The 72,089-nt window shown below is 45.6% G+C and overlaps 1 protein-coding gene across 1 annotated transcript; it reads left to right on the plus strand.

The window, feature by feature from the left end:
• Window positions 1-31,148: 31,148 nt before the first annotated feature.
• On the plus strand, window positions 31,149-56,170 carry adra1aa (adrenoceptor alpha 1Aa). Its single transcript, XM_078565299.1, has 2 exons — window positions 31,149-32,061; window positions 55,680-56,170. Exons 1-2 carry the CDS (start codon window positions 31,149-31,151, stop codon window positions 56,168-56,170), a joined length of 1,404 nt encoding a protein of 467 aa, XP_078421425.1.
• Window positions 56,171-72,089: the final 15,919 nt, after the last annotated feature.

Consider the following 72,089-nt stretch of genomic DNA (forward strand, 5'->3'; position numbering starts at 1 on the left):
TGTCGTATGAGGAGAGATTGGGTCGACTGGGCCTGTATTCACTGTAGCTTAGAAAAATGAGAGGGGGTCTCACTGAAACATAAGAAGCTCTGATAGGGCTGCATGGACTGGACGCAAGGATGATGTTTCCTGGGGCTTGACGCGTGGGGTCTCACACAAGAGGTCACAATCTCAGGATACAGGATTGGTGATTTGGGACGGAGATGAGCAGAAATTTCTTCACTCAGAGGGTGGTGAACCTGTGGAATTCTTTACCACAGAAGGCTGCGGAGGTCAAGTCACTGAGCATATTTAAGAATGAAATAGATTTCTAGACTCGAAAGGCTTCAAGGGGTTATGGGGAGAGAGCGGGAGTATGGAGTTGAGATAGAGGATCAGCTATGATCATATTGAATGGCAGAGCAAGTTTAAAAGGCTGAATGACCTACTCCTGCTCTTATTTTCTATGTGTCTATTTGCTTCAATCGCTCTATAAGGCAGTGAATTCTACTTTCTCGCCACTCGCTGTGTAAAGAACCCCTTTGTAAATTGTTACTTTGCCACTGACTCATCTCACAAAGTAATCCAAATATTTCTTACTGAATAAAAGAGCTCTCTTCCATTTCCATCCTCTATTTTGACCTTCCTGGTTTATTTTGAAATGATAGCCCCAAGCTCACTTTATCTGCAACATTTAGGCCAGGGTTTTGAGGCCACATCGCGGTGTGTCTCCTCCCCAGCTCCCCACGGATGCAGTGAGCCATTTAAATCTCCATTCAGTTTGGCGGAACCGTAATATCCCACCGGGCGGGAGAGGCTATAAAATCCTGGCCTTAGTTATTTTTTTTTAATGACAATGAGATCGCCTATGAAACAAATAGTTTACAAGTTGGGAATCTAGAAGCCTCATTATGTGTGCTAAAAACTGAAAAAACTTTATGTTGCTTTCCATCAGCAGAGACTGAAGAGCTGAAAGGTGCATCAACATTTCAGTCCTGAACGCCTCCGTTTGTTCTCCATTTCTCACGTGAACTTTGAACTCTGTTGTTAATGGCATTGCACCAAATGGACAGATGTTGAGAACAGCTGCTGAGAACGCTGGGAGATGTACATGACCCTGGACGCACGCATACCACCGAAGCCATGCGAGGCAATGAGGTGAGTTGCCTTGTGTGCCAGCTACCCAACCTCAGACTGCTCAACTTCAAATTCAAATTCATCCAACCTAGCCCAGCAGACACATTGCCATTGCAGTCTGGTGGTGGCTGTGTCTTCCTGGGGGCTCCAAGTTGGTAGTGGAAGATTTCAAGGTGGGCTTGTGTGTGTGATTGATCATAGATCATCTGTCCACCCTATTGTGACTGCAGCTGACTGCAAAAGATAGATTTGCGAATTCTATGATCAAGAATACGGTCAACACCAAATAGTATAAAGACCAACGTGATTGGGCCTTTTGATTGTGGACTCAATCCTGTTTATAACAAAGGGAGATGAAGTCAGTAAGTGCTGAAGCAAAGAATTTTATGCTGGTAAAGGAAGCCTTTACGTGGAGGTAAAGAATACTGTGCACCCTAAGTACCATATTTTTGCATCAAATAATTGCAAAGTATGCTACAACTGTCTGAATACTTTGAATATGTTGAAACAGTGATCACGATGGTGTAATTAGCCTATTTAACCACGGGTAAAATGTGGCTCCTTTTTCAAAGTTGAAGTCTTATCAGAAACCTTGGCTTCAGAAGAATGAGAGGTGATCTTATTGAAACAGCAGGTCATTTTTTAAGTTAAAGCACTCTGGATATTTCAGTCATGACATGAGAGTTTGAAAGCACTGTTCTGAATGCACAGTGATACTTTTTCCATAGGAAAAGTACTCTCATACACCTCAACAGTGCTGGGCAATGCAATGGTCAATCTACCTTTGCAGGACAGAGCCCGGTGATCAATCACTGCAGTAAAAACAGTTTTCTTGAAGTTGTCAAAATAGTTCACACATGATTATCAGAATGTTCCTGGCTCCTCAGCAGGCCTCCTCCAAAGTTCCTGAACTCTCTGATCTGGCAAAGCCTTCCAAAACTGGAACATGAAAGACGAATTCCCCCTCTCGCCCTGTCAATGTCAACCCCGATGTCACAGGCCATGCATAACCCGGACCCATTCTCACCTATCGGAAAAACTTGTGTGGAGCTCCTTTTGAAGGGGAAGTTCATACTTCTGGTCCCGCGCCCTCAACTTTGCCAATTCCCTCCCTCGTGACAGACATTTTTGGGACACGAAAATCTGGCCCATGTCTGAACTGGCATTTTTATGCAGTGTAAGGGACGCAGCCTTTCAAATGAGATGCGAAATCAAGGGCCTCTCTGCCCTCTCAGTTGGATAGAAAAGACCCCATTGGCTACGATTTCAAACAAGAGCAGGGGAGTTCTCCTTGGTGTTCTGGCCAATATTTATCCCCCAGTCAACATCACGAAAGCCAGATTATTTTATCATTATCACACTGATGTACATGGAATCTTGCAGCGCACAAATTGGCTGCTGAGTTTCCGATATCACAATGGCTGCACTTCAAAAAGTACTTCATTGGCTGCAAGGTGCTTTGGGACATCCTGAGGTTGTGAAAGGTGCGATATAAATGGGAATCAATTCCAGCCACCTTTGGCTGAGATCAGGTAATTTAACACAGAGCAGGGATTAAACCTAACACCTTCTAGTCCGTATTACTCAATTACAGTTTGCCTTTCCTGAATGAGCCCTCGGGAAACCTATTTTTTGCTCATCGAATCCAATTTGAATGGGAATGCTCGCCCTGATGAAGTGCAATTTCCAACTGCGCAAGTTAAAAAAAATACTGGAGATCAAAACATTCTAGGACCTAGTTTGACCATCACTGTTAATTGTGTTTTTTTTAAATTAAGCTTTGAGTTCATGCCAGTTTGTCTTGCTGACGTTATAGGTAGTCAGCCAAAGGCACAGAATATCCGATGGAACATTAAATAGTTTTGCTCATTTTATCTTTGGGGGGGGATCAGTGCGCAAATGTTGAGTCAGGTCTGTATTTACATGTTCAGAGGCACAAGTGTCTCATTAAGCATCATTGTCCTCCAATTACAGGAAATGAGGAAAACTTCATAGGTCATTATGCAAGATCACTTCAGCCCATCTACTTGAGGTGTCAGCTGTGGCTCAGTTCATAGCACCCTCGCCTTTGAATCAGATGGTTGTGGGTTCACGTCCTGCTCCTGGAAACCAAGAACTGTGATTGGACTTGAAAGAGTTGCAATCTGTGACTGTTGATAACTTGAAAGAGTTTCAGTTCAGTACCAAAATAATAAAGGGGTGGACTTTGATGGCTTGTTCAACTGAAGAACCTCTGAGGTGGCTAAATTCAGGTATGAGCCTCCATTTAGTGCAAGACACTATTGTGGTAAAGCAGTTGAAGGTTGCTGAGTTTTGAAGAGGATTTTAGAAACACAATGGAAGACTTTCTGGAACACATTGTCAAGACATCACCAACTCTTTTAGCAACATTGATGCTGCAAATTATCTGAGGACTTCGCCAAAAAAGAGGAGGTGCTGGCTCACCATCTGGAAGTTACCAGGAGAGGGCAGCCAAGTCATCGGCATCTGACTCAGTGCCTCCCTTAACCTGCAGGACATGAGGTCAGGCAGAGAGCAACACTAGCTGCTGCAGTCGGGAGGGACAGGGGTGGAAGAAGGCAAGGTGGACTCCTTCCTACATTTGGGTATAAGACATCTCTCCTCCTCTGGACTCCCTCCACCAGGCCTCCAGTGCTGCATCCTAGAACCGATGTGCCTCCAGACCCAGCCCCTGAGCCATCCTGAAATGTGCCACTGATTAAGTGGTGAAAAGGTCATTGACCCTGAAAGGTTAACTTTGTTCTCTTCAGTCTGGGAAGAGTGTCCTCTGCAGTCACCGTCGCCGTGAAGCAGTCTGGGAAGAGTGTCCTCTGCAGTCACCGTCGTCATGAAGCAGTCTGGGAAGAGTGTCCTCTGCAGACACCGTCGCCGTGAAGCAGTCTGGGAAGAGTGTCCTCTGCAGACACTGTCGCCGTGAAGCAGTCTGGGAAGAGTGTCCTCTGCAGACACTGTCGCCGTGAAGCAGTCTGGGAAGAGTGTCGTCTGCAGACACCCGTCGGCGTGAAGCAGTCTGGGAAGAGTGTTCTCTGCAGACACCGTTGCCGTGAAGCAGTCTGGGAAGAGTGTCCTCTGCAGTCACCGTCGCCAGGAAGCAGCCTGGGAAGAGCGTCCTCTGCAGTCACCATCTCCATGGAGCAGCCTGGGAAGAGTGTCCTCTGCAGTCACCGTCGCCGTGAAGCAGCCTGGGAAGAGTGTCCTCTGCAGTCACCATCACCATGAAGCAGCCTGGGAAGAGTGTCCTCTGCAGACGTCCGTCGCCGTGAAGCAGCCTGGGAAGAGTGTCCTCTGCAGACGTCCGTCGCCGTGAAGCAGCCTGGGAAGAGTATCCTCTGCAGTCACCGTCGCCATGAAGCAGTCTGGGAAGAGTGTCCTCTGCAGTCACCGTCGCCATGAAGCAGTCTGGGAAGAGTATCCTCTGCAGTCACCGTCGCCCTGAAACATGCTGGGAAGAGCGTCCTCTGCAGTCACCGTCGCCATGAAGCAGTCTGGGAAGAGTATCCTCTGCAGTCACCGTCGCCCTGAAGCATGCTGGGAAGAGCGTCCTCTGCAGTCACCGTCACCGTGAAGCAGCCTGGGAAGAGTATCCTCTGCAGACACCGTTGCTGAGTGAAAAAATAAACAAAGAGTGACATCACGGGAAAATCGTAAGTTCATTGGTTGGTAAGTAACTACTAGTTTGAACTGCCTATTCTGAATTGATTTGAGATTAAAGGTGACAACTGGGGCCCAGGATTGGAGGCCTAACACTTCAGCTTCAACTCAGCAGAGAGAGCGAGTTCCAGTTGATTTTAAAAAGTGTATTTTGAATCTAGCTTGCTTTCAGATTAGAGGTAAATAGGAGAAATATTTTACAGATTGATAAACTAAAGACCAGTAGGAAATTTAAAAACAAGTTGAAAAACTAATTAAATAAAATAGAGAGGCAGGGCTAGGCAATGTGTTGTAGCTGCATGATGTGGGAGCTGGTGAACTCCATTGTGGTTCCTAGTGACCACATCTGTAGCAAATGTTGGTTGCTCGAGGAACTCTGGCTCAAAGTTGATGAGCTGGAGTCTGAGCTTTGGACACTGTGACACATCAGGGAGGGGGAGAGTTACCTGGACGCTGTGTTTCAGGAGACAGTCACACCCCTTAGATTAACTACCTTAAATTCAGCCAGTGGTCAGGGACAGGAGGGTGTGACTATGAGTGAGGCAGGTAGAGGGATCCAGGAAGTAGCACCGCAGGAGTCTCTGCTCTTGCCCTTGCCCTTATTCAACAGGTTCGAGATTCTTGCTCCCTGTGTGGACGAAAGCGGAGACTGTAGGGAGGATGAGCAAACTGACCATAGCACCATGGCACAGGAAGCCATTCAAGTGAGGGAAGAAAAGAGAAATGTAGTTATAATCGGGGATAGTATAGTTAGGGGAATAGATATTGTTCTCTGTAGCCAGGATCGAGAGTCCCGAAGGCTGGATTGCCTACCTGGTGCCAGGGTTAAGGATCTCTCATCTGGGCTGCAGAGGAACTTGGAGAGGGAGGGGAAAGATCCAGTTGTCGTGGTCCATGTAGGTGCCAACGATATAGGTAGAACGAGGAAAGAGGTTCTGTTGAGGGAATATGAGCAGCTAGGGGCTAAATTAAAAAGCAGAACCAAAAAGGTAATAATCTCCAGATTACTACCTGAGTCACAAGCTAATTGGTACAGGATCAGTAAGGTTAAAGATGTGAAGGTGTGGCTCGAAGATTGGTGTGGGGGAATTCATGGGACATTGGCACCAGTACTGGGGAGAGAGGGAGCTATTCCGTTCAGATGGGCTCCACTTGAATCAAGAAATAACAATGGAAAGAAGCCCCTGGTGGGAGTAATCTATAGGTCCCCAAACAGTAGTTCAGCGGTAGGGCACAGTATAAACCAGGAAATACTGGAAGCATGTAAAAAAGGCATGGCAATAATCATGCGTGATTTTAATATGCATATAGACTGGACTAATCAAATTGGCAAGGGTAGCCTCGAGGGAGAGTTCGTAGAGTGCATTAGAGATTGTTTCTTGGAGCAATATGTTGTGGAACCAACCAGGGAGCAGGCTATTCTGGATTTGGTTTTGTGTAATCAGATGGGATTACTTAATGATCTCATAGTAAAGAATCCTCTAGGGAAGAGTGATCACAGCATGCTAGAATTTCAAGTTCAGTTTGAGAGCAAGAAACTTGAGTCCCACGCTAGTGTTCTGGAGTTAACCAAAGGTAACTACATAGGCTTGAGGGCAGATTTGGCCCTAGTGGACTGGACAGGAAGACTACAAGGTAGGACAGTTGATGAACAGTGGCAGATATTTAAGGAGATATTCAATTCCTCCCAAGTAAAATATATTCCAAAGAGGAAGAAAGATGGTAAGGGGGGAAAAAGCATCCATGGCTAAGCAAGGAAGTTAAAGATAACATAAAGGCAAAAACTAAGGCATACCAAATTGCAAAGGTCAGTGGCAGGTTGGAAGATTGGGAAATTTTTAAAAGATCAACAAAGGGATATTAAAAAAATAATAAAAAGAGCAAAGGTAAATTATGAAAGAAAACTAGCGCAAAATATAAAAACTGATAGCAAAAGCTTCTTACAAGTATATAAATGGAAAGAGAGTAACCAAAATGAAGTTGGTCCCTTGGAGGATGAGACTGTGGAATTAATAGTGGGGAACGCAGAAATGGCAGAGACGCTTAATCAACATTTTGCCTCAGTTTTCACGGTGGAGGATACTGGTACCACCCCATTAGTAACAGGTAGTGCAGAGAAGGAGGAACTTAGAACAATCACCATCACTAGAGAAAAAGTACTGAGCAAACTATTGGGATTAAAGGCTGACAAGTCCCCAGGACCTGATGGCCTACATCCCAGGGTCTTAAAGAAAGTGGCAGTGGAGATAGTGGATGCATTGGCTATAATATTCCAAAATTCCCTGGATTCTGGAAAGGTGGGATTGGAAAAATGCTAATATAACGAACGCCCTTATTCATAAAGGGGGGGAGGCAGAAAGTAGGAAACTATAGGCCAGTTAGTTTAACATTTGTCATTGGGAAGTTGTTGGAATCCATTACTAAGGAAGTAGTAATGGAGCATTTGGAAAATCAAAATGCAATCCATCAGAGTCAGCATGGTTTTATGAAGAGTAAATTGTGTTTGACTAATTTGCTAGAGTTCTTTGAAGATGTGACAAGCAAAGTGGATAATGGGGGTCCTGTAGATGTTGTATATCTGGATTTCCAGAAGGCCTTTGTCAAGGAGCTGCACAAAAGATTAATGCACAAGATAAGATCACACGGAGTTAGGGGCAATATATTAGCTTGGATAGAGGATTGGCAAACTAACAGAAAGCAGAGAGCTGGGATAAAGGGGTCTTTTTCTGGATGACAAACTGTAACTAGTGGGGTGCCACAGGGTTCGGTCCTTGGGCCCCAACTATTTACAATCTATATTAATGACTTGGATTCAGGGATGGAAGCTACTATAGCTAAATTTACAGATGACATCAAAATAGGTGGGAAAGTAAGTTGCAATGAAGAAATAAGAAATTTACAAACGGATATGGACATTTGAGGTGAATGGGCCAAAATTTGGCAGATGGAGTTTAACGTGGATAAGTGTGAGATTATCCATTTTGGTCAGAAGAATAAAAAGGCGACTTATTATTTAAATGGAGGGAAGCTTCAGAATGCTTCAGTGCAGAGGGATCTGGGTGTCCTCGTGCATGAATCGCTGAAAGCTAGTATGCAGGTACAGCAGGTAATAAGGAAGACAAATGGAATTTTAACATTTATTGCTCAAGGAATAAAGTTTTAAAATAGAGAAGTGTTGTTGCAATTGTACAAAGCATTGGTGAGACCGCACCTGGAGTACTGTGCACAGTTTTGGTCCCTTACTTGAGTAAAGATATAGTTGCATTGGAGGCAGTTCAGAGGAGGTTCACTAGATTGATTCCAGAGATGCGGGCTTGTCTTAAGAGGAGAGATTGAGCAGTTTAGACCTATACTCCCTAGAGTTTAGAAGGATGAGGTGAGATCTAATTGAGGTATATAATATGCTAAAGGGGGTAGACAAAGTAGACGCGGAGCGGATGTTTCCCCTTGTGGGGCATTCTAGAACGAGAAGCCACAATTTTAGGCTAAGGGGTCGTATATTTAAATCAGAGATGAGGAGGAATTACTTATCTCAAAGGGTCATGAATCTGTGGAATTCACTACCTCAGAGTGCAGTGGATGCCGGGACGCTGAATAAATTTACGGAGGAGATAGGCAGATTTTTAATTAGTAACGGGTTGAAAGGTTATGGGGAGGGGGCGGGAAATTGGAGTTGAGGCTGAAATGAGATCAGCCATGATCGTATTGAATAGTTGGGCAGGCTCGAGGGGCTGAATTGCCCATTCATGCTCCTAGCTCTTATGTTCTTATGTTCCACAGATGCTGCCTGACCTGCTTAGCATTCCCAGCATTTTTGGCTTTTCTCGCAGATTTCCAGCATCCACAGTATTTTGTTTTCGTATTGATGCTCCCCTTGCTTTGAGGTGATGCACTGCAAGCTACTGGGATGTCCTGAGGTCGTGAAAGGTGCTTTATGAATGCAATGGTCCTTGGGTCAAATATGGGTGGCAAAAATCTGAGGTTCATTGAAGATTAGGTTAAACAACATGTCGTGAAGTTGGGTTGTTATGCTTTGTTCCCTTTGAGAGACAAGGATAAATCAGCTGAACCTGTATTTGTCTTTCAATTGAGGGGTTAGGACTTTGAAAGTTCTCAGTAGGCTAGATGGAGAGAAATAGTTTCAGTGGCGGCGAGAGTCTAGGACCAGGAGACATGACCTTAATATCAGAGCCAGGTATCAGAAGAGAAGTTTGGATGGTAGAAGCGTGAACTCATTCGCACCAGCTATAGCTACTAGGACAGTTAATAAATTGGAACTGAGGTTGACAGATTTATGCTAGCCAAGGAATTTCAGGGATATGGGACCAAGGCAGGTGAATGGAATTAGAATACAGATCAGCTACGATCACTTTGAATGGCGGAACAGGCTCGAGGGGCTGAATGGTCTGCTGTTCCTTTGCTCCTATTATTGAGGATAGATTGCTCGTTGAATAACATCTGCAGATGAATATTGGACTATCTTCCAAATTTGGTCACCGCCACAACATCTGGCCTATGGCTACTTCTGCAAAGATACAAGTAGCATGGCACAATAACCAAAGCAAAAATGCACAGAACCGAGTGAATGCTATACGTTAATGCATGACAGCTGTTTGATTTTCGGAAGGGTCTCTGACATTCAACACCTCTTGTCAATGATGAAGTCAATCAACTGTTATATTTTATGTGGTGCATTCAGTTTTTTTTATTGTTGTCAAGAATGCACACATACATAAACTGTGATTCAATATTAATAGGAAGCATCAATGTCACAGCATTGCTACCCGGAGCAACACTCTTATTAATCCTCAGAATAACACAACTCCTGTTGCTTGTTCAAGAAAATCAAGAGAAACAGAATTACGTGAGGGAGATAATTAAAAGCCAAGAAAGGAATTTTTTTGAAGTTCCTCTCGACTTAGGGAGTTTAAATTCCTCCGACAATCTACAGGCTTGGCATATGCTAAACTCTGCTGTTCATCTTTTCAACCTTGATGATGTCCTGTATTACGAACCTTGGCCCCTCACCTAGAATTCTCAATGTAGCCAAGCCTCGCTCGTGCAGCCCTTGTGTGTGTCCGGATCAGTCCAATCTTTCTAACGTGAGTCTTTGTAACAAACGTTTTTTGCCTATTACTGGATAAACACAATTCAAGTCAACAAGTCAGATCATTCAATCAGGCTAAGTAGCTTTGCAGTAATAAAGTTGTGCTGACTATTGATTGCAATAAATCAGTTACATCATCAAGGCCTATTTTTGCCACTTCTTGGAAGAAAAATGGCCCATTTTTCGTAGTAATTGACAGCTTAATGAAATCGAGAGCATACCAAGTTTTGTGTGGGTTGGATTTGAACCAGAGTCCAAGAAATGAGAAACCATGTCAAGATGCCCACGAAAACAGTCAGGGACACTTCAGGCAAACAAACTTTTACTGGCCTGACAATAACTTTTGCAGGCGTCAGGTCTCCCATCACCAGGCAAAAAATCCTTCTTGACCACCAACCCCCCAACCCACCACCCCCCGCCTCCCCCCCCCGCCACCACCCCCACCCCCCTCCACCAGCTCCCGACCCTGCAAAACCAAATGAAGTTTGAAAGAGAAAGTCGGTTTGGGATTTTGATGGAATATTTTTTGTGGGCACAACACCAAACGTCCAGCAATCTTTCTCCCTCAGATACTGGCTTTCATGTGGGCCCCTCAGCCATTCAAATATCCAACGCCTGCCATTTTCCTCTTTCTCTCCCTAAATTAGGATTTCTGCAAAATAAGCATCGCTCTAGCAAATTAAGACACCAAAGACCATTTCACTGTTTTGAAAGCTAATCATCTCTCACATTTCATTTCAGAGCAATTGATACAGCCAAACAGGAACAGGACTGGGATCTAATTCAGCAATTTAAGTGATTCAAGGTATCATTATTTCATAGACGGGCAGGGGTGGGCTAATTAAGCTCAAACGTCTATCTGTGGCTTGGGCCACAATTAACTATACTTGCATCGTAAAATCTCTTTCACTGCCCCCAAGGGGTCTCAGCAGGACTGCCCTCCACGGCGGGCAGGTGTGTCTGTTATTTTGCTGCAAGCTGCTAGTTTGCATTGGGTTCATCAGTAATAGCCCGACTCACTTTTAGAAGAAGGTCCATCCTCTGATGCCGAATGCAACTTGACATCAATCCAATCTTATGGGTGTTGTCTTTGAGCACAGTCTGTGCTTTGTAGTTTAAGATGCAGCAGTTTGAGGGCTAAATTAGTGTTGTATATCATGTGCACACCGCACCATTAGCAAACTCAGTGACTAACTGCCTCAATCCCTCAGCAGTTTTGCTCATTCATTTTTCTCTGTCATTTAAACTTGAATTATTATTATTTTGACTGCATGAGCTGCCTCGCCGCCTCTTTGGCCTGGCTTTGGGTTCCATGGGTGCTCGCTGTCCTCAAGTCCCTCACCCTTTCTTTTTGACGTGTGCTGAGGTGGGAGGTGTGGACAGGCTCTTTGGGTAAAGAGGACATCACAACCAGGTCAAATGTAGTCCGAACCTGGCATGAACTTGACAGCAGAGGCCGTGATCAGGAGCAGACTGGCTTTCTCCCTCTATAGCCCAGGGTTCCTGAGGCTACTGTGGACCTCCAGTTGGTGTTCTCTCAGAGACCAGCAAACTCAAAGCAGATGAGGAACTGAGCATGAAGACTCTCTGGCTGAGTACTACAACTGCGCTGGATAAAGTGGGGCACTGGTGAGGATGGTGAGGGGCCTGAATTGCCACCTTCACTGCCCAGGGGGTGACTGTCTGTGAGCAGCAACACTAGTCGTTTCTCCTCAGGCTCAGACCCACACCGAAATAAAGGAAAGTGGGGAAATAGTCTTCATTCCCAGTTAAGGACAGGTCAAAAGAAAACCTATGTTTTTCGTACATGCTGTGGGGTGCACAAGATGCTGGGGGAACAATACAAAGTGACAGTGAGAAAACGTCTCAGGGTGGTTTCCAAATGGCCACAGAGACTGATTACGAAGGGTGGTAACAGTGCTCAGGTGCGCATCTACCATTGCATCACCAAGGGTTGTTCATTACTATTGGACAGGCTACGTTGCAGGGCTATGGGCAAAGAACAGGCAAGTGGGTCCAGTCAGACAGTTCTTTCAAAGTTTTGGCACAGGCACATTGGGCCGAATGGCCTCCTTCTGTGCTGTATGATTTTTGGTGCATCTCTCCTGCATGGTGCTGCTTCAAAGATTTATCAACATGCTGACCAGCCACTTCCAGTGGGGACCACATCTTGAAAAACATTCTCCCCATTTATAAAGGAGGAAATTGTTGCTCCACCATTGTGTGGGTGTTACAAAGTTTAACAAATAACTTACAGGACAGGAAAAGGCCATTCCATCCAACATGTCCATGCTGTGGTTATGTTCCACCCAACCTTTTTCATCGAACCCCATCAACATCTCCTTCTGTTCCTTCCTGCCCACCCACCCCTCTCGCCCAGTGTGGTGATGTAGCTTCACCTTCAATGTGTCTGTACTTTTATGTTTCCAACAACTGCTTTGGTGCACCATGGAGTGCTGATGATCTCATCGACGGAGCTAAAGCCACAATGTAGTTATGCACAAAATACACTCTTCTCTTTCACGGTGAAGTGCAAAATAACCGATCACTGCCGGACAACTGAATGGTGCAATCTCACATCAGCTTTGATCAGTTGCCGGATCCCAAATGACTCAACTGCTGAGGCAGAGACGATGAAATCCGTGTTCACTACTGAGCTGCAAAAAGTTCATCATAAAACCATGATCTTACTTTGGATTCACGCAATAGGGTCATTTGAATTTGTGAATGTGTAAACGGCTTACAACAACCTTTTTAATGTTAGAGCTCAGAATTGTTGGATCAGCAGGTTGAGAAATATACCAGGACCAAAGATAAAACACTGAAAATTTTGCAGCTCTGAATTGAAAACAGAAAATTCTGGAAACAGGCACGACAGGCAGCATCTATGGGGTTAAACTCTTGAAGAGTCGTCACTGTTGTTATGGAAGTCAAACATTTTTTATAGTTTCTCAAAACAATGTAACATTGGGTTTAATCTAATCTGGATTAGACACCTCAGCTACAAGGAGAGGCTAAGGAAACTGAGAACACGCAGTCCTGGGAAAAAGCTCCGGGGCAGAATTTACTTTAGTTCTCAATATTCTGCAATATACAGATTAATTGAAATAATATAACCTGTCTGACATAATCACAGACCATAACCAGAGGTCACAGGTTCAAGTCCGTAAGAGAGAAGATGAATAAATAATTTAGATATAATTACTTTACCCAGAGAGTGCTAAAAGTGCCAAATAGGTTGTCCAGGCAGACAGTGGAGACAAAAGATGACAGAAAATTTAAGATGGAACTGGATCATTTTTTTGTTTGAAAAAAATAGGAAGCAAGGTAAAATCATTAGAAGGCATGAATTTTTTGTTGCATCGAACATACTTCAAGCAAAAAGTCAATAACAGAAAAACACAAAGGACACACAGCATGTAGGGATTAATTGAACTGGCTTGAGATATCCGGCTTAAAAGGGAGCAATTGCATAGCAACATGAGGCAGATGAACATCTAACCAAGAGGCAAAACAGTAAATAACAATGCTGTTTGATAAGTTTAGTCTGGCAAATACTTGACGATCAGTTGATATGTGCCCAAATTTGTCGCGACCTTAAAGGTGTAGCCATGAAGTACCATCTGTTGTGCTTTTGCAAGATCCTCCAAATCTGCTGGCAAGAAAGGCAGCCCAATAGTAGCATCTCCGCCCAAGCCAACTTGCCAAGCAACCGGGCGCTAATCTCTTAAAACCAGCTCCACTCCGCTGGGTGGGACATGTCGTTCACATGGCTGACACTAGACTCCTGAAGCAACTGCTCTGCTCAGAACTCAGTTGTGGTAGGACAGGAGGACAGCAGAAATACTTCAGGGATGTTCTCAAAACATCCCTAAAGAGGTGAAGCATCTCCACCAACTCACGAGAGACCCTGGTTTGTGACTGACCAAGATGGCGAAGGCTCATCGGGGAAGGCACCAAGCGCATAGCGTGGCTTCCTCGGGAACGTGCGAAGAGGCGGTTTAGGCATCGGAGGGAGTGCACCAACATCCAAACAAACCATCTGCCCAACCCTACAAGCACCACCTGTCCCACGTGTGGCAGAGTCTGCAGATCACATGATGGACTGATCAGACATCTCAGAACGCATCAAACCAGAGTGAAAGCAAGTCATCCTTAATCCTGAGGGTTTGCCTAAGAAAAAGGCTAGCCATTAAACCATTCCTAGATTCATTGCGCGACTGATCTTTGGTTCACCCTGATCCCACTTTTAAGGAGTCAAAACATGGCTGGCTAGGTTTCGTGCTCAAGAGCTTTCAGGGACAGGGAAACATTATGAGGCTCAAAGAATGAATCTCTTTTACAGAAGTGTCAATACAATTTGGCCACCTTCTCACCAGCTAAAGGGCTTAATTTCACTTTCCCAAAATTGAAGTAGTTCAGACCAATTCAGATTTTGGATGTGGGCTGTAAATGCTTTGAAAAGAGAGTGGGTACAAGATACAAGATAAGATCGAACTCTTGGTTACCTCTTCCCCATTGAGGAAACATCAAAGCAACTGCTCTTCGCATGAGCAAGGCTGAGCTCAGAAACCTGAGCAAATGGGTCCTCCAGCTCCATTGCAGTTTCGACACTTCCTGATCTCTTTTCCTAGGAGGAAATGAGCTGCAGACACCAGGACCACCCCAAATTCCTCTCCCGAGTCACGCACCATCTTGACTTGGAAATATAGCACTATTCCTTCACCGTCACTGGGTCAAAATCTGCAACTCCTAACACAACGGGTGTACCTGCACCAGTGGTTCAAAAAGTCAGCTCGCCACCAGCTACTCAAGCACAATTAGGAGTGGGCAATAAATGCTGTCCTTTCCAGTGACATCCACATCTCATGAATGAATAAATAATTTTTTTTTTAAATCTACGTGCCCCTAAAACATCAATTCAATCCCACTGCTTTTCTTTGCTTTTAGAAGTGAAATCCATTTGGCGAAGAGGGAGGCCGGGATTTTCCAGCCCCGCTGCAGGGGATGCGGCGGGCCAGTCAAGAGTCCATTGACTTTTGGCAGGACCGGAAAATCCCGGCCGTAGTCTAAAGACCATAGCCATCATACGCGGGCATTCAATTTGCTTTGGTTATGGGGAGCAGTTTGATTGCACCGGCGGTGTACTTTGACACTGGATCATTAAGACAGAGTTTTGAGATTCAGACCAGGAGTGCCAGTTGATAGTGTAAACTAAGTCTCCAATGAAATGAACGAGGGAAGGCTCCAATTGCCCTTCAGGTAGCATGCTAAACTGAGGCCTCATCTGCTTGTTCTAATGGTTTGAGCAAAGGTTCAAGATCCAGTTGGCACTGTACAAAGAAAAGGATTCAGATCTCCCAATACCCAGAAGTACAATGCTCCAACAACTGCTATTATCTTGTGGTGTGCGTCCACTGAATAATCCCTACAAAGAAACCTGTTGCAAATGAGGCATGGTGATGTCACAAATCCAAGTCTTCCTTCCCAAAAAGGTAAGACATGGATCATGACAATCCAAACAATCCTTCTGGACAGTCATGCACGTTTGAGGTGCAGACAATTATACAATCGTTCATTTCAGAGCAGGAGCTCATTTGGTTGATTTCCCCCACATCAGAAATGTGCACGGCTAGAATTCTAACAAAACTGGCAAGGAACGGATGCATAGAGTCAATTGATAGCACATCAAGCAGGAAGACAACAGCAATTCTGGCCTTATTTCGAGAAAATAACTTGTCAGCAAATTAGATTCCAGCGAGTTTTTTTCTGAACTAACCATTGGCAATGTGATGCTCGCACAAAGGAAAAAGTGAGCTGCTCATTCGGAGAGACGGTGCAGACACGATGGGCCCAATTGGCCTCCTTCTGTGCCAAAACAATTTGGTGATTCTGTGAAATATTGAGAATTCTGAGAAACTCCTCAATGGTATGAGAGCAAATTAACAAATTAGCTAAACATCAGGATGCTGCAGTAATGTGTGTGGACATTTCCCAAGAAATCAATTGTGCTGCCTGTTGGGGGCTTTGTTACAATTTCTCAAGTGCAACATAGAGTCAAACAGCCTACATGCCTATATTGTTGGCACATGGGTACAGTTTATGTTGTTTGGTGAATATAATTATAGGGACAGGGAGTGAGCTATATGGGATGGACCTGTGGAGCTGTTTCAGTATCCAGGTGCCCTCTTCTGCCTGACATTGAAAGCAATCACCTCATCAGTCCTGATTTTTTTTGACAGAATGTACGCTATAGTTATACAAAGCCCTGGTTCAATGCCACCCGGGATACCGTGAGCAGCGCTGGGCATGTGTAACAATATGTTAGCTTTGGAAGGAGTGTGGCATAGATTTACCAGAATGACACCTGGACTCAAAAGGTTAAATGACAAGGAGTGATTACACAGACAAGGTTGTATTCCCTAATTAGCAAATTAAGGCGTGATTTGATCAAAGTTCATCAAGCTGTTAAAGGGAACAGATAGACTAGATGGAGAGAGAAACTATTTCCGCTGGTTGGAGAGTCTAGGACTAAGAACATAGCCTATAAATGACAGCCAGATCTATCAGGAGTAAAATCTGGAAACACATCTACATACAAAGTGAAGTTTTGTACTCTCTTCTTGTTACAATCCCAGTTGAGGTTACTCTGGACAAACCTGATCCCAGAGTGGAACCCAACTTGACAGATCCTAACTTTTAATTTGTTTGTTTATGTACGTGGAGAGGGGCTACTAAACAGGGTTACCAGAGTCAGCTACTGAACTTTTAACAAAAGCATAAAACATTTATTAAACAAGAGAAGATGAATTATATTACAATACTCCTTCACCCACAACTATAACTTTACAGATATATACAGGTTTATAAGGATAACACAAGTTACAAAAGTATCTTATACTCTAATGTTCACAGTAGGTGCACAGTCCATGTAAACCAATAGGCAACCTGTGGTCAGACACACCACACTCTGAAACCAAGTGACAGATCCCACTTCAACCAGATGCTGTGGATCTCCTCCTCAGCTCCCCCTAGACACTTGTTACATCATGAGCCAATCAGTCTCACTTAACTCAATTTTTCAGACAAGGGTTTCCAATCTCCACTCTAGAAGGACTCGCTTTGGAATCTTCTCCCAACCCGACACTTTCTCTCAGACGCCTTCCACAAGGTTTCACCTCCAGGGTTTCTAACTCTACTTCCAATGTTTCTCCCCCACTGGGTCCCCACATGCATTCAAGCTGTCTTCCACACACTCTCTCTCACTGACTAAACTGTCTACAGTACATCACTGCTTCACATGCCCATAGCAAAGAGTTACAGACCTTCAGCCATCTCTTTGCTCTTGAAAGCTGTTCTCACTTGAAATCTGCTTTCTGCAGCTTTTGTCTCTCTAAATCTGAAGCTTGGAGCCTTTATCTCTGCCCCTCACTCCTAACTTCTGGAGAATATAGGCCCAGTTTCCCCAATCTCTCTTCATAGGACAGTCCCACCATTCCCGGAACAAGCCTGGTGAATCTTCATTGCACTCCCTCTCTGGCAATAGTATCCTTTCTGAAGTAAGGGGACCAAAACTGCACATAGTACTCCAGGTATGGTCTAACCAAGCTTCTGCACAATTGAAGCAAGATTTCACTACTCCTGTACTCAAATCCTCTTGCGATTAAGGCTAACATTTCATTAGCCTTCCTTATTGCTTGCTGCACCTGCATGTTACCCTTCAGTGGCTTAAGGGAAAGGGCACCCAGGCCTCTTTGTACATCCAAACTTTCTAATCTCTTACCATTTAGGAAATATTCTGCACATCTACTCCTTCTATCAAAGTAGATAACCGCACATTTTTCCACATTATATTCCATCTGCTATGTTTTTGCCTACTCAATAAGTCTGTCCAAAACCTCCTTTAGCTGCTTTACATCTTCCTCATAACATACATTCCCACCTCGCTTTGTATCATCCACGAACTTGGAAATATTACATTTGGTCCCCGCATCCAAATCATTGATATATATTGTGAACAGCTGAGGCCCAAGTACTGATCCTTGCGGTACCCCAAGTAGTCACAGCCTGGCAATGCGAGAATGACCCAGTATTCCTACTCTCTGATTTCTGCCTGTTAACCAATCATTAATCCACGTCAGTATATTGCCTCCTATCCCATGTGTTTTTATTTTGCTAATCAGCTTCCTGTGGGGGACTTTATCAAAAGCCTTCTGAAAATCCAAGTATACTACATCCATCAACTCTCCTTTATCAATTTTGTTAGTAACACTTTAAAAAAACTCCAACAAGTTCGTCAAACATGATTTCCCATTCGCAAATCTATGCTGATGATACCCAACCAGATCATGATTATCCAAATATGCATTTATCACATCCTTCTACAAATGGCAATTGATGCAAGGTAAATTATTAATTTAAATCTAGAATTGATAGGGATTTGTTAACCATTTTTTTCCTATATTTACCTAAACCCTGCATGAACTTTCAACACCTCTGTCAAGTCTTATCTTAGCCTTCTCTGCTCTGAGGAGAAACCCCAGCTTCTCCAGTCTATCCTCATAATCTCCCTCATCCCTTGAACCATTCTAGTAAATCTCTCCAGATCTTTTCTAAATATTTCAAATGTCCTTCCTTAAGTGTGGAGCCCAGAATTGGACACAATACTGTAGTTGGAGCTGAACCAGTGTTTTTATAAAGGGTTCGCAGAGAACCTCATCGAGGGACCAGAACTCTGTATGTGTGTAAGTATGTAAACAGGTGCACACACACGCACACAAATATACTATCACACACACACACACACACACTCTCACATACACACACACGCACTTACACATACTGTTACACACTGTTACACTGTAAACTCTTACACACACAGACACTCTTAGACATACACTGTTACACACACACTGTTACACACACACACACTCTCTCCCCTCTCATGCACACACAATCATGAATACATAGGACAAACTAAGGTGAGAATTTTCTGTTTGACGGGCAGGCAGGCCCAACCAACTTGGCGGTGGGCGGGCAGCCAATTGCCGCCGCCGAAACGGGCTGCACCACTATTTTCCGCAGGTGGGCCAATTAAGGCCCGGCCAGCGGGTTAGCAACTCCCGTGGAGAACGGGAAAATAGTCGCGGGGACGGGCGTGTTCAGACTGCCGGTTCCAATGGGGAACCAGCAGCCTGTATAAAGAGTGACCAGGCAACCTGCTTGAGGCAGTGCACCATGGCCACTCGTGGAGAGAGGGAGGGAGCTGTGTATGCAGAAGAGAATGAGCAGGAGGAGGGGGGCAGGCTGCAGGAGAGGCCAGCGGGGGGACACTGTGCCCCTCGATTCTCCGATGCATGCCTTGCTGTCCTCCTCTAAGAGGCTTCCAGCCATCGGCACTTGTTGTATCCGAAGGATGGGAGGAGGAGGGCCCCCCCATGTCACCAGCCAGGCGTGGGAGGAGGTGGGTGACGCTGTGAGTGCCCATGATGATGTGCGACGCACTGACACCCAGTGCAGGAAGAGATTCAATGATTTGCTGCACTCTGGACGGGTGAGACCATGTCGGCCTTGGCCATTTGACCCAGAAGGCAGCCTTAGCCTTTGAGCCCCCCACCCCTCCATGTCTTGCTCTCGTTACTGCATTGTGCACGCTGGGTGGGCAAACAGATAGTGACCAAGCTTACATCAGCCTTAGTGGTTAATGAGAAGGTGGGTTCTCCCCACAGCATATGTTGGTGTTTGTGGCATTTGAGTAGTCTGGGCGCAGCCTGCACGGGAGGCCACTAGACACATACTCAGAACTCCAACACATGTCATATTGATGATGATGAGATTGTGCAAGGGCAGCCTCAAATGTGTTGTGGCCAAGAGCCATCTGCTGGCATCGGCGCCACACCTAGTTGCGCCTCCTTGCCATGGGCGCCAAGACCCGTGTGTTATTCAAAGTGATGGACGCCGAATGTGTCCAAGGTGTCCGTTGGGGGAGGGTGTTGGGACCAGCCGTACTATCTTCTGGGGACTGATCACCAGTAGTGTGAACAGGAGCTGCTGGAGGCATCAGATGGGCCCCTGTGGTTGGGGTGCGGCGTGTGCGTGCAGAGTACATGAGCAATCAGCCCCAATAAATCCTCTTCTCTGTTCTGCACGCAAAAAGTCACCACAATCTTCGGGAGTGCCAGAGGACTGGAGGTGGGTGCGCCCTCCTGCAGGGCCTCACACTTTTTGAAGAGCAGGTCATGGAGCTGGGAAGGAGGCCAGGGTGGCCGGGGGCGGCGAGGCTGGGGTCCAGCGGCCAGGTATTTGAGGTCCACAGTCCCATCCACTCTGTCTGCCCACCATCCAAACCACTGATGGTTGCTACAATCATTAATGCAGCAACACTGCTCATTCACAGACTGAGACACTCTGACGTGTGGGTCATACACAAAGGTCCCTCGTCCCCTTGAGGATTCGCATCTCCACCACCTTCCAAAGTCACCTTATCCCATTTGTGACCACTATCCCCATGGCCTAACATGCCATGGCATCGCTGCTGCACAGCCAAAGACTTTTTGCATCTTAAGGGGTTTGGGACCTCCAGCACCCTTTCAGCCAGTGCGTCCCACATTACTTTGTCCAAAAGGTCCTCAGCACCTCAGCTGTGAACCTCATGGCACTCAACTTAAATAAATGCCACCTCATAACTCATCCCTGCGCCAAGGGGAAATGTTGCCTTCTGCCCACCCAGTCTATGCCCCTCCTAACGGAATGAAGGTCAATAATGTGACCTCTCAATCTCCTGTGCTCCATGGCAAATGTCGCAACTGTTTGGAATGTTACTTCAGCACCGCAACTATCCAGGCCAGCATGCACCCAGGTCAGGTACCTCTGCACTCTCCCGACTCCAATGGTACATAACATGCCATGTGACATTCCTGAGGCCATCTGACCAGCCTGTCTGCATGTGCGCTTAATGGTTGGGCCTCCTCTTGACTCTTTTCCACCCCGCCAATGTTCGCCTCCTTAGGGTCTTGAAGGGTGAGCGACTTATGAGGCTGGGGGGAAGGGGATGAAAGGTTTAACTGACTGTACGCTAACTGATGCACTGTCCTTGTTGTTAATTTCAGCATCACCACCACATGGCCGCGCCCACAGACACCACAGCATCCCCTCCACACCTGAGGCCCAAGACGTGCAACTTGCGGCACATCATTTCAGCCAGGCAGGCACCAGCGCAGACACAAAAACCTCGGTGGGGACTTTACCGTCGGCTAGTGTCCCGGGTCACAGTGGAGTGGGCACTTCACAATCGCTGGAGGAGATGGTAGGGACAGGGAGTGCCGATGGTGCCAGCAGCCGGAGGGCTGCAGAGGATGAGGCACATGCTGAGTCCAGCAGTGATGATGTGCCTCTGGAGTTGTCACCAATGCAGCAGCTGCAGGACAAGTGGTAGGAAGCACGTTTGCATGAAGGTATGCTTCAGTTGATCTCTGCGATGGAGGAATCCAGGCAGCGTGCACGTGAAGGCATGAATCTCAGGACAGGGCTTTAGGCTTCCTCCACTGAGAGATTGGCGACTCTCATGGAGAGGGGGTTCAATTGGATTGAGAATCTTCTGATTGGGTTACGCTCTGACCTGCAAGCCCTCACAGCGGTACTGGCCACGGGTGGTCATTCCCAATGTGGGAGATGTTCTGGGCACCAAGTGTCGGCGCTCGGTGCCCATCCATCTGCGATGAGCAGGGAGGTCGAAAGGGACCTCATGTCTGTGCAGCAGCTGCCTGTCATCGCTGCGAGCTCCTCTCAGGGCACTCCAGATCAGGGCAGCAGCTCCTCCGCCCCTCTGCCAGTCAACGTTGCTTCCGTTGAGGCTGCAACAACTGGGGAGGTGCCAGTTCAGGAACTGGCCACTCCCTCCCAGGTGGGGCCATCACAGGCTCCACGGGCCAGAGGACGCCCACCAAGGTCATTGAGACCAACAGGACAGCAGAGTCTGCAGGCTGTCTCACAAGCCATTCTAGGGCGGTACCTAGACGTAGCACCCGCAAACGTAAGCATAAGGCACGTTAGGCACTCCACGGGTATGTCACTGGTGGTTTTGTGTTGGCCTTAGAATAGGGAACAAAATTCTTCTTATTGGAATGGAGAAGTCTGTGTCATTTTTTTGGACATAATAAAGTCAACTTTTCTGACCATGGCTGAGGGTGTTTCCTTTGTGCTGCATTTTTCTTTTTCACAGACATATCATGAGTGTTTGAGTAGACATTGATGTTTCTGTACTAAGCCCTTATCTGCAGCTGATGAAGTGGAAGATGTTGTACCTAAGTGCCACGTCTGGAAGCGCCAGGCAATGCTGTTCCTGCTGATCCATGTGTGTGGAGCGAGCTGAAGGTTCGTTGGATTAAAGTGTCCTGGGTGTCCCTGCCTCCTTGGGGTAATAGCAGGTCGGCGTGCTGCCCCTCATCATTGCCCTGTGCTTCCTCATCCTCTGAGCCACTGCTGGATTCATCATGTGCAGCTGCATCCACTGCGTCAAGGTCTTCATCGTCAATTCCATCCCCCCTTTCCAGCGCAAGATTGTGCAGCAGACTACCACTATCAGAGAGACGCAATCTGGGCGGTACTGGAGTGCGCCCCCTGAGCGGTCCAGGTAACAGAAGCGCATCTTGAGAAGACCAATGGTTCTCTCCACCACAGCCCTTGTGGTGCCGTGGCTCCTATTGTACCGCTGCTCAGCTTCTGTTCTTGAACGACGGAGAGGCGTCATGAGCCACCTTCTGAGGGGATAGCCCTTGTCACCCACCAGCCATCCATCCAGCTGAGCCGGAGCACTGAAGAGCCCCGGCACCTGGGAGTGTCTGAGGATGTAGGCATCATGGGAGCTCCCTGGGTACCTTGCACAGACTTGCAGAATCTGCATTCTGTGATCACACACTATCTGCACGTTCATGGAGTGGAAGCCCTTCCTGTTGACAAAGGCACCAGGCTCACCTGCTGGCGCCTTGATGGCCACATGAGTGCAGTCTGTAGCACCCTGGACGCGGGGGAAGCCAGCAATGTCTGCGAAGCCTCTGGCTCGCTGTGCCTGGCTTGCCTGGTTGCAGCGGAAGTGGATGAAGGTCAATACCCGTCTGAACAGAGTGTCTGTAACCTGCTTGACACAAGTGTGGACAGCTGATTGGGAGACACCGCAAAGATCACCCACCGAACCCTGGAAGGAGCCAGAGGCATAGAAATGGAGGGCAACTGTGAGCTTCAGAGCCACTGGCATGGGGTGTCCACCCACACAGTTAGGGAAGATCTCAGGGCCAATCATCTGACAGATATAGTTGACTGTCTCCCTTGAGAGTCAGAGCCTCCTTCGGCCCTGCACCTCAGTCATATTGAGGTAGCTGCTTCTCCACCTGTATACCCTGGCAGCAGGATAGTGGCGTCTTCTGCGGCCCCTTGCACCTTGGACAACCTCTTGGCCCTCTGCCCCTTGTGCCTGCACCTGGCCTCCCAAAGGTGGCTCCTCTGGAGGCTGATTGTCCAATCCTGGCCTCCTCATTATTCCATCCCTCCCTTCCTCCTCAGAGGAGCTGCCTCCAGTGGAGATGTCAGAACCCATATCCCCAGGCTAAATTGAGGCCTCCGGAAAGCTGCAGGCCTGAGAAAGATTACTGTCTGCAGACTGGTTTCAAAGTATACAAAAAGCTCTTGGAAATCGATGTGAACTGCTAACAATCACACAGGCAACTTTTAAACACTTTCAGCAATTAAAACTTTGTGTGAAACATGAGCAACCCCTCTGAGTCCACATATCCCGACAATGCATGAGTTTTATTAAAAAATCTCCTACCCACCTGCCCGTTGGGCCCGTGCGCTGACCCGAAGTTCACACGGGCCCCTCAAAATCCTACACAATTGGCAAGTTAAGGGCCTTAACGAGGCTTTCAATTAATGGTGGGCGAGCGTCCCGCTGCTGAGCGCGCCCGCCGACCGAAATATCGCGATGCTGCGCGCTGACGTCGGCACGCTCGCGCGACATTTCAAGCGCTGATATGTGGGCTCAGCCACCCTCACATCAACTGGAAAATTCTGCCCTCAGTATAGTCAAATCTCAAAATCTAGAATCATCTAAAAATAGAGGTTTTCAAACTATTCCTTTAGGTCAAGATCAGAGTCTATGATTATGTTGCAACTTAAAGAAGAACAAGGTAAAGGCAGGTTGGAAACAAATATTGTCAACAGCTCGTCTCAGGTGCTGTACAAGTGAAAAAAAAGTCATCTCAACTAATTGGGATGCTAGTAGAATGAGGTTTAAAGCAGAAAATAATAACTTTCAAAATTTGGCTTTGATTTTGTTTGCTATCTGGCTATTAACAGTGAAGGCTTGTTTTCCTGACTGAGTTATTTGGTACTTCTCCCCTCTGTTGCCCCACAAACATAAACATCTTGTCATCCACCAATTGCTCTATTTCCCTATTTTGCTACACACCACAGTAAAGGTCATTTTTCTAAAATTTACTGTGCATTTGGTTTGTAATGTATTTTCCTAGCTCGTATGCCTCCCTCTATTCATCCAAGACACAGCAGCAGGTAACGTGCAGAATTTCCAACTGAATGAACACATTTATTGCAGCTGCATAATGAGACATGCAGTTCTCATTTGACAATTAGCTTAACCCCAGACATTTTGAAAAGGAAAGGTTTAGAACTACGTGTTGTTCATTGGGTTGTGACACACCAAAAATCGAAGTCATGAATCATAGCTTCCCACTCTGATTCATCAATTTCCAAAGGGCAATCTTCAAATAAGGTATAGTCATTTCTGAGAGGTGCATCAGAGGCTCTTAGACTGAAGTATACATTTCAACAATCAAGGCACAAAACTGAACCAGAAAATAAGATTGCCATTTAATTTCATGGATTACCGACTAAAAGATCATGAATAACATATTTAATAAGGTTCCTGGAGGAAAGAAAAAGGAAGGGATCCAACAGCCACCAAAGCCAATACTCATTCCCTCAATCTTTCCACTTGTTACTTACGTCACATTACTAGGGATCTGAAGACCGAGTCTAATTCAGCACCTTAAGTCTCTTGATGCAGTTGAGGCTGTTTACCAGCTGAATATTGACTCAACATGCTTCTGCCTCAGGTAGCCTGGGACAGTTGGAACAGTGCATGAGTCCCCCTTATACTGAAGATCACTTGGGTCCAGTTGCAGGCGAGTGCAAAAGGTCCCTCGGCACTATGCAAAGGTGATCAGGGGAATTCTGCCCCCTGTCTGGCCAGTGTTTATCCCTCAGCCAACATCACTTAAAAAGATTATCTAGTTACAATCTCACTGCTGTTTGTGGGAGCTTGCTATGTGCAAATAGGCTGTTGCATTTTCTACATCCCCAATACCGAGTCAATTTCAAAAGTACTTCAATGGCAGTAAGGTATCATGGGACCACCTGAGGTTGTCAGTGGTCAATATGTGCGAGCAAAACTTTATTTTCTTTTTCAAAATTGTGTGCAGTACTTGAACTGTGGCCTGATCATTGCCTTGTTCAACTTTATGCGGACTTCTTTGCTCTTGTATATAATGCTTTTATTTATAAAACCTAACACATTATTGGCCTTATGAAGGCTTTATTTACCTGCACCTTTCATATGATTGTGTGTTTGAACTCTAAGGTGTCTTCGTCCTTTGACAGTGTTCTGTATCTTTTCACCTCAGTGCACATTATCATTCCTTAATCTTCCTCCCAAGAATCACCAAATCTCACTCTTGAGCATCATTTTGCATCAATCTCCTGGAATCTTTTAGGGTTCCTCTTGGCTGTTGATGCAGGGATTAATAAGCTGGTCAACCAAAGTATTTTAGATGTGTTTCTGCTCTGGGAAAAAGTACATAGTGAGATCTTTGTCTTCGGGGCTCATTTAGTCCCCTTTCTGCTGCTGTTGTGTTAATCTGGTCCGTGTTGGAGTGCCCACAGTAAGAATGCTTCCCATCCTTCAGACCTCTGTTCTATAATCCCATTCTATTTACTGAATCTTAAGGGTCAATGGTTTGGAGTTTGCTTGTTGTCTAATAATGGTGTCTTCAGAAGTGTTGAGTCAACCTGGTGGTTGGCAAAGTTTAAAACAAAATTATGGTGAGCCACTGGACTGCTCAAACCCTTCTAAAATAAATTTGGAATCGCTGGCTCTCAGCATTCCAAGAAGCATTGTCCCCTAGACAGAGAGTAACTCTGGTATAATACCAACTTGCTGACTCTGCCTCATATTTACAGGCACTAGACTGCTGCCTCCAGTCATCTGAACTTGTATGTAATGTTACGATCCCTGTCGAGACTGATAATTTGCAAACTTCCAGCGAATGACTGAAAAGATCACAAAATAAGCTTTCAAGTTTTAAGACTTTTATTGCGTCAAGAAGATATAATAATTCTCATAATGTTATTGGAATTTATTGTAAAATAGAGTAATAGTGGGATCTGTCTATATGTGTCTGTGTCTTTGTGTGTGTTTGAGATTTAATTCAATTAGAGGCAGCTAATCTGGGTGCTTTGATCTAAGGAGAGAGGTTAGCTTTGAAATATTAATCCGATAAATATGGGAAAGTTTAGAAACATGGGTGTCAAGGGTACATTTGCCTTTTAAAATAAACCAGACTAGATTGTTTTCAAAGGAGGGGTGAAATGTATCATCTAGCCAGGTGAAGTTTAGAAACAGTGTGTTTATTTTTCCCAAAGATTACTGGTAAAACTTAGTGCTATGAGAGGGTTTTATTATCAGGGAGATAAAGTCCAAAGACATAGTGAAACAATGGGCATTTGCATTCAAAGTGGGAAATATGCATAAAGAAGGAGCAAGGGCTGTGTGTAAGGGAAGGCATTTTAAGATCTTATAAGTGTGAGAAGCCGTCAGCATCTATGCCTCAAGCTGCTGTCTCCAGGGACTGAAGTGAAGAGAACTCATTTTGAATTCGACTTGGTTGTTTCTTTGCTTGGGTCTTTTAAAATCTGTGTGTCTTACTGTTGCCTTAATGAAAGTGTAACTGGGAGTTACATTGATTAAGGGGATTTAGAAGTTATTACAGTAGTAACATGTAGATCTATGCATGTATTTAAAATCATTTCTTTTATTAATAAATGTTTAATCTCGTATTATATTTTTAAAAACCTATAAGACTTGGTGATCTTATTACTACTGAATTCAAGGCATGCATCTCGAAATTTATACAAATTGAAAATTAGTTGTGACAGTTGTTTCAAGTTTCCCCCTGGGATTTGAACAGCTCAACATTTACCATTGGCTTTGTCATAACAATTGTAACAAACAACATTGACTAAATACCATTTCAGTTGCTAACTTATATTCTAAACTGCAGAAAAGGTCCCCCATTTAACATATACAGCAATCAAAAATCCCCATGCCATAGTTATACTTTACTCTGTCCCTCAGGTGGACAATTCATTCCCCAGGAACCAGGCCAAAGCTATTCTCAACTCCTTTTTCAGCCAGATAAATTCAACTTCCCAAACTGACTTTTATGTTGAGCGATGAATTGGAGATACCTCTCTCTAGCCAAAGCTGGGCCAATCTTCCAACTTCTTTTAAACCCTCACGAACATGGTCTCTTCAGTCCGAGCATGAGCTCTCACCCTCATCTGCGGGTGAGCAATGGAGACTTAATGCCTCTATCTCTCTGCTCTCTCTGTCTCTCCCAGGTTCTTGCAGACTAACCATGTCTGTGAGGTTCAGTGATATTCAGGAAAACCTACACCCGCTCCTAGAATGAAATCACCCTGTGGACTCTTGCCCTCCCAAAGAACATTTCCATGGCAAAGTGAATCACATGGGCCTTGCATCCAGGTAGAAATGCTAATTAGCTATCCTTTAGACCACCAACTCTATTCTATCTTGGAATTAAATATAATTTTACGTTAAGGTATAACCATTCAGAAAACCTGATGTTCCGAACACCTCCCTGGGACTTGAGAGACTAACAGTCTATCCAACATCAGCACAGCTAGGTCATTGTTTACAGGCTTGCACCTTCTTCCCAGCAAAACCACCTGAATTCCCTTTTAACCTGGACTTGTTGTCTGCAGAATTCAGAACATGACCCCTTTCATTCCTCCATTTGACCCAGAGTCAGTTTTGAAACACCACAATCTTATAAACCTCATATTTGTGCCAATAAACCAAAATGCTTTAATCATCTGATTTAACATTGGCTTGCCCTTAAATTCTGCCTGTGAACACCAAGTCAGCAAATGAGCACTGGACTGTGTAACTGATTGCTGCAATTTCGATACTGTTCAAACTCCAGTCATATTCTCCTGCGCTCACTATAAGTTAACCAGGGTTAATGAGGGGTCTTCACTTCATATTTACAAACTACCAGGGGTGAAATTACAAATTGAATCCTGTCTCTGTCGATGCCTTAAAGCCACAATACATCAAGGATGGCTGTGTGTGCTGGAGGGAGGGGTGGGGGCGTTAATAAATGCTTCAGCTTTTCCCAGCTCTGGGGTTGGTTCCTGACTTAGCTATAAAGAGCAGCAGGGGAAATACTCAGCAAGGATTCTCAGGCACTTCCAAAATGGTACCATTGGAAAATATAATCTGATGTCCAATATAATTGACATTCATTGATTTTGGAAAGCATTCAAGGGTTCGAATCACAGAGGGCAGAATTTTATGCTCAGCACGCGGGCACGCGCCCAACACGCCCGAGTGTAAAATGCCGCGTGATGACATCAGGCGTGCGTCCTGACATCATTGCATACTCACGCAATATTCCCCTCGGTGGGCGCACGCCGGAGTCGGCTGTGCACCCACTGATAATTAAAAGGCCTATTAAGGCCATTGACAAGCTAATTGAATTCAATTCTACTCTGCCTGCCCAACCTTTACATTTTTTAGGAAACCTCATCCACGAGCGGGATGAGGTTTCCGAAAGCAAATAAACATTAAATAAAAACTTTATTTTGGAATTAAAAACATGTCCCATCTCGTGTGACAGAGTCACATGAGGGGACATGTTTTATTAAAGTTTCACTGTCTTTATTAATGTTTTATAAGAGCGCTTCAATCTCCCTGAGGCAAGTCCTGTCCCTCAGGGGGATTAAAGCACTCTTTCTCACACATGCACGAACTGAGCACGAGGCCCAGCTCCCCCTCTTCCCCTCCCCATGTCCACACAGGCAGAGCTCAGCGCAGCCGCTCGCGATCCATGCAGGGTGGGCCTGCGTGAAATCACGGTGCAAAGCCGATTGCGGCCGTAGGTCAGCTGCCCGACTGCCCCTGCCCAACCCCACTGAGCACTGTCCAGAATTGTTACAGTGCAGAAGGGGGCCATTCGGCCCACCATGTCTGCACCGGCTCTCCCAGTGAAGTTTGTGACTCAGTGCCAGTATCCTGCCTTTTTCCCCTAACCCTGCACATCGTTTCCAGTTAAGTAATCATCTGATGCCCTCTTGAATGCCTCGGTTGAACCTGCCTCCACCACACTTCCAGGCAGCGCATCCCAGCCCCAAACCACTTGTGATAAAAAGTTTTTCCTCACATTGCATTTGCTTCTTTTGCAAATCATTTCAAATCTCCATCTCTACCCCCCATCCCCTCCCCTCTCCTCTCCCCACAACCCCCCCACAACTCCCTCCCCTCCCCCCACCCCCCCCACTCCTCCCCTCCCTCCCCAACTCCCTCCCCCCCACCCCACCCCTCCCCTCCTCCCCACCATATTCTGGATCCTTTTATGATCGCAAACAATTTCTCCTTATCTACTCTGCCCAGCCCCCCTCATGATTTTGATCATCTCTATCAAATCTCCTCTTGACCTTCTGCTCTCCAACCAGAACAGTCCCAACCCCTCCAATCCATCTCCCCATCCCTGGAACCAGATTTGTAACCCTCTCCTGCACCCTCTGCAATGCGTTCACACCCTTCCTGGAGTGTGGCGCCCAGGACTGCAGACAGTGCTCCAGCTGAGATCTAACTTGGTGCCCGGTACAAACAGGCAGAATTGCTCTGGTTGGGGGAACCAACCCGATGTCGCTGGGAATCAGGCGGGCACTCGAAGCAGACGGAAGTTCAAGGCAAAGGTAAACCGCAGCTCACCTCCTGATGGGCACAGCGGGATACTGTGTCCAGCCATCCCGACTGAAGTGAGGACAGGCAGCGACCACATCAAGAGTGGAGTCACCCTCTCCGCTCGGGTCAGGGCTCTCTCTCTCTCTCTCTCTCCTGCACTGAGTGAATATTAAACAGGGGGAGTGGGATTAGCAGAGGCATTGCCTGTCTCTCTCTCTCTCTCTCTCACACTCACACTGTCTCTCCAGCAAATCAGAGACTCAACTCAAGCCAAAGCTGCGGACGGTTTGCATCTCAGCTCCCGCCCGATCCCTCCTGGCAACCTGGTCTCAAGAGGCATTCACCGGACACAGGGTTGTGGAGTCTCCAGCCGCAGGGAGCGACCAGCCCGTCACATTCTGGCCGGCCGGGATGGCTAAGGGATAGTGAGGAAGCGATTCCCGCACTCGGACAGGGTCTAAGGTATGGACTGAGCGGACTTTGACCACCAAAGAAAGTTTCCTTCCCATCCCCACCCAACCCAACCCAACCCAACTCAACCCAACCCAACTCAACCCAACCAACCAATACAGCTACTCTCCTCTGCCGCGGACACTTCTATTTCGCAACACAACCCCCAGTCCAGCGACCCAGGACTGTGACAGACAAGCTGTTCCTCTTCTCCGATCCTGAGACGGTCTTTTGCACAAGTTCACCCCGCCGCCTGGTTTAAAAAAAAAAGAGAAGACCTCCCGGTAAAACTGACGCCACCCCCAGAGAGGGCGATTATTTCACAGGGGGAAAGGGGGTGGGGGGTGGGCACTGGATGCGAAAGTCAATGGGGAATTGGCCAGCCGGTGGGTCAGGGGAGGAGAGGTGAGGGGCTGGGCCTGGCTTGCCGAGGGGACAGGCGGGCGACTCGTCTGGAAGACTCCCCATTCTCTCCCCTGGACCTCCACTCATTCCCAAATCCACCTGGTGCCCTTTCCCGCAGGAGGGAGAGAGAGAGAGAGAGAGAGAAGCAAGGAGATTGTCAATTCCTCGCCCAGGTACAGACACAACCAAAAAAACACCCACAGGTTCCTGGCCACTTGTGAACGAGCCAACATTCAGAGCCATAACCTGTTGGAGCAACAGGTCCTTTCACTGGGACTGCCCAACTCCAATCTTCAACCCTCGCTTGGACATCAGTAACAGGGGGAGGGAGGCTGAAAAATGGGCTTCGTTTCTGAAAATAAGACTTCGGTGCTGATTGTGAACTGCTCCACTTGCCATTACCCCGTGAATCTGAGCAGAGCTGTCGCCCTGGGCATCGTCCTTGGCTTTTTCATCCTGTTCGCCATCCTGGGCAACATCTTGGTCATCCTGTCCGTGGCCTGTCACCGGCACCTTCAGACGGTCACCAACTATTTCATCGTCAACCTGGCCATCGCCGACCTGCTCCTGAGCTGCACAGTGCTACCCTTCTCGGCCACCTTGGAGATCCTCAGGCACTGGGCGTTTGGTCGGGTCTTCTGCAATGTCTGGGCAGCAATGGATGTCCTTTGCTCCACGGCCTCTATCATGAGCCTGTGCGTGATATCCATAGACCGATATATCGGAGTCAGCTATCCGGTGAGGCACCCGACCATCATGACTGAGAGGAGGGGGCTCCTGACTCTGGTTGTGGTTTGGCTACTGGCTCTGGTGATATCCATTGGTCCGCTCTTCGGCTGGAAAGAACCGACCCCGAAAGACGAAACTATCTGCAAAGTCACAGAGGAGCCCGGCTACGTCTTATTTTCAGCCTTCGGGTCGTTCTACGTGCCCCTGACCATCATTCTCATCATGTACTGCCGGGTCTACATCGTGGCCAAGAGGGAGACCAGGAGCTTGAAAGCCGGGAAGAAGAGAGAGAGGTCACAGGCGGATGAAGTGACCTTGCGAATCCACCGCAAAAATGCACGGCCAGACAGTTCGCCCAGACCCTCCGAGCCCAACCCCAGAACCAAAGGGACTCAGCTTAGAACCCACTTCTCAGTCTTACTCCTCAAGTTTTCCAGAGAGAAGAAAGCCGCCAAGACATTGGGAATTGTGGTGGGAGGCTTCATACTCTGCTGGCTCCCATTCTTTATAGTTCTCCCGTTGGGTAAGAAGCGATTTCATTCAAAAGTCAGATTTGTAGCTTTCGAGTGGTTGGCTAAATACTGAAGTTTTGCGTGTTGGCATCTTCTTTGGCCTGAAAATTATTCGTTGACTGTGACAGGGGGAAACTGCACTTTTCTTACCGTAACCTTAGGCTAACAATTCAATGGGTCCAAACCTTGCATCTCCCCCGGTTATCTGTTAACGCGCCTGTTTCGAAGCAGATAAACGGAGAGACAGAAAGTGCCGTAATTTCATCAGAAAACACAAACTTTGTGAGCGCTTGCAGGTCACAGAGATGTTTACAATAGCCTTTTTTGTTTTAAATGGTGGGGTACATTGTGTGTGTGTCTGGTAGACTGTCTGACCAAATAATCTCTGCGGGATAGGAGAGGGCACAACACGATCATTTCAGCAACATTCAGACATCAGTTACTGTTATGAAAATTAGCATTTAAAGAGTCGGGCAACTTCGAAGCAGCGCAGGTCAACTTATTACTAGGCGTATAATGTGCCTTTAATGCAATAGAACATCCAAGTGCTTGACTGGAGTGTTGTGAAGCAACATTTTGACACCAAGCCTCATGAGAATATATTGGTGCAGGAGACCAAAAGCTTGCTGGAAAGGATCATTTGTAAGGAGTAAATAGAGGTAGAAAGGCAAGGGGGTTTTGTCGTGGGGGGGGAGGGTGGGGGTGGCAGAATTCCAGGACTTTGGGCCTGAGGCAGCTGAAAATCTGGGATGCTCAACAGACCAGAATCAGGTGAGTTCAGATACCTCCCAACAGTTCTCAGGCTGGGAGGAGTTATGGAGGGGGTGGGGGGGGAGGCTATGGACAGATTTGAAAACAAAAAGGTAATTTTAAAATCGAGGCATTGCTTAGCTGGGAGCCAATGTACTGCACAAAGTACAAGGATGACAGGGAATGGGGGAGACGGGTGAACGAGACTTGGTGCAAGTTAAGGGACAGGCAGCAGATTTGAAGACAAAATACAAACTCAGTGGTCAGCAGAAGTGAACATCACTTCATTTTTAGATTTGTATCGCTTAATTTCAAGACAAATGACTTCTTGAGCAAAGTAGTTTCCAATAACCAAACAGAAATAATGTAAAGTAACTTGGCCCATCAAGGCTCAGCCCTTATCTTTTAAAGAAAAACAGCAAATCTTTGGCTTACTGATTCTGAGACTCATTCTGCAGCTCCAAAGTGCAGTTTCCCCATGAGTCCAGACAGAAATGAAAACTTGAAATGGTGGAAATGTCAAACATTAACAGAAAATGCTAGCAATCCACATGGGGTCAGTTCCTCCTAAAACTCAAGGGATGGGTAAATGGAGCTCAGTCAGAAAGGATAGTTCAAGCTCTTAGTTCTTCCTTTTTATTTGGTGAGGTCTCTTATATAGAGATGAAAAGAATTGCACTTTTATATTAATAAATGAATATCAAGGGGAGACCCATAGTGCAAGCACCACTAATGTTGGCAGAATATAGTGAGTAAGTTAGAAAGTCGTAATACAATAGCGTAGGAAGAAAGGGAGCTAAGGATTTTCAAAAGCTTGGACATTCCGGGAAAGAATGAGTTATCGGGGAAAAAAATGTTGGACGAATTCATTGCAACAGAATGAGGATAGCAAGTGAGAAAATGATGTAATTGAGGTTTAGCAGGAACAAGAGAAGAAAGTGAAAAATAAACACTGGTGTGTGTGTGAGAGGGAGAGAGCGAGAGAGAGCGAGAGCGAGAAAACAGAGGATGGAGGAGAGGAGTTTGAATTTTTTTTAAATGAAAGCCAAACTGCCTGAAGCAGAAAGGAAAGTGAAGAACCTGAACAGATAAAGCTCTGGCATCACTGTTAGGTTGAATAATGGTGCAAAGAAGCAACTAGTGGATTTAATGACCTGGAACACAAAGCGTCTGCTGCAATAAAATTCATTCCATCTTTTTTTCATAAAAATAATTATTTCAAGTGATTCTGAAGAGAGGAACATGGGCATATCTCCCCCTGGATGTGAGCTTTACTGAAAAAGACCCTGGTAGAATGTGAGAATGGAGTATTTATTTATTTCTATGCCTACGGGCACTTGGTCCCATCCTGAATGGGTTTTTTCAGAATTATTATGGATTTTTTCATTGCCAAAAGGAGAGAAAATTGTGCAGTGTTGCGTGGAACGAGAGTTGACAAAAAAAGGAAAAATAAGTTTTTAATGCAAACTTAGAACTTCAGCCATGGAAAGGATATAGTGAAGATCGCTAAACAGTTGCCAAGCAAGAGACATCAAGAAAGGCTTGAAAAAAAATTGGGACTTTTATTCACTGGTACAGAGCAAGATCGCCAGGTCATAAATTGCAATTCTGAAAATTAAACAGGACGTTGAAAAAAAATGAAAGACAAGCAACAAGAATCAGCACAAAGAGCCATGTTAGAAATTATTTATGTCTCTGCAGTGAACTTGTAATACTTCAGTGGGTTACTAGAAAAGGGAGACATGAAAAGATGTGGGTTGATAATTCCAATTGAAAAATTACTACTGATACAGATACACTGGGTCAGATATGATATTTTGGATTCTATGCAGTTAGTACTCGCAGCAAAGATCAACATTTCTAAATATCAAAATGTTTATAGGGCATTCAAGCAAAAGATGCAAGAATTTCATGTGATAATTTGGAAGTAGCAAGCCAATTATTTTCAGCTCCTGTTCAACTTCTGTACAACAGCTTCTTTAACAACCAAACCCAACTAAAATATTTACAAAGAGCAGGTGTTGCTGAATTACACTTTCCAATAGCCTGTTGGTACTGCATTAAAAATATATATTTAACAAGCTGGAACAGACATTAAGATCAGTCAGAGGGGCCATGCAAGCAGCCAGCAACTTAACCACTTGTTGCACCTGGAAACTGATATTTAATCCAGGGGATGGGAGTTCGAACCTCACCATCTTGTTTGGTAACACTCCTGTCAAGCGCCTTGGGACGTTTCAGTACTTTAAAAGACATTATACCAATGCAAGTTGTTCCGTTGTCATCATTTGTGATGGAGTTTTATACTGTTGGGAAATTGAGCCTTGGGGATGAATCGTGATTTTTGCTAATGGACCTGGATTAAACAGGATTCATCAGTTCTACCACGAGGTGCCTTTTTAGTCAGTTGAAAGAAGTGATCATCATTACAGCTGCAAAATGATTAGCTATTGTTTTGGTAACCAATTCAACCTTCAAAATAACACTCGCCTACTATTTTGAATGGCGGTCATAAAATTCTGCAACGTAAAAGGTTTATTGACACTTCCCCCATTCAAGAGAAAATGATGCCCTTTCATGGAAATGGTATGATTATTCAGTGCTCATCAACCTCAGTGCTTTTCCATAAATTGAAGAGATCTGTCGCCTACTTCAAAGCTTTCTTTTTCGACAAAAATCATACTCAGTGTTAATGAATTTTTACATCCCTGCAGTCCCCTTTCTTATTCTGATGTTCTACCTCTGGACCTTTGACCTTCTCAATTTTTGAAAAAAAAAACTTGTCATGTGGAAAAAGGTCTTGAAAAGGAAAACAGCGTAGAAGTTCAATTCCTGCGAATGCTGAATGCGCTCAGGCAGCTGACTGCATTGAGAAATGCTCTGCTGAAAGGCAAAAATTACTCAGCTACTCCAGAGTTAAAGCCTCGATTTTGCAAGAGGCATCACTTCCCAGTCAGTTTTATTATTAGTGCAAGGCTTTAAATATGCAGAGGTGGGTTGGGTCATTCAGCCCATTTAAGCTCATAAAGAGAGAACTGACAGTTCTCCCCATTCCCACCAAATCACGCCTCTCTTAGACTTAGAGACTTTCCCGCATCTAGTGATGCGCGAGGCCGACAAAGCACATGCTTATGTCTGTTTCCACTTCTCAGTTTCTCCTGGAACAGGTCACTAGCCTGCCAGCAGAGGCTTCAGTTTGAGGGACCACCACTCCGCATCAAACATGGCTGACCAGGAGACTCTCCCATCTTACCGTCTGCCATAGACATATTGGAAGGATTTACAGGTTGATAGTCAACCTGTTTGGCCACATTATGCACTCAACTCCCATGGCCATCATGTCCTGGGCCAGAATTTTACGTTCGGCATGCGGGCACGTGCCCGACACACACGAGTTTAATACGATGCGTGTCCCAACGTCATCGCACACTCGCACGATATTTCATTCGGCGGGTGCATGCCGGAGTTGGCTGCGCGCCCGCCGTTAATTGAAAGGCCTATTCAGGCCATTAACGAGCTGATTAACTTTAAATCTACGCTGCCCGTCCAACCTAACGGTTGGCGGGCAGGCGAAAAGGCCAAGCGGCCTTTACATTTTTTAGTAAACCTCATCCACGAGCGGGATGAGGTTTCCTAAAGCTAATACAAATTAAATGAAGACTTTCTTTTGACATTAAAAACATGTCCCATCTCATGTGACACAGTCACATGAGGGGACATGTTTCATTAAATTTTTATTGCCTTTATTGATTTTTTTTTAAAAAACGCTTCAATCTCCCTGAGACAGCTCCGTGCCTCAGGGAGATTGAAGCGCTCTTTCACGCACAAGCATGAACTGTGTGCCAGACCCGCTCTCCTGCCGCCCACACAGGTAGCGCTCAGCGCTGCCACTCGCGATCCACGCAGGGCGGGGCTTAATTGGCCCGCCCGCGTGAAATGCTTCCCAACTGCTCCCGCCGAGCCCGCCCAACGAGGGAAAAATCTGGCCCTGGAGTAGGATTCAAACCCAGAACTTTTGGCTCAGAGGCAGGGACACTGCCCATTGCCCCACAAGACCTCCTCATTGTGGTTTTCAGCAGTCTCTTAAATAATTCCAGGGGTTTTGCCTCCTTAGTGTTGCCGGAAACTCACTTGACACATTGGCAGTTCTTTTGATAAATTTGCTAAATTGTTTTCATTAGTTTGAATCTCTACCTTTTATCTGACTGTCATTATTTAATTTTCAGTCTGTGTTTTGCCATTTCTTTATGATTTAAAATAGGCAAGTTATGTTTTGGGCTTTTATTTGTGTGTATTTTGCCACAGAAAAGATTTGGGTTAAAAATTCCTCCAACTTTGGATTAATATGCGTTGTTACAAACAGAGCGTATTGAGCCAAGTTAAAAAAGACTGGTAGCCGATAGTTAAAATGCCAAGAGCTAGACGCAATGTTTCCACATGGACTGACATTGTTAGAAATTTTTTAGGCAGTCTCAGAAGTCAACAAAATCATCACATCCATTGCACTCGCAAGCCTTTTGTCACTTTTAAACAGCGACTCGGACACAAGGGGAAAGAGTGGCTTTTGCATCAGGAAAGCTACAAATGGAAGCATGAAGTCAAAAAGATATAAGAATCGCTGGAGACGAGCTAGAATAGAGCTCCCTGTCAGGAAACACAGCATGTTCTTTATTCTGTTTCATCTGGAATTGCATCCAATCATATTTGGTGAACTCACTGAACTCCGTCCTCTCAGGTCCAACCCCAACATTGTCATCAAACACGCTGACAAGGGTGGTACTGTTGTTGTCTGGCGCATTGACCTCTACCTCGCAGAGGCTGAGCGTCAACTCGCAGACACTTCCTCCTACCTCTCCCTGGACCAAGACCCCACCACAGAACATCAAGCCATTGTTTCCAGGACTGTCACTGACCTCATCTCCTCTGGAGATCTTCCTCCCACAGCTTCCAACTTGATAGTCGCCCAACCTCGGACGGCCCGCTTCTACCTCCTACCCAAAATCCACAAACAGAACTGTCCTGGCAGACCGATCGTGTCAGCCTGTTCCTGCCCCACGGAACTCATTTCTCGTTATCTTGACTCCCTTCTCTCTCCCCTTGTCCAGTCCCTTCCCACCTACATCCGTGATTCCTCTGACACCTTACGTCACATCAACAATTTCCAGTTCCCTGGCCCCAACCGCTTCCTCTTCACCATGGATGTCCAATCCCTCTACACCTCCATCCCCCACCAGGATGGTCTGAGGGCCCTTAGCTTCTTCCTTGAACAGAGGCCCCAACAATCCCCATCCACCACTACTCTCCTCCGTCTGGCTGAACTTGTTCTCACACTGAACAATTTCTCCTTTAACTCCTCTCACTTCCTCCAAATAAAAGGTGTGGCTATGGGTACCCGCATGGGCCCCAGCTATGCCTGTCTCTTTATGGGGTATGTGGAACATTCCTTGTTCCAGTCCTACTCCGGCCCCCTCCCACAACTCTTTCTCCGGTATATCGATGATTACTTCGGTACTGCTTCATGCTCTCGTCGGGACCGGGAAAAATTTATTAATTTTGCTTCCAATCTCCACCCCTCCATCATTTTCACATGGTCCATCTCTGACACTTCTCTTCCCTTCCTTGACCTCTCTGTCTCAATTTCTGATGATAGACTGTCCACCAATATCCATTACAAGCCTACCGACTCCCACAGCTACCTCGACTACAGCTCCTCACACCCCGCTTCCTGTAAGGACTCCATCCCATTCTCTCAGTTCCTTCGCCTCCGTCGCATCTGTTCTGATGACGCTACCTTCAAAAACAGCTCCTCTGACATGTCCTCCTTCTTCCTTAACCGAGGTTTTCCACCCACGGTCGTTGACAGGGCCCTCAACCGTGTCCGGCCCATATCCCGCGCATCCTCCCTCACGCTTTCTCCTCCTTCCCAGAAACATGATAGGGTCCCCCTTGTCCTCACTTATCACCCCACCAGCCTCCGCATTCAAAGGATCATCCTCCGCCATTTCCGCCAACTCCAGCATGATGCCACCACCAAACACATCTTCCCTTCACCCCCCCGACGGCATTCCGTAGGGATCGTTCCCTCTGGGACACCCTGGTCCACTCCTCCATCATCCCCTACTCCTCAACCCCCACCTATGGCACCTCCCCATGCCCATGCAGAAGATGCAACACCTGCCCCTTCACTTCCTCTCTCCTCACCGTCCAAGGGCCCAAACACTCCTTTCAAGTGAAGCAGCATTTCACTTGCATTTCCCCTAACTTAGTCTACTGCATTCGTTGCTCCCAATGCGGTCTCCTCTACATTGGAGAGACCAAACGCAAACTGGGCGACCGCTTTGCAGAACACCTGCGGTCTGTCCGCAAGAAAGACCCAAACCTCCCTGTCGCTTGCCATTTTAACACTCCACCCTGTTCTCTTGCCCACATGTCTGTCCTTGGCTTGCTGCATTGTTCCAGTGAAGCCCAACGCAAACTGGAGGAACAGCACCTCATCTTCCGACTAGGCACTTTACAGCCTTCGGGCTGAATATTGAATTCAACAACTTTAGATCTTAAACTCCCCCTCCCCCCATCCCCACCCCGTTTCTCCCCCTTCCCCTTTTTTTTCAATAATTTATATAGATTCTTCTTTTCCCACCTATTTCCATTATTTTTAAATCTAAAACTAATACTTTGTTAGTCTTTCCACCCCACCCCCACTAGAGCTGTACCTTGAGTGTCCTGTCTTCCATTCTTAATTAGCACTTTTCTTAGACAAATATCACCACCTTCAACACCTCTTTGATCCTTTTGTCTGTGACATCTTTTGATTATCTGCTCCTATCACTGCTTGCTTATCTCCACAATCACCACACCCTCAACTTCTCTCTCCCCCCGCCCCCCCACCTTAAACCAGCTTATATTTCACCTTTCTCCTAACTATACTCAGTTCTGCCAAAGGGTCGTGAAGACTCGAAACGTCAACTGATTTCTTCTCCACCGATGCTGCCAGACCTGCTGAGTTTTTCCAGGTAATTTTGTTTTTGTTCTGGTGTTCTTTTGTTCACCTCAAGTGTGAAATAAAGCAGCTGCTTAGTTTGTATCAAGTCACATTTCACCAAGATTTCATCAGGCCTTCCTTTGAAGAGATTTAAGAAGTAGATATTACAAAGACAAGAAAATCCACTTTCAGTCACAATGGGGTATGAGAAAGGTGTGAGTCTGAACTATGGCTGACACATAAAGATAATTCCTTGTCAAGACACATCCACTTAGAATGGGGTATTACTGTTGCGCCTCTGGTTTTTCAATGATCATACAAATAGATGCAAAATAAGATGTGCATAAGATCAGTAAGCAGTAACCTTACTGATCTCTGGAACTGAAATCTATCTGCAACAAACAAATTTATCACAGCTTGTCAAGATTATTTCTTAATCATTTCCTTCAAATTTGCATATCTCAGTTTTCTCATTTCCTTCATGATATCCCAGCCCTCCGAAAGTAGAGATCAGGCTGGAGATATAGATTTCTTGCCCACACCACCAAACTCAATTAAGCTGTAGTGGGATGATGATTCAACAAGCATTCTCTGGCTATAATTAGAAACTAGCCCAAGAGTCAATGGATTGAATGGATCGTGTCTTGACAAGGAATCACATTAATGCCTCAGCTATATTTCAGTATCAGGCCTTTCTAAATGGGCAGCTACACTTGCAATGCTTTATATTTGGTGAGCATATAGGGTGGAATTTTCCAAGCCCACTGGCAGTGGGCGTGATAAGCAGCAGGCCCGGAAAATATGGCGCGACATGCTTCACAAATGCGTGAAGGCTGGTCGCGATCATCTGCTCAGCCCGCTGATGGTGGGCCACGTTTCCCACCATCGGTCAGCAGAGACCTAATTCTACAGAGCATATAATTAAAAAGCCATCCTGCCAGACTCTTGGAACCCCACTGTATCATCCGTCCATGTCGGCGGGAAAGCACGCCGACATGTTTCGCAACAGCACGCAGGTGACGTGCACTCGGCGGCCTTCACTGAGCTGAGGTGGGTGAGCAGCAGCGTCCTCCACAGTTCGTCTGTTGTTTACTGGCCTCAGGGGCACTGGGCCAACTGATGCCAGGCCCCAGAGGTGACTGAAGGTGGCGGGAGGTGGTGGGGGGGGGGGGTTGTGTGGGGGGGGCGCGGGAGGAGGTGTCCGGGGGCAATTGCTGGCCAGCCTCAGAGGCGACCGCTGATCGGGGCAGGCTGGGGATGGCAGCATCCTGAATGCATCCCACGCACAGACAATTGAGGTGGGGGGCAGGGTAAGCGAGAGAAGTGGCCACACATTAGGGGCACCTGTACAAACTGACCATGCCTCTCTGCAACTAAGACAGATCAGGTGCACCCACAGTGATATGATTGGGGTCGGGCTCCTAGCCTGCCCGCCTGTGCAAGCAATGCAGAGGCACCAAAGGGCCACCAAACGCTCCATAACTTCCCCCCCCCCCCACCCCACCCCCACCACCTCCCCCTCCGGCACAGACTTTGAGTCCGCCATCACTTTATTGGACCCCAGAGCAGTTGGGCTGCACACATTGTACAATCTCCTCGCCAACATTGGCCATGTAGCAGTCACTGCTGGAGGCTCTGAAACTTTAGACGCATCTGATGCTGTGTCCACCTTCAGCACCTCAGCCCTTCAGGAGCTGGTGCACAGCATCACTGGTCGCAGATGCTGGTGTGATGGGGGCCAGCCCCACCTTAAAAGTGCAGAGAGCACACAGAGAATGAGAGAACTCGGTGACGCCTGCCCACTACATTCTGGCAGCAATAACCAGCACCGCCGAGGTGCAGGCATCAGTAATGTTCCCAGGACGTGCGAGGCTGGACCATCACTGTGGTCTGAAGGCTGCACAAAGCACAGGGAAGAGGCCCTGGACTGAGACATCTGCCTTTTATCTTGTACAGAAAGGTTTCACATCTGACTGACAAGAACACTGCTCACCAGAACAAGGAGCCACAGACAGGATGACATTCTTAGGAGTTTATTGACAACAGTGAACAATATGTACAAATGATCAACACCCAAGCCCAGGCCGTGCAACTACTTTGCCTTAACTGCCCTAACCCTACTGCTACGCCTTGTTGCTCCCCGGACATCCACAGTGGAGGTGGAGGCAGCCTGCTGACTGTGATGCCCTGATTGTGATGACTTTGGTAGGCATCCTCTGGTAGGCTGAGACTTGGAGGGCCCCGGCCTACTTTTGGGGTGCTGCTATGTGGCAGTGGCACCCTCCTCGGCCTGTGAAGCTGAAGCTATGGAGGCCTCAGGAAGATGGGATTCGGATGGGCCTGTCACTCCCAGAATCACCTGGCCCCAGAGCGTACACCTGCTGATGATCCTCCCGATGGGGGCCCGAGGGTCCCTGGCTGACTTTGTGAGCGGAAGGGGTAGCTGGAGTGAGATTGAGCTGCCCCGCACCCCTCTGTTGGAGGCTAACTATGGCATCAGCAATGGTGTTATGCCCATGTAGCAGTGACGTCCTGGACTAAGGTCTCCATGGCGGCCACCATCCTGCCAGGGTTGACCTTGGTGCATTGCAATGCCGGTGCTATCACCTCGACCTGAAGACGGACGGACTCCTCCATTGTGCCTTGCAATCTGAGGAGTGCAGTGGACATCCCTTCCTGATGTTCCCTAGCTTGCCTTTGCAGCTCCAGCAACTGTGGCATGACCGAGTCCAGAGGCTCGTCATCTGACTCGGACTCAGAAACGTTTTAACCTCCAGCAGCCCTCCGAGTGCCGCGGATCTGGGAAGTCCCTGCCTCCGCCTGATGTGGATCAGAAAGTGCAATGTGCTCACCAGATTTTGATCCCGAGGCTACTCTAAAGCTAGATTCCACCGAGGTGTGTGTCTCTGCGCTGGCGGAGGGTGTGAGCGCTGTGACAGGACTTCAGGGAGGGTGCCTTCAGGTTCCTCCTCAGGAGATTTCTTTGTTGCTTGATTGGAGGCCCTGGGTCATGGACTCTGTCGGCTGTTTGCCAGATGTGCCTGCGAATGCAAGGGGAGATAATTAGTGCATGGCAGTGGCCTTGAAAGGGGACACATCACTCATGGCATGGTTGCCTGATGGATGTTGGACTGCTGGATCCTCACTTGGTAGAGCAGCGCCGACCTCACGCTCAGCAGGGAACCACTCCCGGTCATCATCGGCCACCTGGATGGCTGTTTTCGAATTCTGTCAGAACTTTGATCTCCAGCATCCCTCCAGCTGTCTGTGACCTTCCCCTCCTGTTGTGAGCCAGTTTGTCCTGCGTGGATAGAGATGGGGAGAGTATCAGGGTGCCTGCTGGGCCAGATGATAAATATGCCTGGTCTGTGTGGGCGGTGAGTGGTCCTATGGACGAGATGAGGACAGTGTGTGTGAAAGAGTGAATGGTGATGTCCCTTGCACTGGCAGTGAGTGAGGGCCCTGTGGATGTGTGATGGGTTTGTGAGTGTGAGAGTTGGGAGTGATGAAAAGAGTGACTTACCCTGGCGGAACGAAGGAGATCATTCATCCTTTTGCGGCACTGGGTGGCTGTCGTCCTCTGCAGGGCATGTGCGCTGACCACTGTTGCCACCACCTCCCGAGCCGGGTTAGTGACTTTGCTGCCCATCCTGCGGCCAGAGTGGGGGTAGAGCACATCCCGACGGGTCTCCACGGCATCCTGCAATCGCTCGAGGAACCTGTCATTAAAGCCGGGGGGTGCGGGGGCTGCAATCCGTTTTCCTTTACTGGCCATGTCTCCCAGGCAGGGGTGGTGAGCTGCTGGCGACAAGCGCTTTGCTGGTGGCTGCCTTTTAAAGACCAGGGTGATGGTGGGCGGGCGAATGAGAGCCTGCTCGCTATGGAAACGGCATGTTTCACATGAGTGAATAAATAATGAGGCGGGCTCAGGACGATACGGCGTGAAAACCCGCCATTTTCATCAGCAGGCAAGGCTCCATTTTACCCACTTAGTGCAATTCTGGAAATATTCCATCCATATTACACCTGGAGATGTCTCTCTTCTCCCTTCTCTTCAACATCCTGGCATAACTCTGGTTGGGACGGTAAAACAACAATGGGACTAATATCCTTCCTCATCTCATATTTATCTTCTGAAGCACAAATCTGCCAAAAATTATTGACCTGGTGAGAAAATTAGCTGAGTGAAAGGAGACAGAATAATGATAATGAGCAAGTACTCCAGTTGGCAGCATGTGGGGGTGTCCATCAACGATTTGTGCTGGGACTGCAATTACTCACTTAATTTATTTGGGACTTAGATAAAGGAATAGAAAGTCCACATATTCAAGTTTTTCCAAGATGACTGGCATTGGAAGAAGAGCAGACATAAGCAAATAAAAACAGAAAATGCTGGAAAAACTCAGCAGGCCTGACAGCATCTGTGGAGAGAGAAACAGACTTAATGTTTGAAGTCTGCGTGACCCTTCTTCAGAGCAGACAGGTCATACGGACTCAAAACGTTAGCTCTGTTTCTCCCTCCACAGATGCTGTCAGGCCGGCTGAGTTTTTCTTGCATTTTTGCTTTTAGTTCAGATTTCAAGCATCTGCAGTATTTTCCTTTTATCAGACCAGAAGCAAAGATGTTGATAGATTAAGTGAATGGGCCAACTAGATTTCAGTGTCCGCAAGTTTGAGGAATTGCCAATTGCAGCCAAGGCAGAAGCCCTACTCCTTGGTGTGCAGACACGACATCGCACCAAACATTAAGAATCATTAGTTAACACGGTGCAAAACTTCCAGAACAACCGTGACGCAGGGAAACAACAGAAAGATAAATCAAACACGAGTTAACATTTTTATTGGAGAGAAAGCTTGTATCTGAATTAAGATCAGCAACACTTGTGGTGCAATAACCTACATGTTTCGCAATCATTTGAAGAGACGAATGACTGATGATAACACATGTTGGTTTATAAGTTTGGTCTGACACATATGGATATAAGCAGAGATTGCTAGCAAGATTTATTGAAAAATAAATAAGGTACGGTAGGTTTGTGCAATCAGTTCCTGGAGTGTGTGTGTTCATTTTGAACTCAATAATTCCAGGACCCTTCACAATGAATGTTGCAAAAACATGTCAAAACGAGAATGGCTGTCAGATACTTTTAAGATGCTTTGGAATGGTTTCCGAACATTATCTTGGACATCTGAGAGTCTGAATGCTCCAGTCAAAATAATCTTACTATCTGGAGTTTATGCAGGATCGAATGTGGGGTTAAAAGCAAATAAAGTGTACCTGATCCTTCCAGATGCTATTTTTAGGATGACCATTAATATACTTGCATACACTCTGTCTGCAACGTTTTAAATACACTTTAACTTGGTTAATGGCTGCATTAAATTTGCAAAGTTACAAATTTGTATCAATACATCAACAACAATAGTTCATGTTTATATAACACCTTTAATGTATTAAAACATCACAAGATTGTTCATAGGAGCATTATACAGCAAAGTATGATACCAAGCCACACTTACAGACATTATTAGGTCAGGTGATTAAAAGCTTGTTCAAAGAGGTCATTTTAAGGAGCATCTTAAAGGAGGAAAGTGAGATCGAGAGGCAGAGAGGTGTAGGGAGGGTATTCCAGAGCCTGGGGCTTAGGCAACTCAAGGCACGGCCACCAATGTTGGAGCAATTATAATTGGAAATACACAAGAAGCCAGAATTAGAGGACCGTAGATTTCTCGTGGAGATGTGGGATTGGAGGATAGTTGGGACGGGTTGAGGCCATAGAGGGATTTGAAAACAATGATGAGAATTGTAAAATTTGGGTGTTGCTTGACCAGGAGTCAATGTAGGCCAGTTAGCATGGGCGTGATAGGGGAACGGGAATTGCTGGAAGTTAAGACACATGCAGTAGGGTTTTAGGTGAACCGAAGTTTACAGAGGGGAGAATGTGGGAGACCAGCCTGGGGTGCTTTGGTATAGTCAACTCTAGAGCTAGCAAGGGCATGAATGAGGGTTTCAGCAGAACATGAGCTGAGGTGGAGTGAGGTCAGGCAATGTTATGAAAGTGGAAATAGACGGTCTTAGCAATGGCACGAATACGAGTTCAGAAGCTCATCTCAGGGTCAAAGGTGACACCACATTGTGAACAGGATGGCTTAATCTCAGACTGTTGCCAGGGAGAGGATAGCAAGGGAATGCAATTTGGAGTGGGGACTGAAAACAGTGGCTTGAGTCTTCCCAACAGGCTCACTAAAAAGTACAGCAGAGGAAATTCAAACGAAAACTAACTTCTGATGACAGGGATGCTGTAGTAACAACAACTTGATCTATATTGCTTTTAACATAGACTGTCAGGAAAGATGACTAAACACTTAGCCTAAGTTTTAAAAGTAGGTCTTAAATGGAGACGGAGATATAGAGAGTTGGAGCAATTGAGGGGTTTAGGGAGGGAATTACAAAGCTATACAATACTTCATTACAAAGCCCATAGAGTTTAGGGCATGGCCTATACTACAGGGCAAGGGAGCATAAGATGCACTGGGTCGAGAATTGGAGGAGCTCGGCATTCCCGAAGGGTTGGGTAGCTGGAGGAGGCTACAGATGTAGTGAAGGGTCAGGCAGTGAAGGATGAAAATTGTCAAATTTCAGTATTACAGGACCAGGAGCCAATGCAGGTCAGCGAGCACAGTGGTGATGGGTAAAGCAGGACTTGATGCAGAATGGGATGAGAGAGATTTGGATGAAAATGTAGACAAAGTGTGTGCTTTCATGGGTTCCCAGCCAGTTAAAATTCACAGCCCTCTCCTGTTTCCTATGCAGCCACATGCTGATTCCCGACAAGTTACTTAAATTTAGGTTGAAGAAATTTCTGCTTTGTCCATGCAGATTTTAAATGTAAAAAAAAGGGCCACTAACTGAAAACTTGGTGATGTTGGGTGAGCTCATTTGGTTAAATGGGTCGACGGTGATGCAGAATGGTGCCAATGGCACAGGTTCAATCCACATACTGGCAGTGGTAGTTCTTGGAGGCCTGCCTCCTTGTCTTGCCCACACGTGCAGAGTGGCCCCTCTCAAGCTGTATGACCAATTGTCTCTCTCAAATGGAGAGAGATACCTTCAGTCCTTTGTGGACTATGGCTAATTATCTGAAAATTTGTGCACTTCTCATCTTCCCCTTCAATTGAGGTGAAATGAGTTTGACTTCATGTGTGTTTTTTGTATCAGTTTGAGCTAGCATTTATTGCTTTCTCAGTTTAACAGCAGATGTAATTATAGCTTGGCATTGTTCAAGAACCACTGCACATTTAGTTAGAACAGAGAGGGTGTCCCCTTTCATTGTTGTCTTCAGCAAATTGCAGACTGCATTGTAATTCTGTGCTTCTTGTACCCATCAGAGAACAAAGGAGATTCAAGCTGATCATAACTAATCTTATGCAATACAGCAAAAAAAATCAAAAGGGTGATAAGCTGTTTTTTGGAAGCATTCACACAAGAGCTGGTTTATTTAAGACAGTTAAACAGTAGCAAAGATCAGTATTCTTTATTGATCTATGTTTATTAATAACTACTCAGATAAAACTTAGCGCCACCTGGAGTGGTTGAGGCAAATACTCAAAGGGCATTTAAGAGGCCCAGTTTCATTTTATTCTTCACCTCATCCGTCGCCTCAACAAGAAACTTTTTCTCTTTCTCTCAAGTGCTAAGGAACGCAAGCTCCAACAACTCATCGACCAACACCCATCTGGGACCCTCCACCCCTGCTTGTCCCTCCGTCCCCACCCCATCTTCCAATCCCAGCCCCAGCCGCGTATTCACTATACCCCCTGACCTTCCCCTCTCCGATGCTGAACGTTCAGTGCTCAGCAAAGGACTTAGCTTCATACCCTTACACCCTCATCTCAATGAATTTCGGGCTCGGCATGATGCTGAACTCTTCTTCCGCCGTCTTCGTCTCCGTGCTCACTTCTTTGGGCAGGAGTCCTCTCCCCGTTCAACGGATCCTTTTACCCACCTCCAATATTCTCCCTCCACCTGGACCCCTCCCTCTGGATTCTTACCTTCTCTTGATCTTTTCATTGAGAACTGTCGGCGTGACATTACCCGTCTCAATTTCTCTGCTCCTCTCACCCATTCTAATCTGTCTCTCTCTGAACTCACTGCACTCCGTTCTCTCAGGTCCAACCCCAACATTGTCATCAAACCCGCTGACAAGGGTGGTACTGTTGTTGTCTGGCACATTGACCTCTACCTCGCGGAGGCTGAGCGTCAACTCGCAGACACTTCCTCCTACCTCTCCCTGGACCATGACCCCACCACGGAACATCAAGCCATTGTTTCCAGGACTGTCACTGACCTCATCTCCTCTGGAGATCTTCCTCCCACAGCTTCCAACTTGATAGTCGCCCAACCTCGGACGGCCCGCTTCTACCTCCTACCCAAAATCCACAAACAGAACTGTCCTGGCAGACTGATCTTGTCAGCCTGTTCCTGCCCCACGGAACTCATTTCTCGTTATCTTGACTCCCTTCTCTCTCCCCTTGTCCAGTCCCTTCCCACCTACATCCGTGATTCCTCTGACACCTTACGTCACATCAACAATTTCCAGTTCCCTGGCCCCAACCGCTTCCTCTTCACCATGGATGTCCAATCCCTCTACACCTCCATCCCCCACCAGGATGGTCTGAGGGCCCTTAGCTTCTTCCTTGAACAGAGGCCCCAACAATCCCCATCCACCACTACTCTCCTCCGTCTGGCTGAACTTGTTCTCGCACTGAACAATTTCTCCTTTAACTCCTCTCACTTCCTCCAAATAAAAGGTGTGGCTATGGGTACCCGCATGGGCCCCAGCTATGCCTGTCTCTTTATGGGGTATGTGGAACATTCCTTGTTCCAGTCCTACTCCGGCCCCCTCCCACAACTCTTTCTCCGATACATCGATGATTACTTCGGTGCTGCTTCATGCTCTCGTCGGGACCTGGAAAAATTTATTAATTTTGCTTCCAATCTCCACCCCTCCATCATTTTCACATGGTCCATCTCTGACACTTCTCTTCCCTTCCTTGACCTCTCTGTCTCAATTTCTGATGATAGACTGTCCACCAATATCCATTACAAGCCTACCGACTCCCACAGCTACCTCGACTACAGCTCCTCACACCCCGCTTCCTGTAAGGACTCCATCCCATTCTCTCAGTTCCTTCGCCTCCGTCGCATCTGTTCTGATGACGCTACCTTCAAAAACAGCTCCTCTGACATGTCCTCCTTCTTCCTTAACCGAGGTTTTCCACCCACGGTCGTTGACAGGGCCCTCAACCGTGTCCGGCCCATATCCCGCGCATCCGCCCTCACGCCTTCTCCTCCTTCCCAGAAACATGATAGGGTCCCCCTTGTCCTCACTTATCACCCCACCAGCATTCAAAGGATCATCCTCCGCCATTTCCGCCAACTCCAGCATGATGCCACCACCAAACACATCTTCCCTTCACCCCCCCGGCGGCATTCCGTAGGGATCGTTCCCTCCGGGACACCCTGGTCCACTCCTCCATCATCCCCTACTCCTCAACCCCCACCTATGGCACCTCCCCATGCCCACGCAGAAGATGCAACACCTGCCCCTTCACTTCCTCTCTCCTCACCGTCCAAGGGCCCAAACACTCCTTTCAAGTGAAGCAGCATTTCACTTGCATTTCCCCTAACTTAGTCTACTGCATTCGTTGCTCCCAATGCGGTCTCCTCTACATTGGAGAGACCAAACGCAAACTGGGCGACCGCTTTGCAGAACACCTGCGGTCTGTCCGCAAGAAAGACCCAAACCTCCCTGTCGCTTGCCATTTTAACACTCCACCCTGTTCTCTTGCCCACATGTCTGTCCTTGGCTTGCTGCATTGTTCCAGTGAAGCCCAACGCAAACTGGTGGAACAGCACCTCATCTTCCGACTAGGCACTTTACAGCCTTCCGGGCTGAATATTGAATTCAACAACTTTAGATCTTAAACTCCCCCTCCCCCCATCCCCACCCCGTTTCTCCCCCCTCCCTTTTTTTTCAATAATTTATATAGATTCTTCTTTTCCCACCTATTTCCATTATTTTTAAATCTAAAACTAAAACTTTGTTAGTCTTTCCAACCCACCCCCACTAGAGCTGTACCTTGAGTATCCTGCCTTCCATTCTTAATTAGCACTTTTCTTAGATAATATCACCACCTTCAACACCTCTTTGATCCTTTTGTCTGTGACATCATCTGCTCCTATCACTGCTTGCTTATCTCCACAATCATCCCACCCTCAACTTCTCTCTCCCCCCGCCCTCCCACCTTAAACCAGCTTATATTTTACCTTTCTCCTAACTGTACTCAGCTCTGCCGAAGGGTCATGAAGACTCGAAACGTTAACTGATTTCTTCTCCACCGATGCTGCCAGACCTGCTGAGTTTTTCCAGGTAATTATGTTTTTGTTTTGGATTTCCAGCATCCGCAGTAGCTTTTAGCTTTTTGTTTTTATCTCTGCATTTAAGAGATATGTGGGGGAAGAAAGAAATAGAATGAAAGGTGAAGAAAGGAGAGGAGGAGATTCATGTGGAGTGTAAACACTGGTATTGATCTGTTGGGCTGAATGGCCTCTTTGTGCTGCCAAGTCTACATAATTCAGAGCAATATTCCAGATTTAATTTAAAACAATTGTAGGCTGCATTTATCACATTCATGACACCATAGATATAAAGGTGCATCTCCAAAACTTGTCTCTGACCCCAAACATCGTAATTAGGGTCACCGTTTTCCTGGAACAACAGACAGAATTGTGGAAGGGGTCCTAAGGCTCAAACAGCAACCTCAAGCAGGAACGAGAGATTTGAATTATTCTGTCACTTAAATCCTGGCCATGTCATGTTAAAAGGAAGGAATAATTTGTGATTCCTGACTGGGGATCTGCCATTGTCCTTTGTTGCTTGAACCAAACAGTGCACCAGACTTGCACTCATTAGCAGCCATCTCTGTCAAAGCAGACTGACCAAAACGGCCAACTTTGTGAACTCCTTCCACTTTCTGTAGAACTTGCCTTAATTAGTGGCAGACACACCATCTGTATTCTCATTTCAGACCATTGTGGCTCTTCACACACAGTCAGAGCTCAGTGTCTTTCGTGGGGTTACAACAAATGCAATCAGCATCGCCAGCCACATCGTGTCGCTGGGAGGTCCAAAAATCCTTTGAAATCTCAGTTCCATTACAGCTTGTTTTTTCCCCAGTTTTGCCAGGTTCTGGTGTGATTAAGTTCAGAAATTTTTGTGGCTGCTCCTAATGAGGTAGAGCAAGGCCATTATAAAATTATAAAGCACCTCAGTTTTGCTTTTGGTTGTGCCATTGATTTTGAGCACCTCTCCATGACTGTGAACCCATTGTGTTAGTCGTCTCATGCGACTACACAATGAGAGAGGGGACAATGAGTAAACACCAACCACCACCTCTGCCCCAACAACTCGCCACAAAGTTATTCCTGGCCACTTTTGCACATCTCTGCTGATGGTTTCCGAGATAGGGAGACATGGATAGGGGGAGGGGCGGAAATGGCAATTTTCCCAACCATGATTTTAAAAACTGCCAAGTTTTATGATCCATATTTTAATGACAAATGGTTCATGGTTGATGACATGTTGGAAAGAGGCATCAATGACCAAACTATATCTTCTTTCATGTGCTTTGTGTGTTAAACCTTTCCATTGCTAGTGCATCAAATTAGCATAATTTTAATGATCTACTCACTGGAGTCACCACCACACACGTTATACTCCATATCTAATAACATTTAACTTCCTATGGGAATACTATTCAACCATCTTCAACTTCTGCCCTCCTCAATATGAGTTGTCCACTTCACCTGGTTAACGTATTCAAGCTCTTTGGCAAGTTAAGCACAAGGAATACTTCTACATCACCTTCATGAGAGTGCATGCATCCTCTTTTCCTCAAGTTCACATCAAAAAAACAGCAATTCCCCTGTGAAATAGGTTACTCCTGGATAACCTGCTGAGAAGCACTTGAACAAAGATCAATAAGAGGCCTTAGTTTCCTCCCCAATCCTCTCCAACCCCATCCCATCTGTCCCTGCCACCCCAATGCCCCATCCCACCCTCACCCCATCCTCTTCACCCACAGGGTCACTTTTGCAAAGCAGCGATGCCGAGGTTAGGAACAAAAAAAAACTGGAGAATTAAATCTGAACTGCATGATTCTGCAAATTTGCACATCTACAACTGAAACTGTGGCAAACTGGGACTTCTTGGGTCCGTCTCTTGCTGCTGGTATTACCTGTCAGCCTCCATTCCCCCAACTTGGCTTTCATCCAATTTCTTACTCCATGGAGCGTGAAATAAAAATAAAATTAAACTAACTAGCACCAGAGTTCAAAGATAAACATTTGGAAGTCTGGAACTTAATTTTTTGAGATGATGTGACAATTCCACACACTGCCTTTTATGAAGCTATTTAAAATGTCTGGATTTTAAAAGAAAAAAGGTAGGTTAAGATATAAAAGGTTTTAAGCAATGCCTGCACAGTTCATAAGTTAACCAAGAGAGAAAATTTGCATTTATGACCTCAAAGTCCCGAAGTGCTTTACAGCCAGTGAAATACTTTTGAAGTGTCTTTACTGTTGTAATGTAGGAAACACAGCAGCCAATTTGCACACAGCAAACTCCTTCAAACAGCAATGTGGTAATGGCCAGTTTATTCATTTTTGTGGTGTTGATTGAGGGACAAATATTCATCAGGACACCAGGGGAACTCTCCTGCTCTTCTTTGAAGTGCCATGGGACCTTTTCATCCATCTGAGAGTGCTTCAATGTAATGTCCGAAACACAGCCCCTCCAACAGTGCAGCACTTCCTCAGTCCTGCATTAGAGTGTCAAATGCATTTTTGTGCTCTGGCCTGGAACTTGAACCCAGAACCATCTGACTCAGAGATAAGGTTGCTAACCACTGAGCCATGGCTGACATGAAAGAGACAGCAATCCTTATGCTGTCGTCAAAATAAAAAGGGGAGCCTTGGCAAGTATTGGCACATGAGTCAGCGAATGCCCTTTTCACATAAGTATACACGTTTATATCTGATTCATTTACAATAAACCAGGGGTCCTCGACATTGCATCAGACAATCCCTGATGCTTGCCAAACATTGTGTCCCCAAACACAGCTGAGATTCTTATTTTTGTTCATACTGTTTTTACATTTTCGCTGTTGTTGTGTAGAGCATCTTGAAATGCCATTTTAAGAACTCAAAACACAGAATTTAAAAAAGCAGCAACATCTTCTTTGTATAACTGAATCTGAAAGCATGAAGGCCATTAAATTTGACAGGCAACAGAGATTAAAACATCAACAGTCTACTTATTCGTCCAAAACACCTTGAAAACACAATGATTCATTAGGCACACATTGTCACTCAGTTACTGCTGCAGATTACATTTCCACTCACTAATTCAAGACTCTGCTATCTAGGTTAGTTAAAGAGCAGTGTAGGATCAATACACGCAAAACCAATTATATTCCAAGCTCAGCCGAGTCTTTGGGAAATCTTACTTGTTCAACATTTTTTGAAAAGAAAGTTGCCGTTTGAATTTCTGAATCACAGAAGAATTTTAAGGTAGATCCAAATTCTCTCATGCTATCTCCCTCCAACAGACTTTCAGGTCTACCCTGCTGTAGAATAATCCATTTGCAGATTGGTGCAGGTCAGTCAGAAGACACAAACCAGCTATTTCTCTGCACTGCTGCTCATACCAAACAATTGAACACAAAAACACTTGTTCCTGTGACTCATCCCTTTCTCTCTTACTTCTGTGGGGCAAAATAATTGGAGTCATAATGCAGTACCACTCAAGTGCTCTTGGATGGTCTTCAGTCGGTGTGTTGAGACTCCAGTTCAGCTCTATCCAAGTTTTGTATTGGCCAGGAAAATTAGGAGAAGACTAGACAATCTGTAGAGCCTTGTTGTTTCTCTCTAAATTTCCAAATCTCCCCTTCTGGGACCGCCCAATATTTAGCTTAAAGCCCTCTCTACAATCCTAGTTATACAACTCAGCAGGACATTGGTCCCAGTTGTATAGGTGAAGACAATCCCAATGGTCCAGCTCCCAGTACTGGTGCCAGTGTCACATGAATTGAAACACATTTCTCGCATGCCAGTCTTTGATCCATACATTCAACTCCCTAATCTTATTTACCCTCTGCTAGTTTGCTGGTGGCTCAGACAGAAATCCAGGAATTATCACCTTTGTGGCTCCGCTTTCTAATTTAGCACCAAGCTGTTCATACTCCCTCAGCAGAACCTCTTTCTCCGTCTTAGCTAAGTCATTGGTAACCACATGGACTCCGGCAACTGGATCTTTCCCCTCTCACTCCAAAGTCCTCTCCGGCCCTGAAGTGATGTCCTGAATCCTGGCACCAGGCAGGCAACACAGCCTTCAGAACTCACTCTCAACTGCAGGGAATAGTATTTAAGTAGATGACCCCTACTCAAACGACATTACTTGAGAGATACAAACAAGGCTTTAAACAAGGTTACGGATTCAATTTCCTAACCTGTCAATAGGCACCTCCTGTTCAACCACAAGATCAGACAAGATTCCCAGGTTAAATCACTGATGTGTCTCTAATTAATCACAGGTGGACAATGAAGTTTAGGTAACCTGGTGATTTATGATAGTACAAATTCAACTGGAGGTGTCAGCTGTGGCTCAGTTCATAGCACCCTCGCCTTTGAATCAGAAGGTTGTGGGTTCATGTCCCACTCCCGGAAACCAAGAACTGTGAATGTACTCGAAAGAGTTACATGCGATCTGTTGATAACTCGAAAGAGTTACAAATTCAACTGGTTCACTCATGTCCTCCAATGAGGATGGAGATGCCTTTCCTGTCCCCTCTAGCCCAGTTATTTCTCCACCACATTCAATGAAGTTAGCCTGAGGGCAGTGAGAAGGGGGAAACAAACAGTGCCTGACCATCATCAGCCACACCCCAAGAACAAATATATTTTAAAAAAGCACCAAAGCGAGGAAATCAAAGTAGGCGTGTTTGCACTTGAAAAGGTTTATTGAACAGTATTGCAAAACATTTTAGTTGTGGCTTCTGCCAAGATCATTTTCACTGAGAACATTCCAAGAGCTTCTTCCTGCGACTCCTCTCTTCCTCTCTTACTCCTGGGGGGGGGAGGCGGGGGCGCAAAATAATTGGGGTCATGGCGCAGTACCACTCAAGTGCCCTTGGGTAGTCTTCAGTCGGCGCAGCGAGACTCTCTCCAAGTTTTGTACCGGCCGGGAAGTTTTGCAAGGAAGACTTGCAACTTTGCGAGAGTTACGTTCCCTTTATCCACGCGCTCATCCTCACCAAGACCTTCCAGGCCAGGCGTAACCTTCAGACTTCAGCTTTTCCTGCTGATTTAATCCCCTTTTAATTATTTTATTTATTTTTTTTTACACCGTGCACCGATTTTTCTCCGTAAACTCGCTGCCCTGCACACCGGCTCATCATCCAATGCCATTAGGCACGTTACCTGCATCACTGGCACTTGCAGAGAGGATGACCACTCTTGGCTTTCAATTTACCTTTTGAAAGCTGTGCTCTAAATCCTGCTTCCGTGCCGATAAGTAATGGAATAGTACCTTTTTTGTTTGTGTTGACGGCGACCCTTGACCGGCAGCTTATTAAAGTTAGCTACCAATAAAAACAGCATCTTTAGCTGGCAAACCCATCACTGAGGATTGTGTATCAGGTAGCTTGTCGTTTTAAAAGAGGAGAAACATCATCCTGCAGTGAACCACTGATTAAAATTCAGCTACCAATGCATGGGCACACCATAAATAATGTTTCTTTTTCTCTCCCCAAACCCCCCCCAATTTCCTCCCACAGGTTCATTCTTCCCCTCGTACAAACCTCCAGAGACTATCTTCAAAATAGCATTTTGGCTCGGCTATTTTAACAGCTGCATAAACCCCATCATATACCCGGCTTCGAACCAGGAATTTAAAAAGGCATTCCAAAACATCCTGAAGGGTCATTGCCGGCACAGGAAACAGGCATCCATCCACCCCCCGCTGAGCTACAACATGGACAGCAATCACAGCGCCGAGGGGCACAGTGACCTGGTGCGCATCCCCCTCGGCACCAGGGAGGCTTTCTTCAAGATCTCCAAGTCCGACGGTGTGTGCGAGTGGAAGCTGTTCTCCACCCTCCCGGAGCGCGGAACCAAGGGCAACTGCAGACCTCCCAGCGGGAAAGATCCAGCGATCCTGCTGCGCTGCTGCTGCGCCGGTGCCCGCGCGTCGGACGGTGACGCCCCCAGCGCACCAAATTTGAAACTGCACCCTTCCTCCGCCGGCGCTTCCGGCGATCCCGTTTGAGCCCGGCGACTGGACGAGAAGCCCCTCCCCTCCAGCGGGGCACGTTTCCAATCTCACATCCCCCCCCCACCCCCCCCCCCCACCCCCCACCACCTCCAGCCCTGACAGAAATGTGCAATTTTTGCATTTCAATTACACCCACCCATCCATCATGAGCCAGTGTTTACTCACCCACCTACATTTCCCCATCTAACGAGGTGTCAGCTGTGGCTCAGTTCATAGCACCCTCGCCTTTGAATCAGAGGGTTGTGGGTTCATGTCCCACTCCTGGAAACCAAGAACTGTGATCGTACTTGAAAGAGTTGCAATCTGTGACTGTTGATAACTCAAAAGAGTTTCCCAGAAACCAAGAACTGTGAATGTACTCGAAAGAGTTACATGCGATCTGTTGATAACTCGAAAGAGTTACATTCCCCATCTGAGTAGCTGGGGGGGGTCAGTTGATGTTGTTTCAGGTTTCGCCGGGATGGACCGGGAGGATACATGCGGTCCATCCTTAACAACAAAGAACAGACTTCGCTCACTTCAAGAGAAACCGCCAAGACCCCTTGACAATCTCGGACTATTCTTCAGTTCTGCGCAGGTTCACCTGAAACGAGAAGCATCTCGGCGTTTTTTTTTAAATTATGTTGGTTTGACTTTTCAATTAACTGTTTCAAAATTTAATGCCGGGTTCATTTCTATCGTGGATTAAATGCACTGAGGCAGAAACGATTTAAGGTCTGCAGGCTGATAAAAAAAATTCAGGAAGATGACTTCTGTTCCTTTTCAGTGATTCGCACATTGAAGGAAAAATCGGGATTTTCCGGCCCCGTCGTGGCGGGACCCGCCGGGGAGATTCGACGGACCAGCCTAAAGTCCATTGACTTGCGAGGCGGGGGGGTGGGAATCGGACGATCCCGGCGGCTCTGACCTTGGCAGACTACAAGCGGTCCCTTTGCCCTGCTTCATCGTCCTTTCCCAGAAGCTCAAAACTGCGGAAATTCTTGCCCCTCAGGCTCTCCTTTCCCCCCCCCCCCCCGGACAGTGTTGAAACCTCAATCCTGGCACCACTTGATCTGAACTTCCCAAATGACCTCTGCCAACCTCTTCAACCTTGCCAGTGTTCTGCTCTATGGGCTTTGGTCTTGAGCTTCATTTTCGGCATCTACAGATATATGTTATATATGTATGTATAAAAATATGTTTCTTTAATTGTCTATTTTTCCCTGAAAGGGTGGTTGCTGTGGCCAGCCAAGTAAATGAGTCAGTCTGAAGACTATGTATTAATTAAGAGCTACCTAATCAAGAATTATAACAGCCAACACAATTCAATCCAAATTCTTCAAATACTGCTCTCATAAATTTCCTCAGTGAACAAAACAAAACAGATGTATATTCAAAAGTACATTTTTAATGTAGTAAATTGTTTCGGTCAGGAGATATCCCCTCCCTACTTAGAGGAAAGATGCGAACTTCAATCTCTCTTATCCCCAACTGTTGTAGGGAATAAATCTGTATTGAAAAAATATTTTGATAGGGGTTAGAAAACCTTACAACTGAGTTGTGTCTCATAATGGAAAAAAACTCCAAGAATATCGCAATCATTCCAACACTTGGCTTGTCTTTCATTTTAAATGGAAACGACTTTAACCAGTGCACCTCTGAAACTTCCTCACTTTTTCCTGTCAAGTTCCAAATGCCCTAATCCATATTCTCTTCTTACTCAACCTGTTAAAAATAACCCTCATCATGCAACCTCCTCATCTCATTTAGTCTTACCAAGTTTCCCCAAGCACATGGACACCATTTGTCCCACAGTTTCACAAAATGTTGCAGTTGCTCAGTACATAATGCCCTGGCCTTGGGTTATGGGTTCAAATCCCACTTGGAGAAAATAACCTCGGCTGGTTCTTCAGTCCAGCTCTCAGGGAGTGAAGCATTGCTCCAGATACCATCTTCAGGATGAGGCTTTGAATTAACATCTTGTCCGCGATATCTTCTCTCATGCAATGTTGAACCACGACCTTGTCTGCTTTTCAAATAGTACTAAAAGCACCGTGACACTATTCAAGCAGCAGCAGCAAGCTCTCCTGGCATCCAGGCCATCATCCACAGATCATGCATTGGTTGCTGTTGATCATTGGATCATACAGTGCACAAATTGACTGTCCATTTGCCTGCACATTGCCAATGACTGCACTTTAATCTCACTGAAATTCCCACACTCTTTTCAAAGGTTTCATTATTTGCTTCAATTCAAATCAAATTTGAATATCCACTCCAACAAATATTTCAATGTCATTTCTTATTCTGTGTAACCTGCCTTATACCAAGCCAACAAGGTGCTCAGCACCAGTGTTCCTTAGATACATTCCGAGTTCCACAAAATTAGCCTCAAGCTGACATCTGCCATCTCTCCCAATGTAGCTCACTTCAGATTTATGCAAACTAAAAACTCAGCCAAGTAGTTGAAAAATGACCAATTGATTATTAGTGCAGATGCTACAATTAGATTCAGTGACTGTCAGTGAGTAAGAAGGGGGGAAAATAACTCAAAACAGGTTCCTATGTTTAATCTCTGTGGAAAGTGCAAGTGTATATTCAGCAACAGTGAAGGTATGTCACTGATACTTTTCCTGGTCAGAAAGTATACCCACACTCAGAGACATTGAAAACTTAAAGCACAGAAGGTGGTCCATTAGGCCCGTTGAGTCTGTACCAGCCTAAAAGGGCCAAACGTCCCAATCCCAGTTTCCAGCTCTTGGTTCACAGCCCTGTGGGTTAAAGCATTTCAAGTGCATATCCAAGTTATTTTTAAACATGATTAAGGTTTCTGCCTCTACCACGCTTTCAGGCAGCGAGTTCCAAATGCCCACCACTCTCAACGTGAAGGAAATTCTCAACTCCCTTCCGATCCTTCCGCCAATAACTTAACCTGTATGCACCTTGTTCATTGACCTCTGAGCTAAGAGATATAGGTCCTGCTATTATACTGTGCCCTTGCCCTCAATTAAATCTCCCCCCAGGACTCATCTGTTCCAAAGAAAACAACCCGAGCCTCCCGAATCTTTGCTCAGAGATAAAGTTCTCCATTCCTGGTGACATTTTCATCAATCTCCTCTATACAAGCTGACAAAATATTAGAATTTATCTAAAGCTCATGGAGCTGTACCTCAGTAAGACTCAGCGTCTGTCAGAGAGAAAGTGAAAGAGCCCGGAGGGCAAATAAATAAGTGGCAGAGCTGATCTAAAAAACAATGATTAACATCCAAGAAAGGCAAATCTTTCACAAAATACAATCCCAGCTCACTATCAAGGTTCCAGCTTCATTTTGAAAGGTTTTACAAATTAATGTGAAATTTGTTGCCTAATTTTGAAAGAGAAATAGCAGTTTGATGTTGCAAGTCTAAGCAGAGATAATGCTAAGTAAAGGCCTTGCAGAGCAAGGTCCTTCCACTATCTGCTCAAGGACAATGAAGTCAACCACAATTCTGACTGTATTTCATCATACGTTGAATCTTTTCCAAGGAACTATTTCTAGTAAATGATAGGAAATAAATTATATGGCCCCATTTTTTTGTCTTGATGGAAAGAATTGGTGCATGAAATACTTACAAAGATGTTTAACAAAAAGCTAATAATAGTCCAGTTGCATGGGTCCTCTTAATGCTGCTCTGTCTCTTGCATCCTCACCACAAACAAGTGCAAAAGCTCATGGACTTGTTTGTCACTAAAATTGATATCATCTGATCAGCTGCTGCCTCATCCCTCCCTCCCACGAACCCACTGAGGCAAACTTGGTCTAAGGTTGCCCCCGTCCTAGCCTCACATCCATCTCTAGTTTCTCTCCCATGTCCCCCATCCCTTCTCCAAGCTCATTTTGTCCATGAGAACAACCTTCTGCTCCCACACCCTATTCCCACTAAACCCCCTGACCACCCAACTGCCCTTTCTGGCTCCTGTTTTGGCTGATATTTTTCACTGTTCCCTCTCCTCAGGTATTGCCCCCCTTTCCTTCAAATCTGCTGCCAGCACCCCTCTGCTAAAAAAAAACCCATGTGAGCGCTGCAGCCATGGAGATACTGCCCACTCGCCAAGCTCCCTCCTTGGTCCAAGTCTCTGAATGTTTCTTGGCCTCCCAATTCCATTACCATCTTTCCCAGAACTCCATGTTTGAATCCCTCCAATCAGGTTTTCCATTCCTACCACAGCACCAAAATGACTCTCTCTCAAAATCACAAATTACATTGAACGTGACTGCAGCAAACCATTCCTCCTCATCCCTCTTGACCTGTCTACATCTGCATTTAACACCATCCTCCTGCAATACTTCCCCGCCATTGTCCAACTGGGTGGCACTCTCACCCAATTCCTTTTTTATCTATCCACTCAAAGCTAGAGTATCATTTGCAATGGTTTCTCTTCCCATTACTACACCCTCAAGGACCTATCCTTGGCCCCCTCCTAATTCTCGCCTGTATGCTACCCCTTGGCAACATAATCTGAAAACATGCCATTAGTTGCCACATGTACACTGATGCCACCCAATTCTATCTTACCACGACCTCTCTTGGTCCCTCCACTGCTTGGCTGAGTATCAAGTAATCAAGTACAGGATGAGCAGAAATTTTCTCCAACTAAATGTTGGGAAGACCAAAGCCTTGTCTTCAGTTCCTGAGCTGCTGACTCATCTCTTGCCCTTGTAACTGCATGAGGCTGAACCACAATGTCTGCAAAGTCAGATTTGACCCTAGGATGAGTTCTGATCACATACCTATGCTGCCCATTTCCATCTCTGTGACATTGCCCTCCTCCACCTGCCTCAACTCATGTGCTTTCAAAACCCTCATTCAAGACAATGTTACCTCTAGACATGACTATTTCAATGTAATTGTGGCCAGTCTGCCACGTTTTATCCTCCATAACCCCTCCTGCCTATGTCCTTACCTGTTCCCTCATTATTGTGCTTATTTCCCAGTGAAGCAATGCCTAGATTTTAAAATTCTCATTGTTTTCAAATCCCTGCATGGCCCCACCCTTCTGCATCTCTAATCTCCTCAGGCCCTACACCCAATTTTTTTTAAAAAATTCATTCATGGGCTGCATCTTGTAGATGGTACACACTGCTGCCACTTCGCGTCATTGGTGGAGGGAGTGAATGTTTGTGGATGGGGTGCCAATCAACCGGGCTGCTTTGCCCTGGATGGTGTCAAGCTTCTTGAGCGTAATTGGAGCTGCATTCATCCAGGCAAGTGGAGAGTATTCCATCACACTCCTGACTTGTGCCTTGTAGACAGTGAACAGGCTCTGGGGAGTCAGGAGTTGAGTTACTCGCCACAACATTCCTAGCCTCTGACCTGATGTTGTAGCCACAGTATTTATATGGTTAGCCCAGTTCAGTTCCTGGTCAATGGTATCCCCCAGGATGTGGATAGTGGGGGATTCAGCGATGGTAATGCCATTGAATGTCAAGGGGCGATGGTTAGATTCTCTCTTGCTGGAGATGGTCATTGTCAGGCACTTGTGTGGCATGAATGTTACTTGCACTTGTCAGCCCAAGCCTAGATCTTGTCTAGGTCTTGCTGCATTTGGACATAACTGAGGAGTCACGAATGGTGCTGAGCATTGTTTGCTGATGTTTGCACATCCCCACTTCTGACCTTATGGTGGAAAGAACATCAAATGCTACCTCGATGTCAAGGGCAGTCACTCTCACCTCACCTCGAGTTCAGCTCTTTTGTCCATGTTTGAACCAAGGCTGTAAATGAGGTCAGGAGCTGAATAACACTGCCGAAACACAAACTGAACACCAGAGAGAAGGTTGTGAAGCAAGTGCCGCTTGATAGCACTGTTTAAGATCCCTTCTTTCATTTTCCTGATGATCGAGAGTAGACTGATGGGATGGTAATTGGCTGGGTTGGATTTACCTTGATGTGTGCACACAGGACATACCTGAACAAATTTTCCACATTGTCGGGTAGATGCCAGTGTTGTAGCTGTTGAGCAGCTTGGCTAGGGGTGCGGCAAATTCTGGAGCACAAGACTTCAGTACTATTTCTGGAATATTGTCAGGGCCCATAGCCTTTGCAGTATCCAATGCCTTCAGGCGTTCCTTGACATCACGTGGAGTGAATCGAATTGGCTGAAGACTTGCATCTGTGATGCTGGGGACCTCTGGAGGAGGCCAAGATGGATCATCCACTTGGCACTTCTTACTGAAAATTGTAGCCTTATCTTTTGCACGGATGTGCTGGGTTCCTCCATCATTGAGGATGGGGATATTTGTGGAACCTCCTCCTCTAGTGAGTTGTTTAATTGTTCACTACCATTCACAACTGGCTGTAGCAGGGCAGCAGAGCTTAGATCTGATCCCTTGGTTGTGGAATCACTTAGCTCTGTCTATCACTTGCTGCTTATGCTGTTTGGCACGCAGGTAGCCCTGTTTTATAGCTTCACCAGGTTAACACCTCAGTTTTAGGTATGCCTGGTGCTGCTCCTGGCATGTCCTCCTGCACTCTTCATTGAACCAGGGTTGATCCCTTGGCTTGATGGTAATGGTAGAGTGGGGGATATGCTGAGCCATGAGGTTACAGATTGTGGTAGAGTACAATTCTGCTGCTGCAAATGGCCCTCAGTACCTCATGGTTGAGTTACTATATCTGTTCAAAATCTATCCCATTTAGCACAGTGATAGTGCCACACAACACAATGGAGGGTGTCCTTAATGTAAAGATGGGACTTTATCCCCACAAGGACTATTTGGTGGTCACTCCTACTAATTCTGTCATGGGCAGATGCATCTGTGGCAGGCAAGTTGCTGAGGATGCGGTCAAGAATGTTTTTCCCTCGGTTCCGTCACCATCTGCCGCAGGCCCAGTCCAGCAGCTAAGTCCTTTAGGACTGGGCCAGCTTGGTCTTTGCGGTGCTACCGAGCCACTCTTAGTGATGGACATTGAAGTCCCCCACCCAGAGTATATTCTGCACCCTTGCCACCCTCAGTGCTTCCTCCGAGTGATGTTCAACACGGAGGAGTGCTGATTCATCAGCTGAGGTGGGATGGGTCATGGTAATCAGGAGGTTTCCTTGCCTATATTTAACCTGATGCCATGAGACTTAATGGGGTCCAGGGTTAATGTTGAGAATTCCCACGGCAACGCCCTCCCGCCTGCATACCACTGTGCCTCCACCTCTGCTGGGTCAGTCCTGCCGATGGGACAAGGCGTACCCAGGGACTGTGATGGTGGTGTCTAGGATATTATCTAGAAGGTATGATTCTTTGAGTATGACTGTGTCAGGCTGTTGCTTGACTAGTCTGTGAGACAGCTCTCCCAATTTTGGCACAAGCCCTCAGTTATCAGTAAGGAGGACTCAGCAGTGTCAACAGGGCTGAGTTTGCCGTTGTCATTACTGGTGCCTAGGTCGATGCTTCATTCCTTATTGACTTGTTTTTAGCAGTTTGATACAATTGAGTGGCCATTTCAAAGGGCATGTAAGGGTTTGGACTCACATGTAGGCCAGACCAGGTAAGGCCTTCCCTAAATGGACATTGGTGAACCAGATAGGTTTTTACGACATGGTCCTCACTACACTTTTAATTCCAGATATTTTACTGAATTCAAACTCAGATCCCCAAAGCATTCCCCCGGGTCTCTGGATTACTAGTCCATTAACAACACCACTATGTCACTGCCTCTGCACTACTCTAATTCTAACCTCTTCAGCATCATAGACTTCAATTGATCCACACTTGACAGCTGTGTCATCACTACCTGGGCCCTAAGCTCTAGCATTCCCTCCTGAAACTTCTCTGCTTCTATCTCCATTTCCTCCTTTAAGATGCTCTTTAAAACCTACCTATGTGATCAAGCATCTGTCCTGACATCTCCTTATGTTGGTCAGTGTCAAGTTTTTTTTTAAAATTGCTCCTCTGAACTATTTTAGGTCATTTTGTGTTTAAGGTGCTATATGAATTCAAGCTGTGATTGCTGTTGTTGTCCCTGATCCAATGTTGCATTGCATTGCAATTCAATGATTTATCCTGTTAGAATAACATGCATGATTAAATGTGCATTAAAAAGGGCATTCAAGTTTAGAATGCACATTCGGCATCAGAGACTGTTAAAAGTCAAGAATGCAGTTATTCCAACTTCTATTTGAAGCCAACAAAAAGTTGCTCTATTAAGCTAGTTTCAAGGTCAATATTTCCTTCACAGAAGGATGCAAAACCAACTTCTTCCTTGACAATTAATCTACCACCTCATTAATCAAAATAATGTGAAAACAACTTAAGGACTCAGTTTCAGCCACTGTCCTGCAAGCTACATGTCACACAGACAACTGAAAAGTTTTGCACGAGTTTATCACATGCTAACTGATATTCCAAATCATATAGTTAAGAATAGCATTCCCAAAGCTTCGTTCAAAGTTTACACAAACTCTCAGCACATCCCTTGCAAAAGCAGATTGCTTAAAATAAGCACAGTTGCTCTTTCAAAGAGCCAGCCCAGGCACAATGGGCCAAGTTCCCTCCTTCTGTGCTGCAGGATTCTACAGTCCTATGAACCCCAGCTGTGCCACACTTGAAATTCTGTATACTAACTCGCATGGTTAAGATCACGTGCAGTGAAATCCATTCACTGCTCAGCTAACACGCTTTAGCAGATAAACATTGAGATGAAGTGTCAAAGGACAGAAAGGAGGGAGGACAGTTTGTGCTTGGGGGTGGTTGGGGGGGTGGGGTTAGGTGTTAAAACACAGTAATAGACACCTCTCCCATTCAAGGTTTCCAAGTTTTTCTTGAAGTCATAATTTGTTTATAAAGTTATATTTGGGGTGGACAACATTAAAAACCAATAATAGCTCCCTGAACCTTGAATATTTCTTCAAAGGCTATCTGAATTGGCATATCATTTTGATAGAGATCTAAGATTACCTTTGGTACTTACAATTGGTCGAGTATAAGATTTTTGTCTCTTTTTCAAAGTCAGGTCAATGGCAAGGTCCAACCCACCCTCTCCCATTCATAGAGTCCCAAATTAAAAATCATTCTCCTTGCAAGGACATTCAACAAAATGCACGTCTGAACCAGTTGCTTTAAATCTTAAATTGCAAAGCAAGATTTGGAATACAGGTATACAACATTGGAAATACACAGCCGTTCTATAAGGATCTATAAAGAGAGGAGATTGGTTAGCATTTTGGCAAGTCATTTTTATCAGGCCAAACATTACATGCTCATCAATTTGTTTCAACCCAAAGATGCTGATGAACCCACCAAGGGTTTTCTACTTTTGCTTCAGTTTCCAGCATTTGTAGTTTTTCTTTTTAGATGTAAAACAAAACTTGGAGTTGCCATGCAAAACCATTTGGAATTATGGAGCAATTCTGTGGAATACTGTCCTATCAAAATAGGAATATCACTCATGAGTGTAATATTTTAAAAAGCAGGTTTTTAAAAGAAAGAGAGAGAAATAGTAGATATGGTATTGATAAGGTAACTCCAGATCATGACTTCAACGCAGGAGAACAAAGTTCATAGATTGAAAGTGGTCAAAGTCCAAAAATTTGAGAGTAAAAGAATCTTCTTCACATGAAGAGAAGTCAACATTTAGATTGGTGTCTGATGTAGAACCGTAGAGGTGAAAATCTTAATTCATTCTAGATTCTGTTAGATTGAAAAAAAATAACAGCTGGTCAAAGGTTCTCCCATCCTTACACAGTAAAACATCTGCACAGCATCATCCTCAACTCCTTTCCCACCTCACACTCCTCCTTGCCTCCCAACAGACATGCAATCTCTTCAGAGAGGGAAATCCAGAACAGGAAAAAAACCTTCGGCTAATATGGGGAATTCCCGATCCAATTCTCCAAAGGCAATCAATCAATCTCCAGTGATTGTATCACACTGATCTGAATGACCCACTTATCTACGACACATCTCGTCTGTATTTGTTTGGTTAACTTTTAAATTTAAGTAGATAAGCCATCTGCAAATCTTTTTATCTGAAGTTCAGCTCAACTTAAGGCAAACATTTTGTTACAATATTAAGCACTGCGGTAAAAAAATATGTATGAACTTGCATTTGCCAACCCTGTACATTGCGCACAACAAAAACTGAGATGAAAGAAGAGTTTAATGAAAAGGTTTCTGTCACATCACATCAAAACATAAATGAGGATCACAGTGGTTTAAAAATGCATAAATATTTAAAGCAGAGAAGATATAAGTAAATGTTTAAAGTAGAGAAGATAAAGGGCTACAGGGAGAGGCCAGGGCTCTGGGATTAATATTCAAATCGCTCTCGCAAAGAACTGGCACAGGTCCACCCCTTCTGAGGGGTGAAAGCAAAGAGGCACATCTTGAATACAAATCATTGTAGTGGATACTGTTATAGCTGCAGTGGGGATCGCAAGCAACTGCTCCTGAAGCAGTATCACTCCATTTCCTATTTTGAACTATCCTTTCTGCAGTGTCCAATCTTGCAGTGCTAGCAGGAAATATTGGTGAGCAACTTGCACGCTCTAAACTCCAATTTCTCAGTCTCTGGGATAAGTAATGGGGTTATAGTTAGGTGGGTTATAGTTGTGTTTCCAGGACACTTTTGGTTGAAGTGCAGAAGGCAGAGGATACATTAGGTCCTCTATCTCTTTGTTGTCCCTTTTCCAGTGTTTGTATAGAAACATCTGTAGAACTTGGCTCATCGCTACTGCTTTCCCAAGGATCATACAATGACTTATTCTGAATGTCCTGTTCAAACGCAGGCATCGCTTTAATTTTCTGTCTTGCTGCGATCTTTTCTTCCTCACCTGGAGCTTCTTCATTGGTTTCATCAGTTGAAACACTTGTATCCTCATATTCTGTAGTTTGGGATAAAGTACGTATAGTAGTTTACTGAGTAGAGGATATGTTTACTGATGTGAAGTCAATCTTTAAAGATTCTTATTGCCAGCAAACATGCTTAGAAACAGTCTTTGGATGTAACTGAGCTGTGAAGTTAAATATTTATTGATATTTTGTGTTATGTTTAAAATTTGTTTCATTAGCGAAAACCTTTATTGCAGGCTAAGGCTGAGAAGACATGGGTGTTGTAATTGTCCTTCTTGACATGCTTCAAATTGTTTACATGCAGGGCTGTAGTTCAGTGAAGCCTTTTATCAGAACTGGAAACATCCTCAAGTTCTGCCTCTTGATTATTTTACGAAACCAGCACTTTTCTGTTGCCATCCTCTTCGAGAAATGTTGACTTGTGCTGGACCAGTAGTTGACCAGGACATGAGATGACCTCCCATGTCTTCCTCAAGCTCCCATTCTTCGTGGGGGTGTCCAAGCAGTACTCATCAGCGGGCTCACTAACTGTGGAAGGCAAGGTGGCTAAACTCCATATTTTCCTTGCCCTTTTAAACCACAGGAATTAACTGCTGGCTGTTTCCCTCTTCGCTGCCCTGACTGAAATTCACTAACCCTTCACAGTTTAGGGATGAGATCTTTCTGGTCTTTATAGATCAATTACATTAAATTTTAGGAACTTTTGTGGGAGTTGAAAATCTTTAAAGCCATCTTGGTGTTGGATGTTAATGAGTAAAGGCACAAGCTGGCTCTCAAACTATCCAAAGAAAATCCAACATCATCTATCACCACCCCAGCCCACAAATGAACAAACAGAACCGGAGGCAGGTCTGGTGGATTTTTCGATTCTATTCATGTCGGTGATATTATATATACTTGAATTGTTGTAACCAGTTTGTGCTTGGAAATCTTGATTAAACAATGTAACATTTCAGACAGCAATGCTGCTGAAAATATTACGAGTGTATTGTAAGTGTGATTTTTTAAATTCACTCATGCAATATGGGTGTCCCTGGCAAGGTCAGTATTTATTGACTGTTCATCATCAGCCTTGATAAGGCGATGGTCAACTGCTGCAGTCCTTGCCTTGTAGGTACTGCCACAGCATTGTTCAGCTGGGCGTTTGACCAGGCACTGAAGAAGAAACAGCAATCCATTTCCAAGTCAGCATGTGATAATAGTATCCCCATGTGCCCTTTGCGTGCTGTTGGAGTGTCTCATATAGCTTGTACATATTATAGCCATAGTCCACCCATTAAGCAGGAAGTGAACACTTAAGGTCATGACTGGACTGCTGATCAAGCAAACCACATTGGTGTTGAGCTTCGAGTGTTGTTGCAGCTGCTCCCCTCTCAACAAGTGGCAAGTATTCCTCCATCACATTCCTGACTTGTACATTGTAGATGATGGACAGATGTTGTGGCATACCTCAGCCATCCCCACAAGAAGGATAACGTAAAACAAAAACAAAATAGAATAAAATAATTCTTGGGAGAACACAATAAGAGCGATGAAAACAAGGATTTGCATTTATATAGCACCTTCAACGCAATGAAATACACAAAATATTCATTCATCCATCTTTGGACCAAGGTCGCCAGCTGAGTAGTTCTGGTGGAACTCAAAGACAAGGTGAGCAGGTTATTGCTGAGTAAGGTACCTTGTCAGCAGGTGCTGTCACTTACCAATGGGTGGCTCACATTAAAATTGTCCCCTTTGTAGCTGAAGCCTGTGCTGAACCTTGTCCAGCCTCAAGCCATATATAGACTTTCAACCCAGGGCTTATGTGCTCCATCCACATTAGTCCAGGTAGTTATGTCAAATGACAGTGAAAATCAAGAGAACCCAGAGAGAAGCAGCTTTCACCAGTAATTGATATGCAGATGTAGAAAACGTCTTAACCAGTACGGGGCAAGTTTGCTTAAAGCTTACTGAAGTCTTCAGCATCTGTGAAGATCCAAATTGTTTATTGCTACAACTCATCTACAGTGATCTGTCATTTGATTGCAGAATTCAGCTTGTAAATTGATCCAAATCTGTGAAGATCAAAAAAACTGTGTTTCCAGAGTTCTGTTTTTGAAATCATGACATGAGAACTGGATGGATAATTCTTCAACACATCAGGGCAAAATCAGAGATGAAGGGTGACTTCAGGCTGTGAGTAAGTGAAAGAAAAGGTTCTTGTTTGAGAATTACTCCCAGAATTGAGATGGTATAACCGTGAAATTTTTCTTCACGTGAAACAACAACACTCAGCAAGCAAACAAGGTCAGGAAACAGGGCTGAAGAGCCAGGAATACCTCCACGCTGGCTAATTTCCATAGTAATGCTTGCAGGTCGAGATCCAGGCTCAGGGGAAATCTTAGGTAATCCTGGGGTGACATAAATAGAGCGTTGGCCCAGTGTTAAACGTTTCCCCCTCATTTCCCGTCATTAGCTTCCAGGGAGAATCAGCCCTTGAATCTCGATATGTTAGAAGGCATCAATAATTCATTTTTGAAAGAAACCAGGGAAGAAGGTAAACAAGAACCTGGGTACAGTAATGGGTGGATCATATATGTGATAAGAATTGAAAAATATTCATTTGAATTCAGTATTGAAAGTGGGACGAGGAAAGAAAAGGCATTGGGAGGAGCGGCGGTCAATTTGGAAGGTACCAATCCCTAGTCAACCTTCACATCTACCAGTGGAACAAAGCTCCTCCTTCTGTTAGTTCATAACTGTGCACGATTGTGGTAGTCTCATCTCAGTCAGAAAGTTGTGGGTTTGACACCACTCAAGACTTAACCACGCAATCTGGGCTGTCATTTGTGACAAGCTCTGTACTTGGCAAAAAGCTTGCAAGTGTGAGATATCCCTTTAAATCAAAAGTGAAACTAGAGAGAATTCTGGAAAGTGGTGTAATTGGAAATTCTGGCTGCGAAGTTGTTAGACTTCTGAAAAGTTAATCTCTGGCTATGGTTACGACAGGGATGGTAACACACTCCAGTGTCGTACTGGAGGGAGTGCTACACTGGCAGAGATGCTGCTCTTTGTATGCAATGTTGAATTGAATTGAGCTTCTGTTGACCTGTTCAGATAGGCATTAATAATTTATCTAATGGACAGAAGTGGGTATTAATTTAAACAACCCTGGTAATTCCTCTCACTACCCATCTGTGAACAGGTAGGTGTTTTTGATTTCCCTCTTTCTAAGTGATGGCGCATTTTCCCCAACCCCTCAGTTTTGGTGTGGTCCAATTTCTTTGAACAACTCCACAGCAATCTCAAGATGTGGTAAAATCAGGGGGGTAATTTATTTTACACACACTCAAGATGAGGGAAGAGGGTTCACAATGTCCCCCCTCCCAACACTTTGTGCGTTCATACAGTAAAGCAGGGATAATGAAAAGGAAAGAGGCACAGGGAAAAGACGATAAAGAAAATAAGAATTATTGCTTCACGAGAGCCCAGAATCAAAAATCCAATGGTGCATTCGTTTAGAGTTGGCAGGTGAGACTGATGCTGGATAATTCGCTTTTCCAGTAGAGATGACTTCCATGATGGGATGGGGACATAGAGATGAATTGGTCTTGTAGATGCTGGTACAGAAGTTCCAGTAGAAACAGTGTAGATAGGGACCAGGCATTCACCAAGCCCTTGTTCTGAGCTGCTACTTGCTCGATGCAAGATAGCAGTCTGCTTTGCAGCTCTATAAAATGGATGGCTAATGTTGCAACCATTAATAATTTCAAGAGGTTTTGGGGTCCTTTGCCCTATCAGACTGATCATCTCCGTTGGCTGGGCCTTGGTTCAATTCCCTTGGATTTGATCTCTGCAGTCACTGCGGTCATTAGCATCTCTTCAGAGATAACAAGGTGGCAGCTGTTCTGAATGCCAGGAAGTTCCTTTTGTTTGATTCAGAGACAGTAATGTCTTATTTTAAAGCCTTTGCCCAGTTGTTAAGATTTTATAAAATAGCCATGATGAAATGTTGTAAAAATATAGAGTGAAGTCTTAGCCCCCCTGTCAGAGCTTGCAATACTACCGGCAGAGAAGGGGAGAGTTCTCTTAATGGCCCGGCAAACCTTCATCACTTCACCAACACCAAAAACATATTTCCCACTCAGTTATCTCATCTTAGATCTTACTGTGGGCAAAAATGGCTGGCCCAGTTCTTAGGAAAACGACAGTGATAGCATCTTAAAGAGTTTTTTTTCAGAAACATTTTAGGGTAGAAAGAAAAAGTGCCAGTGTTAAATGACTGCCTCGAATTGTTGAGTAACTCGGAGGACAGGTTTCACTCTGAAATCTTTTAGGAAACATACGTCAAATTTTACGATGTACAAAACTATTTTAAATGTCTCTTTGGGTGGGGGTGGAGCTCGTCAGCCTGTAGATGCAATTTAAAGATCTAGTCAGTCAGATTAGACAGTTAAATTGGTTGCCAACTGGGTGCTGGATATTTGAGATTGGTGGGGGAATTAACTCTGAATTAACTGGTAAACATTCTCGATTTAGACTGTTCTTGTTCTAGCTTAAGTACCTGATGGCAGGGGTCTGACATTCCCTTATGGTCCTGTCGGATAAGATGAGGAAGAGTCAAGAAATAGGAAGAGTAGACCAGACAGCGCCTTGACCATATTTCACCATTAACTAAGATCATGGCTTGTCTTGTACACAACTACATTTTCCTTTCCTATCCCCATATCCCTCGCTTCCACTTTGCGTCTCAGAAGATTAGCGTTAGCTTTTCTTTGATGGAAGTTGAAAGGCAGAGAGACTAAACAATGATCACTTGGATCGGGAAATTGGCCACACAGAATCGATATGGTGGAGAAGGAGTCCATTTGGCCCATCGTGTGTGCACACCAGCTCGCCGAAGGAGCAACTCACCGAGTTTCAATTTCCCGCCGTCTCCCCGTAACCCTGCACATTCATCCCTTTCAAATAACAGTCCAATTCCCTTTTCAATGCTGCATATCACAATTACTTCTTTTACGAATTACTTTAAATCTGTGCCCTCTTGTTCTCAATCCTCCCACAAGTGGCAACAGTTTCTCCCTATCTACTCTGTCCAGACCCCTCATCATTTTGAATCCTCTACCAAAT

This window comes from Cetorhinus maximus, chromosome 20 (assembly GCF_964194155.1).
Source record: "Cetorhinus maximus chromosome 20, sCetMax3.hap1.1, whole genome shotgun sequence".
In the NCBI taxonomy this organism is placed as follows: domain Eukaryota; kingdom Metazoa; phylum Chordata; class Chondrichthyes; order Lamniformes; family Cetorhinidae; genus Cetorhinus; species Cetorhinus maximus.

Excerpts from the sequence above, each read along its gene's own strand:
- adra1aa (XM_078565299.1), top strand. The coding sequence starts at position 31,149 with ATGGGCTTCGTTTCTGAAAATAAGACTTCGGTGCTGATTGTGAACTGC. Across the intron at positions 32,062-55,679 it reads CTTTATAGTTCTCCCGTTGG|GTTCATTCTTCCCCTCGTAC; the intron begins GTAAGAAGCGAT and ends TTCCTCCCACAG.